The sequence below is a fragment of the Rhinatrema bivittatum genome, chromosome 7, assembly GCF_901001135.1.
Source record: "Rhinatrema bivittatum chromosome 7, aRhiBiv1.1, whole genome shotgun sequence".
In the NCBI taxonomy this organism is placed as follows: Eukaryota; Metazoa; Chordata; class Amphibia; order Gymnophiona; family Rhinatrematidae; genus Rhinatrema; species Rhinatrema bivittatum.
Window position 1 is genome coordinate 273690362 of NC_042621.1, and position 72089 is coordinate 273762450.

Sequence of the window (72089 nt, forward strand, 5' to 3'; positions counted from 1 at the left end):
TGCAGCTGCATCCGAGAGATCAAGCTGTGCTAGTTCTTTGGAGAGGTGGGAGCTGAGGTTTTCGTGGTACAGGGTTTCCTGAGTTGGACTGTTGTTTTTGGGAAAGAAAGGGCTGGGAGCTCGTGATCTCGAGGACTGTAGTGATCATCCAGTGGTCGGACCAAGGGACAGTGAGCATATAGGCTTGGAGGCGATGGTTAGGCCTTCATTTAAGAAGATTAAGTCCAGAGTGTGTCCCGCTTTGTGCGTGGGACTATTGATGATTTGTTTGAAGCCCATGTAACTAAGGGTGGAGAGTAGTGTTTCACAGTTGGGGGATTGGGATGAGGAGCGTCGACGTGTAAGTTGAAGTCTCCCAGGATTATAGCTGGGGCATGGTGTTGATGTGTTTTGCAATACGTTCAATAAGGGGAGAAGGGTCTGAATCTAGGAGCCCCGGAGGGGCGTAGATTAGACATATTTGAAGGTGTTTGGATTTGAAGACAGAGAATTCAAGTTTAGATGCTGAATTTGAAAGATGGTTAATCTTAGATCTTTCTTGGCAGCTAGGAGTAGGCGCCCCCCCCTTTTTTAGGTCTGGGGATCGAGAAAAGGTATATAACTGTGTGGGAAGTTGGTTGGTTAAAGCTGTGTCGGTGGGTTTCAGCCACGATTCTGTGATTGCCATATGTCAGGTTTGGCGTCCAGTAGATAATCGTTGATGATGGGGTTTTTTCGTGAGAGATTGGGCATTGAACAGGGTTAGTGAAAAAAGAGAGAGGCCAAGTAGTTGCGTGAGTGGAGATGTCATAATGGGAATCAGCCTCTTCTGTTGGATTGGTGTGAAAGGTGTTGGATTTAGTGCGGTTTCTGAAGAGGTTATTGATAATGGGGATGGGGAAGGTGTGCATCTTTATATAGTAGGGATAGGTAGGTTGACGTAGAGGCCCTGGAGATATCCTGTAAGCAGACGTTAGTGTAGGATACAGGCCTGTGCTGGGAGAGCCGGTGGTGTGTTGAGGGCCTGGGCCCAGATAGATGCTACTGCTGCCAATATATAGTTGCTTAAGGGATAGTGTCTGCTAACCCGGTCGCATCTAAGGTTGCACTACAGTGCTGCACGAAGGGGCGCTGGAGGGAGCTGGGTGAATGCTGGATGAAGCTGGATGTGCTGGAGGAAGCTGGATGAATGCTGGAGGAAGCTGGATGAATGCTGGGAAGCTGGGTGAATGCTGGAAAAAGATGGGATCTTAGAGAGCGTTCGTCTGCTGGCGAGCTGTTTGTGAGTTGGAAGCTGCTTGATAGTGTTGGGGATCCTTCTTCCGGAACACTTGAGTTTGAGAGGGATTCAGGATGCTAGGGGGAAGAGAGACTGTCTTATCCGCGTTCTGGAGCGCACGAAGGGGCAGGCCCCTTTGTCGCGCTCCTTAGGCGGGCTCCGGGTCACTTTGGCTGATGTCGGGTTGGTGTGGGCAGGCTTACCGCGCTCTTGTTTTGTTGTTTATTTTTTTCAGTTTTAAGCGTCTCGGTCCGGGGCGGTCCCGTTCGGGGAGGGCTCCGGTCACGATTGCCTTCCCTGCCTCAGGTCAACCTCCCCTGACCCCGACGGGTCAGCACCGAGAGTGCGGGGAGGGTCGACCTGGACAGCGAGAGAGCAGGGAGAAAAAGGGCATGTTTGTGCCGTCCTGAATGTAATCCACTCTGAAGTGGCTGAAAGGCGGAATATAAATAAAAAAAAAAAAAAAATAAAAAAATATAAAAAAAATATATAATATATAAATAAAGTTAAGCTGGTTTGAATTGGGATCAAACTGGGTAAAGGGAGGGATAAAAGAGCAGGGATGGGGGTGAGTGAGTGGGGAGGAATGAGGATAAAGGGTGAAATATTAAGGGATATGCAGAGAGGGAGAAGATGGAGGAAGGGATGAGATTATAGGGAATGAGGGAGAGATGAAGGCTGAGAGTGATATGCGAGATTAAGAGAGGGAAATGGAGAGATGCAGAGAGCAGGGGATGGGGAACTGGATGAGCAGACAGACAAGGGTAAAGAGAGCTGATAGGCAGGGTGGGAAAGAGAGAGTGCCAGGAGAAACCCCTTGGGGAGAGATTCAGAGGAAGAAGGAAAAAAAAGATGGTGAAAAGGAATATGAAAGAATAATATAGGTGTGAGAGATAATGGAAGGGGAAGTACAGTAAATATGGAGAAAGGAGGAAAGAGAAGGGGAAGAGAACTAAGAAAAGAAATCAAAGGAGACTGCTAAGATAAAAAACAGAGGAGAGACTGAGAATACTAGGAGAATAAATATACCGAGAAAGTGGGAAAAATATTTATTTTCAATGTAAATACTGGATTATGCATTTTTGAAAGCTTATTTTAAAGTTATTATATGTACATTTTAAACTTGTGTGTATATGAATTCACCCGCAGCACCACTGTAGTCGTGCAAATTCTGTCTCCTGAACTATTTAGCAATTGTCTTTGGGATATTTTTTTTTAATGTTGGGGGTCACGATGTAACTCTTTCTCTTCCTCCCCTCATTCACCTCCTGAGCTTGGGCTGCTGGAAAGGGAGATGAGGAGATAGGAGGGGGATGAATGGAAGAGAGAGAGGGATTAATGGGGAAGAGGAAAACCATTTTATGTACTGCACTGGCAACCCACTGTCAAGTTTCTGGAATCTCAATCGGAATCTGAAATGGGTATTTGGAGAGGCAGGAGAAAGAGACGGAAGGAGATGGGGTAATGGAGGCAAAGGCAGAAGAGGGAAAGTTCGAGATAGGGGAGAGGGAGAGGATTGTGGTCAAATTGAGGAAGGGGCTCAAGAAGAGATGGGGAGATAGAAGACAGTTTGGTGGGGGAGAAGGGATAAGCAAGAACTGTCTCAGGTAGGGGGGGTGAGAGGGAGACTTGGGGAGAGGGGGAGGGAAAGGCAGATTTACCACCTCAGCCAGGTAAACCCAAGCTGGCTGATCCAGGTCCTGGTTTTGCCCCGTTGTATGCATGAAGATGTTGTCCTGCTTACTATAGGGAAATCAGAACTGCAACTCCCTGCATGCAACTGGGCAAACCAGGACCTGGATCGTCTGTTCAGGTTGACCTGGTTGAGGGAACAACGCCAGGGGAGGACAGCAGCAGGAGTATGTTTCCCCGAACTAGTTTGAGAAGGTTGTGATCCACCCCCCTAAAAGAAAATCAGGCCGATGCAGTATAGTGGGCTCAGCCAAGCACATGGTTTTACATGCGCTTGGACGCTCATCCAAAACCCCTTATGCAAATAAGGGGATTAGCGTGTCCAAAACACGCATCTAAACCAGCGCATAGCTAATAGCCCTCATGCTATTAGCTATGCCTCGAGCAGGTGGCGATATTAAGTCAGAGGAACCAAAAAAAGGTGAAAAAAAAAATGTTGCTGGCGGTCAGGTTAGGAAAACTGACGCTCAATTAACAAGTATCCATTTTACTAACCCGAGGCTGTGCACAGGTTAAAAAAAACGGACGCTCGTAAAATTGAGCGTCCCTTTTCCTAACCCGCACTGACAGCCACCTCTCTCAGGCATCCGATGCCGAGGAGGTGCTAGGGATGCACAATTTCCCCTAGCGTCTCCTTTTTACCGTGGCGGACAATTTATGTATTAAATTGGGCGCCCGAGAGAGGTGGATGGGGCGCATGTTAGGAGAGCGGACGCTCAATCATGAGCTCCCATTTTACACGTGCCAATATTGCATCGGCCTGATTGGTGCAAGCTGTAGAGCTAGATGACTGCCGTGGTTGATTCAGGTTTTGAGTGGGGTAATACGCAAAACCTCTCAGGAAACGAGGGATGGGTTGCCTTTTAGTGCCCTCTGGTGGCCATATCAAAGCATGTTATTTGCAGATTCAGCATCTGCTCTCTATCTAAAGAATAGGATTATCAACAGTTGAGAGGTGTTTAAACTGCGATGGGCTGGCCTGGCTCACTACCTGTAAAATTTATATAGCTGCCACAGCCACTTCTCCTCACCTCAGGTACGGCCCAATAAATGTTGGTGAAGAAAAGTGGCTATGGCTGCTACACAAATATTTACAGGCAGTGAGCCAGGCCAGCCGATCGCAGTTCAAACACCTCTCAGGCCCCTGCCCCCGCCCCCCAGCAGCATCCTCATTATTGGGAGCCCAGGAAATCCTCAAGTGCACGTGCACAACAGAGAAGCTCATGCACGCTCGATGAGAACAGAGCAGGAGCAAGAATAGGGATGCATGGGAAGGAGGACCCATCCCAACCGGGCAGACCCAGTGCGAGGGAAGTCAAGTACAGGATAGAAACAGTGCACTGAGCCGTCAAGAATCAGGAGGACTGCAAATCCGAGTCATGGAGGATAATTGCAAGCAAGCCGTGCTGCAGTTAAGCCAGCCAGTGGCCATTCTCTGCCTGGAAAAAAAAACCATCAGGGGGTTGCAGGACAGAGAACACGAAAGTATGGGTCAGAGAGCAGAGGTGGGGATGGAAAGAGAGCAGCCCTAAGAGGAGAACAGGGCCTCTGATAGCAAGACCTGGAGAAATGGCATGGAGGGACAAAAAGATAGCTGGAGAGGAGAAAGTGAAGAGGGACTGAGTGATTAAGTGGGAGAGTGTAAATCTGCAGATTGAAGGGAGAACAGGGACTTAGATTGAGTGGGGGGGGGGGGGGGGTTAAGGGAGAGAGCAGAAGGGAGGGAGAGAGAATGGCCCAGGTGGGAGAGAAGCCTGGGAATGAGAGAGCAGGTATTTGGATTGGGGGATGGGGACAAGAGCGACAATTGGGGGATTGTGTAGGAGAGCAGAAAATGCAGGGAATGGAGAGAGGGGAGGAGAGAGGACTGGGTGATGAGATGGGGTGAGTGCATATCTTCTACTGCTCTTTCTGTGAAAGCATGCCGAAATGTTATTGTACGGGGAAGGTGTCTGATCCACAGGTTTTATTCTAGAACCCAGCAAAATCCATCTATTCTATAGATCTTACAGGAGCAAGGGGCAGATTTGCGGGAGTCGGGTATGGGGGGGTAGAGAAAACATTGAAATGCAACTGTGTTGGGTGATGGAATGAAGCATTTTACTTTGGGCAGACACCTCCTCACTATCAAACTAACAAACAAGTATGGAGGCGTATATTTAGGAAAAATAAAATGAACAAAACTACTTGTTTAAATGTCCTCAAGAATCTTTAATGATCTCAGCATCAGACAACTTATGTAGTGCTTTGGGTGTAATCCATCGCCTCTTGCCAGGTAATGAGCCTCAATGCACATTATGAGATGGTTCAAGCTGATAAAGTAATCCCAAGAAGTTTGGGGATAATTTTAAAATCAAAAAGAAACTTTATTCAGTGCGAATGTTGTCTGTAGGGAAATCATTATGCTGGTGAAAATTTTTCAAACATTTTTTGATACTGAGAATGAATAAAAGAGTGCAAACTCTGACACTGTATGAAGCCCTCTGCGAGTCAAGAGGTGATGGATTACATCCAAAGCAATACATAAATTGTCTGATGCTCAGGTCATTAACGATACTTGAGGGCATTTAAACAAGTAGTTTTGTTCATGCATGTTGATGAGCCTATTAGCTATTCGCCCAGAATACTGAAAGTAAAATGTGCATCCAAGCTCACCTTCATGGTGCATGTCCAGTTCAGCCTTATTATTATAATTACTCCCGCAGTGCAGAGTTTGCGCAGAATTCGCGTTAACTTAGAAAACACCGGGAAAAGTGTACAGAAAAGCAGAAAAAAACTGCTTTTCTGTACATCCTCCAATTTAATTTTTCTAGCGTGTAGCAGATGGACTCAGAACCAGTGGGTATAGTGTGCTCCTGATAGCAGTTGGAGATGGATCAGATTTCAATCTGACGTCGGCCCCTAGTGCATATACCCCTGCAGGAAGTGCAGCTCTTCAGTATTTTCCGTCTCCATAGCAGTTAGGGACTATCTGCACGCTCTCACAGCGTTAGAGCAAAATTTATCAGAGAAAACCCAAATTAAGAAGAAAACTTACCTCAACGACGAGCCCCGCTCTCCTGCGGTGACACCTTCGGGTCCCTCCCCCAGTCGAGAATTCCCGAGGTGATTTCCGTGGTCCCTTGGAGGTGAGCCTCGGTCCAGTGGCCGTCCTTCGGCGGGGACCTAGCCCCGATCTCGGGCGTGGCTGAGAGGCAGGGTGCATCCACGAGCGTGGCGGTGAAGGTATTTGCCTCTCCCCCCGCAGCCGGAGACCGCCCGGAACGAAACCGGGAAGCGCCGAAGACAAGGTAAGGTAGAAATCTTGTTTAAAGACTCCGGTCTCCGAAGCTTGAGGAGTCATACAGGTCACCGGCCGGTCCCAGTGCCACTGGGTTGATCCGCCCTAGCAGGGCTCGACCCGGTTAGAGCCAAGGGCTCTCCCACGTGGGAACCCTTCGAGGTGGTCGCCATATTGCCCGCATGGTCGCCGTCGCCATTTTGGCCCTGTTCGCCATCCTGACCGCCGTCTCGATCCGTGTGCATAGGGCGAGTCGTGCGCACAACGTATACCCTCAAGTGCTGCACGCACAAGTTACGCGCGCAACTCGCGCTTACTAGGCCAGGCGCATAACTGTGACTTGTGCGCACATCAGCACGCACATCCTCCACACGCGCATATCCGACGCACAAGAGATTTTACGAGTCTATATCGATGGCACCACCAGAAAAAGTGCTCAAGGTTCAGGGCCTCTGCCCAGCATGCCACATCAGAGCTGCACAACACGAAGAGGCCAACGCCCGTGTATCCAGTGCGAGGAGGCCCTGGGGGATCAAGCCCAGGGCCAGCCCATCCGGGCCTGAGTGCTAGTTCCTAGGATTTGCTAGGACCCCCCCTCAAACGGGGCCCCCCAGGGACACAGCGTCTTTAACTTGGACCCAGCGTCTATCTCTGGGTGGAATTTTAAAAGTTCTACACGCCTTCATTCACATGCAAACGGAGCTTCTGGTAATACGGCCACAGCCCTTACCAGAAGACCGCTATGCTCCAGGCCCTGCTAGGCCCAGGGTAGTGAATCCACCATCCAAGTCCCACTTACAGGGACACTGACATCACGGATGAGGAATCAGAGCCCCTGGAGGAAGGGGAACTCCCTCCGGGGACAGAGCCTCACCGGACCATGAGACGCTTCTTCACCAAGGACAAGCTTCCAGACCTGGTCACCAGAAGCCTGAAGGAACTTGCTATCCTGGGCCCAAGTGCCTCGGGGGAACCTAAGACGAACCTCTGCTAGAGGGACTTCGCCAGACTTCCCGCCATTTCCCTCTGTTACAAGCCATTCAACAGCTAATTGACCTGGAATGGACTGCTCCAGAGTCCACATTCAAAGGGGGACGGGCTATAGCAGCCATGTACCCTCTGGACCGGCGGCCAAAGACTGCTGACATGTCCAAAAGTGGATGCGATGGTCTCGAAGCGCACTACTATCCCCAGTGGAGGGAGGTGCAGCACTCAAAGATGCGCAAGACAGATGTCCTGGAATCCATCCTTAAAAACAGTCCTTTGACGTCGCCGCTAGGGTCCCTACAAATAGCGGCCTGCTGCACTGTTGTGACACGTGCCTGTCTATCACGACCAGGAGCAACATCCCTGGGGAATCCAATGAACCAAGCAGTATCATTCCTCACGGACCGCTGGCTTCCAACCTGGCCGCCGCTAGAGTAGTGTCATCAGCTGTGCAGCCAGGAGACAACTCTGGCTCCGAAGCTGGTCGGCCGACGCCTTCTTCACAAATCGAGACTCACACAGATGCCACTTCAAGGGATCCCTCCTGTTCGGCAGTGAACTAGAGAAACTGGCTGACAAGTGGGTCGAGTCCCACAGCAGCCGCGGCTACCAGAGAACAAAAGCAAGAGAAACCAGCGTCCCTTCCCCCGATCCTCCAGGGGCAGAGGTTCACAAGTGCTTCAATCCATACAGAAATAATTATCAAGATAGGCAAGCGCCTCACCTTTCAGGCAGGAACCAGTCCTTTCGGAACAAGCACAACAAAAGGGGAACCAGCTCGGGTTCCCAGGCCCCAGCCGCACCCCACAATGAGATTCAGCCGACCCATCCAAGGGAAGAAGCCATAGGGGGCAGACTAGCCCTATTCTACCACAGATGGGTCAAGATAACTTCGGACAAGTAGGTCCTAACCATAATTCGAGAGGGGTACTACCTGGATTTCCTACGAACCCCTCCGGACAAGTTCGTGGAATCCCCCTGCCACGACTCTCCAAGAGGGTGGCAGTGGAAGCTACACTGACCAGGCTACTGGCCCTTGAGGCCATAACCCCAGTACCTACACAAGAAATAAATACTGGACATTATTCCATTTATTTTATCGTCCCCAAGAAAGAGGGGACGTTCAGGGACATTCTGGACCTCAAGTAGGTCAACCGCCCACCTGAAGATTCCCCGCTTCCGCATGGGAAACTCTACGTTCTGTAATAAGAGTGATACAACCGGGAGAGTTCCTCACATCCCTGGATCTTTCGGAAGCCTACTTACAAATCCCGATCCATCAGGAACATCAGCGCTTCCTATGCTTCAAAATCATGGACCGTCACTACCAGTTCCGGGCACTACCTTTCGGGTTAACCACAGCATCCTGGACGTTCACCAAGATCATAGTGGTGGTGGTGGCAACACTGAGGAAGGAAGGAATTCTCATACACCCTTACCTAGACGATTGGCTGATCAGGGCGAAATCCCCAGAGGAAAGTCACCAGGCAACCAACAGAGTCAAAACTCTACTGGAAAGCCTTGGATGGGTGGTCAACACAAACAAGAGTTGTCTGCAGCCCTCACAGTCTCTGGAATACCTAGGAGTCCGATTCGACACCAAGGAAGACAGGGTCAGCCTGAGTCCCACAAGGAGATCAAAACTGAGGAACCTGTTACAAATCCTGCTGAGTGAACCTTGCCCCACAGCATGGGATTACCTGCAAGTTCTAGGTCTGATGGCATCCACACTGGAAGTAGTGCCATGGGCACGAGCTCACATGAGACCTCTACAGTGCTCACTTCTATTGCGCTGGAATCCACTGTCCCAGAACTACACTGTACGTCTCCAGCTTCTGGGCAGAGTTCGGACCCAACTACGCTGGTGGCTACAAGATGGCCACTTAAGCCAGGGAACGAGGCTATCCTCACCAACCTGAATCCTGCTCTCCACGGATGCCAGCCTACGAGGATGGGGAGCACACTGCGAGGAACTAACCGCCCAAGGACAGTGGAACACAGAAGAGTCAGGATGGAACATCAACCGCCTAGAAACATGGGAAGTCAGACTAGCCTGCCTATGGTTCGATCACAGACTCCGAGACATAGCGGTCAGAGTAATGTCGGACAACGCCACAACAGTGGCCTACATCAACCGTCAGGGGGGAACCAGAAGCCAACAGGTGTCTCTGGAAATAGACCCCCTAATGGCGTGGGCGGAAGTAAATCTCCAGGAGATCTCGGCCGTCCACATCGCCGGGAAAGACAACATCATGGCGGACTACCTCAGCAGAGAAAGGCTAGACCCAGGAGAATGGAAGCTGTCGACCGCAGCGTTCCAAATGATAGTGAGCCGGTGGGGAACACCAGACATGGACCTCCTGGCAAACCAGCCAACTTCAGCCGCAGGCAGGAACCTCAGAGTCCCCTGTGGCCAGATCTGTACCAGGGCATTGATCTCTTGGGACTATTATACACCTCCTCGCCGTGGCCCCTATTGGGCGCGATCATTCACAAGATACAGCTACACAGGGAACTAGTACTTCTGGTGGCCCCGGACTGGCCAAGAAGACCATGGTACGCAGACATGAGGAGACTACTGGCAGGGACCCCCCTGCCGCTGCCTCCACACAGAGACCTGCTCCAACAAGGGCCAATCCTCCACAAGGACCCAGGTCGATTCTCTCTTATGGCCTGGCCCTTGAGAGGGCTTGCCTGAGAAAGAGAGCAGATACTTGGGGGCTGTAATCGACACCCTGCTCCGAGCACGCAAGTTCTCCACATCTTTAACGTACATTAGGATTTGGAGAGTATTTGAAGCCTGGTGCGAAGACCACGACATCATACCACGCTCGGTCAAAATTTCCGCGATATTGGAATTTCTACAGAACGGACTACAGAAGGGATTGTCCCTCAACTCCATCAAGGTACAGGTGGCCGCATTGTCATGCTATGGCACCAAGAATGAGAGCGACAGCATAGCCTCTCACCCAGACGTTTCACGCTTCCTGAGGGGAGTCAAACACATCAGCCCACCCCTAAAGTGGCCGGTACCTCTTTGGAACCGCAACCTGGTCCTGGATTTTCTAGCAGGAGCCTCCTTCAGGCCCCTCCACGGACTGTCTCTCTGTCTATTGACTTTGAAGACAGCATTCCTGCTGGCAGTTTGTTCAGCCCGCTGCATTTTGGAACTACAGGCACTGTCCTGCCGTGAGCCATTCCTCAGACTCACCCTGGGAACCATCCAGCTATGCATGGTTCCTTCGTTCCTTCCCAAAGTGGTGTCACACTTCCATCTCACCCAAACCATCTCGCTACCATCGCCGGACGAGTTTAAGAATTTGGAAAAAGCTCGAAGTCTACGTCACCTCAACATCGGCAGATTTCTATCCAGATACCTGGAAGTGTCGGAACCCATACGAAAAACGAACCACCTATTCGTTCTTCACAGCGGAAACAGACAAGGGAAGCGGCCTCACGGGCAACCATAGCCCGCTGGATCAAAGAAGTCATCAAGGCGGCCTACGTAGAAGCAAACAAACCGCCGCCTCTACAAGTCAAGGCCCATTCTACTAGAGCCCAGGCAGTGTCATGGGCAGAAACCAGAATGTTGTCATCCGCCGAGATTTGCAGGGTGGCGACATGGTCCTCCATCCACACCTTCTCCAGGTTCTACCGCCTGGATATTCAGGCTCGGGAGGACACGGCATTTGCAAGGACTATTCTAAGTGGGTCACGGGCAGCCTCCCACCCGGTTCGGGAGTAGCTTTTATACATCCCATTGGTTCTGTGTCCATCTGCTACATGCTAGGAAATGGAGAAATTACTTACCTGATAATTTCGTTTTCCTTAGTGTAGACAGATGGACTCAGCATCCCACCCTTGGCTGCCGTTACTCATGGAATTTTTGAATGATTCAAGGGTAAGCCCTGCTTCCTTCACTTAGGACACCCACCCTGCCGGGTGTCGACGTTTTCCGGTTGAAGGCACTGGCGGTCTCCAGATATAGCCAATTCGACCAGATCAAGTTAACCAAGTTATAAAGTTTAACCCAGTTATGAAGTTATTCAAGTTAATCAATTAGTCAGTCACACATATATCCACAATGCTTTTCGAGGAGAATACTGAAGAGCTGCACTTCCTGCAGGAGTATATGTACTAGGGGCTGATGTCAGATTGAAATCTGATCCGTCTCCAACTGCTATCAGGAGTACACTATAATCATTGGTTCTGAGTCCATCTGTCTACACTAAGGAAAACGAAATTATCAGGTAAGTAATTTCTCCAATCATAGCCATATTAAGTCTGAGGCATCAAAAATAAAAAAATCTGCCCGACACTCGGCGGGTTCGAAAACGGACATTCAATTTTGCTGGCATCCGTTTTCCGAACCCGTGGCTGTCAGCGGGTTCGAAAACCGACGCCGATAAAATTAAGTGTTGGTTGTCGGACCCGCTGACAGCTGCCGCTAATAAGGAGGCACTAGGGATGCACTATTGTCCCTAACGCCTCCTTATTAGCGCCCGGCCTCATTTGAATAGAGAATCGAGCGCCCAGGAGAGGTGCCCGGGGGCGCGAGGGGAGAGCGGGCGTTAAGCTTGGAGCACCTGCTCTCCCGCACGCTTTTATTTACTTGGCCTGTATGTGAGGACCGAATCTGTGTACTTGGTCTGCCTCTATTCCTTGTGAAAACGCTCCCTTTAATGAAAGTTTCTTCCCCACAAGCATGGGGACGAAAAGTTCCTGCTAAAGCCGATTTAATGACATGTAAGGTACAAAGCGAACCTGAGCAGTATATGCCTAGCATGTCAGAGAGGAACTGCTCCCTTCCCTTTGTCTGAGCTGCCTCCTTTCCCGCCTGTTTTCTCTTTGCCTGGTTACCGTCTCTCCCTGGATGTGCTGGGGGCTGGCAGGTACATAGATGAGGGCGGAGCCGGGCTCCGGTGGGGAGGTCGCGTCAGGATCCCAGCAGAGCTCGAGAGCGAAGCCCGGCTCCGGTGGGGAGGTCGCGTCAGGATACCAGCAGAGCTCGAAAGCGAAGCCCGGGCTCGCACGCGAGGTTCCCTCCTGCCTCAAGAGGCGGGAGTTTTGCCCTTCTGTGAAGTGGCAGTCGCTCTGCTGAAAAGCCACAGGAAGATGGACAGCAAGACTTGAGATCTGATCTGAGAAAACCGAAGCAAATTTGTTTTCGGAAGAAAGGTAGAGCAATAATTTCTCTGGGTTTTTTTTTGCTTACTGGGTCACAGAATTATGTTTAATTTCCCAGTTCAGGGCCAGCTGCGGTGGCTCGGTTGCAGGAGTGCGCGCTGCCACGTGCAGGGTCCTAGGCTCCATTTCTGGATCTAGTTCTCTGCACCACTGGGGGTCCTGCCATGCCAGCATCCACAACCCGGGGGGGGGGAGAGGGAGCCATGGTCCTCAACCAGGTCCTTAGAGCCCATGATGCAAGGTGCCAGAAGGAGCCCCATTGCAGGGCTCCCGGCCTCAGGCTCGTTGCCGCAGTGAACGTTGGAGAGGGAATATTAAAATACTGGAAACAATCCAGGGAGTTCTGAATGAAGGCCCATGGCACCAAGATGCCAGCCCTGGTTCTAATTTCGCTGGAAGATGTAGGAGAAAGGAGGAACGACTTGAATGAAAATCTAATAATAATTTTGCAGTTCCTAAAATATGTTGAATCCCGGAGTAAGGCTATTCCTAAAGTGACTTGGTAAAGAGAAATATAGCAAAGTAAAGACTACTGGTAATGAAGCCAATCTGTATCATTGGTCTGGCCGCTTTCCCACGTTTGGACCGTTTTACTCGGTAGTTTCAGCGAAAGAGCAGATGAATAATGGCATTGAAAGGACTGAGGCAGGGGAAGGTGATTTGGGATCCCAGAGTTTAAGCGTCATTTTGCCTCCCTTCATGGTGGCTGTCCAGTGCTGCCTCGTTATTATAATTACTCCCGGGGGCGCAGTGCGGAGTTTGCGCAGAATTCGCCACCCTAGGAGCAGAGGGCTAAGCCCAGGCTGACAGAGGTAGGAGGCAGCGTCCTTCACGCCGGCGCTGCTTCTCTCGGGCGAAGAAGGACTAAACCCCCCCCCCCCCTGTCCCCCGCCGTGCCAGCGCTTCTCTGACCTTCTCTCCCTCCCTCACCGCCACGAGCCTGGACCTCAGCCGCCGGCAGCCAGGCTCCCCGGCGCTCACGTTGGAAAGCTGGCCTTTGGAGGTTTTTTTTATTTTATTTTTTTTAAACTGTCCCAGAGCCTCGCCTCTTTTGCAGTCGAGGAGAGTTGGTGAACATTGGGGCTGGCGGGCAACCTTAACAGCAGATTGAACGGGGTAAGGGAAGGGTTAAGCCCGGGGGATTGGGGGGGGGGGGGGGGAGAGAGAGAACTGGGGAAAAGATTGGGAGGTGGGGGGGGGGGGGGGAGTAGGAGGGCGAGAGTGTGAACCTGAGAGGGGGAAGAAGAGATGGTTCTTTTGGGAAAATTCTACTCAAAAACACACTTAAAAATTCTGCACACTATTTACAATTCCTGTAAAATTCTGCAAACATTATTTATCAAAACAACACTATAATTACTGTCTTTTGAGTAATACTGTCTTTTGATGCGACTCCCATCGCGAATACTTTTGAGTAGTATACTTTTTTTTGAGTAGTATACTTTTTTTTTTTTTTTTGAGTAGTATACTTTTTTTGAGTAGTATACTTTTTTTTTTTTTTTTTGAGTAGTATACTTTTTTTGAGTAGTATACTTGTCCCATAGCGAATACTTTTGAGTAGTACTGTCTTTTGATGCGACTCCCATCGCGAATGCCGGTATATAAAAAGTAAAAATAAATAAATAAATAATAATTAATTTAAAATGCAATACTGAAGACAGTTACTACACAATTTTTAATTACCTATCCAAATTCCCCCAGAAGTAGTGTTTTATGTATGCAAATTCTCGCAGGAGCATTATTTTCAGGCCAATACAGTAAAGTTCGTGGGAGAGCAGGCAAGCGCCCGCTCTCCTGGCGCGCGCACAGGCCAGTGTCCTGTGCGCGCGATACAGTAAAACCAAATATTTAAATTAGGGCCCGCAGTAAAAAGAGGCGCTAGCGACACTAGCACGTCCCTAGCGCCTCTTTTTGGACAGGAGCGGTGGCTGTCAGTGGGTTTGACAGCCAACGCTCAATTTTGCTGACATCTGTTCTCGAGCCCGCTGACAGCCACAGGTTGGGACAAAGGCAGGAGTCAGGCTGAGAAGGAACATGCACTGCTCCAAATAGCTGGGCAGGTTGCTTGTGGGGAGCTGCCCCTTTAAATGCACCTAAGGAGAGGTGCTGCGCGTTACCCTGCGCGTTACTGACGGCGGCATCTCGCCATGTGATGAGCCTGTGGCATTTTCGCTACCTCGAGGAGCAGTGCGGCTGGCCTGGACACAGAGGTAAGGATGGCGGTTCGTGGGGTTGGCCTGAGGATCACCAAATGCAACACAATCTCTATAAGAACACTGGGACATGGGATGGATAAGCAAAGAGTTATGGTGGGGCCTGGACTTCTTCCATGCTATGTATTGCCATCAACTAAATTCTGATTGTTCAGTTTCCAGGAGCATGAAGCCAGTTCTTACAGGGGGGGGGGGGGACGACCCAGCTTTTGCAACTGCTATAAGCTAAGGCCAAGGGATTCCTTGGGGGGGAGGAATCTATGTACCATCGGTGTGGGTTTCCTGTCTGTGCCGGCAAACAGATTGATGACTGGACAAAGCTAAAGCACAGTTTAAAAAAAAATATATTTACAAATAAAGGGGCAGATTTTCAGAGCCCTGCTCGCGTAAATCCGCCCAAAAACCGGGCGGATTTACGCGAGCAAGGCCCTGCGCGCCGGTGAGCCCATTTTACCATAGGCTCACCGGCGCGCGCAGAACCCGGGACTCGCGTAAGTCCCGGGGTTTTCGGAGTGGGCGTTCGAGGCGTGTCGGGGGGCGGGGCCGGAGTGCGCGGCGTTGGGGGGCGTGTCGGCAGCATTTTGGGGGCGGGTACGGGGGCGTGGCTGCGGCCCGGGGCTGTCCGGGGGCGTGGCCGCGCCCTCCGTACCCGCCCCCAGGTCGCGGGCCAGCGCGCAGGAGTCCCGCTCGCCGCGCGGGGATTTACGCCTCCCTCCGGGAGGCGTAAATCCCCTGACAAAGGTAGGATGGGGGTTTTAGACAGGGCCGGGCGGGTGGGTTAGGTAGGGGAAGGGAGGGGAAGGTGAGGGGAGGGCAAAGGAAAGTTTCCCTTCTAGTGCCGCTCCGATTTCGGAGCGGCCTAGGAGGGAACGGGGGTAGGCTGTGCGGCTCGGCGCGCGCAGGCTATACGAAATCGATAGCCTTGCGCGCGCCGATCCAGGATTTTAGCCGATACGCGCGACTACGCGCGTATCTACTAAAATCCAGCGTACTTTTGTTTGCGCCTGGAGCGCAAACAAAAGTAGGCTGTTCGCGCTCGTCTGAAAATCTACCCCAAAGTTTTTCTTGACACTTCTTGGAATCATTCTGCCTTTTCTTTTAGAAGGAAAAAAAAGAGGTGTTGCAATTTGATGGAAGAGAGCAACTGTTGAGTGCTGACCATGCTGGACCCTCCAGCAGAAGGCAAAATGCTAGATTTAAGAGTGCGGGTGATTCCAACACGGTGCTGCATACTCCGAAAGATGCATTTTTTTCTCTGTGTTGAAGCTCATATCCTATCTACTTATTCATGTCAGCCTTCAAATATAGCAAATGATTTCATTAAGTCATTAAGCTTCTTCTTCCATCACTCATTGTTTAAGACCCGCCAATCCGGTGAGATACTGCTTTGTTTCAGAAAATTTTAGACTGAGTCCCTTTCAGGAAGAGAGTCAAAGTCTTTGACAGCTTCACATTATCAACACCTGTGCCCTTAATGAAAGGTTTTGTGACGTTCTTAAAGAAACATGAGAAGTCGAACAGGAATAGTTTCCCCCAATTTCAGGTTGAGACCCAGTTAATACTTTCTCTTGCCTTAATATAATAAGCTGCACTAGACTGTGCAGACAGCTTTATTCCTGAGCTTTGTGCACAACAAAGTGAGTACATGTTAGCGTCCCTCCATGCAAATTAATAAAGGCATTAACTGTAATTCCCCAATGCAGGGAAGCTCTTTATGTAGCCTTGTCCCGGCCACGGGGGCATATAGGGAGGGCTAAGGTCCACGCAAGACCCCCATGAGCTGCCATGCTTGCTGCACAGGGGTGAGGCGGGGGTGGGGGTGATCAGTCTTTTAGACTTTTTGTTCTCACAGGAGCTGTTCCTGCTCACCAGTCCAAGAAACAAGGTCCATACTGGTGCTGCTGTTCAAACGAATATCCTTTACCATAAAATTGGTGGTAAGGATAAAGCAAGAGCAAACGCAGTATGCTTCCAGCAGCGCACCACAGCGAACAATGTCCATGGTCGCAAAGATTCAAATCCAGTCTCTCTTCACCCAAAAACAGGTCATCAAGTTGGGACGGCTGCTCCTTCCACCCCGGGCCCTCCCCAGACCTGTTTGGTAACTGTAATCTCTTCCTCGGGGGGGCTCCTAGCCTTATTCCTTCTCCTGGGGTCTCAGGCTGATTGTGGCTGAATCAGTCTCTGGTGCACTTTCCGGGGTGGCCGACTCTGGTCCTTGAGAGCCACAAACAGGCCAGGTTAATAATTTTTACTGGTGTCCTATTTCTTTGGGCCCTCTGTGAAGCCCTTATCTTGCCTCCTGCTTCTGTGTTCACCTCCTAATGTAGCCTGCTCCAGTTGGCAGGGTGACAGGTCAACAGTTGCCTGCTTGCATCTTTTTTTGCTTGCTGTGGAGACCACGCTCACCATAAGCTAATAACTGATTGGCACGCCGGCTGTCTCAAGCGACTCTCAGTTTAAATTACAGGAAAAGAGATTGTTTTCCCCTCTCTAAATTCTCATGGTACTTCTGCGGGGGGAGTTCCAGTTGCGAGGGAGAAAGAGAGCGGCTTTCCGCTGCGACGTTTGCTGGTGGAATCCTTTGCTCTCAGGCGGTAGGATCTACTGGTTAAGGACCGGCTTGAAAACAAGGAGGGGAAAATGGCAAAAGGGAGCCCTGCTCGCTGAGGTCTATTTGAAATGTGTAGTCCTAACGGAATAATGACAGGATTAAAAAAAAAAAAAAAAGCGGAAAGTCAGACAATAGAGTGAAGTACTGTAGGAACAAGTCACGCCTGGAATAAAGTCAGTGCCAGGAAATGAGAAATCTAGCTTTGATTCCTGAGCCTGGATTCTGGGGAGGGAGGCTCGGTTATCACTCAGCCAGGCCAAAGGCGCCCTTCTCCCAGATGGAGTTATGGTTGGTGGACTCCTGCCAAGAACTATTACTGCAATGGCGAGGTTAGATTGGGGGGGGGGGGGGGGGGAGGGTGGCAATGGGTTAAGACTGCCGGTAGTTTGGGTTGAAGGCTCATAGCATCATAGCTCCGGCTGAGTCCGGTTCCAGTGGTGCTGAAAGTCTGAAGCAGCAGGAGAGAGCTACCAGGCCAAATGCAAACCTTCCCGCCCACGTTCTCAAAAGCTTCTGTTTAGAAGTAGAGGGAAAAGAGCTAAAACGAGCATTTACTGCTTCCCGGAAGCTGGGACCTATGGGGAGAAAGGCCAGGACATACACACAGTTTGTCATGCAGCCCAAAAATGAGTTATTGTGGCAAAAGAGCACAGCAGAATGAATAAATATCGAAGGGTAAATGCAAATGCACGCCCGCACAAGACAAAGTAGTATTCAGACACTAGGTACCCGTTTGCACTGTCTGAATATCGGACTGTCCACGTGCCTAACTGCGCACACGTGGTCCTTCCCCGTCGTGAAACGATGGTGTAAAGCATGTGCGTTAGCAGCAGATACCTTGCGTTCTTCTGAAAATGGGGAGAGTAATTTTCCAGCAGGGGTTCGTGCAGGGGCCACCATTTGATTTGTACAAAGCGCCCGCGAGCCGCAGCCCAGAGTTTTTTTTCAAAGCAGACTTGTGCGTATGAATCCACTCTGATAATTGGCCGATGGGTGTGGAACCCACGCTATCGCCCGCTCGTCAGTAGGTGTTCCTGTGAGTAGAGTTATGCCTATGCTTTGGAAAATCCCCAAGGCGCATAAAGGGTTCCCCCCACCCCCAAACTCACCTTCCCTCTCAGAACGCCTCTTTCTGCTGCATGGAAACGTACATGGAGAATTGTTTCTACAAGTACAACGCCTCCCCTCTCAGGCAAATTCCTAAAGCCCATTTTCCAGCAAAAAAACACATTTTACGCACACAAATTCTTCTGAAATAAGGCCCTGCACATGCATAATTTCAGGCAGCTAAAAATCCATTTGCCCAAATATAGAGGATGGAGGGAGGTTACTGTTTTGCCCACATAAAGGCACCTCATCCTTTGCAAATTTACTATTGAGAGTACTGCATTATATTATTTTAAAGTTTGCATTCTACATTATTCTGGTGTGAGAGAGGAAAGGAAGTAACTGAAGGTGGGAGAGAAAAGGATCATTCTTTTCTCGGGGAGGAAATCCAAGTGCAGACTAATAGAAGCCGAATGGATTCTGTTTTACTATGGCATGCAGCTTGGTTGAGACCGAAAAGCAAATCGGGTCCACCCTCCCCAGCACAGTACGAAAAGAAGCAGGGACTCCAGTTTCCTGGGAATCTAGCTGGACCGCCTAGGAGTAGGCCAGAAATTTGAAAATTGGGCGAGGGACTGATGAGGCACCAGGACACAGAGAATGGGGATAGGCAGAGTGACCAGTGAGATACCCCCGGCTTAGTACTGGCACCGGTTCCTTGCTATGTCTTTTATCTACGACTTTGCTGAGGAATCGGCGGGGGGGAGAGAAGTATGTTTGTTTGCAGATGGTACAAAAGTCTATAACAGGGTAGACGGGGCAGAAGGGGTGATAAAATGAGAGGGGACTTGGAATTACTGAGGGAATGGGCAAGGGTTTGGAAAACTAGCTGGTAGAGTTAATGGTCAACAAACAAGTTATATATACCTTTGTATTGGGCTAACATATAGAAACATAGAAATGAAACATAGAAACATAGAAATGACAGCAAAAAAGGACCAAAGGTCCATCCAGTCTGCCCAGCAAACTCATGGTAGTTTCTGCTGCCCCATAGAAGTCACCCCCATACTTATCAGTTGCCCAGACCATTAAAAGCAGGGCCCTTGGTTGCTGTTTGAGCCCAAAATCCCCGTTACTTCTTGCCAAAGAGGTAACGGGGATTTTGCAAAGAGCAATGTTGGATTGCATCAAGAGTTACAGGCTTATTGGTTAAGGGTAGTAACAGCCGCATCAGCAAGTTACCCCCATGCTTATTTGCTTTCCCAGACTGCAAAATTCAATGTCCTTGTTGGTTGCTGTCTGAATTAAATTCCCCTTTTCCTCTTTTCCCCCTGCCATTGAAACAGAGAGCAATGCTGGAGTTGCATCAACAGTATGAAGGCTTATTGGTTAAAGGTACAGACCAGCAAGTTACCCCCATGCATCTTTTCTTCATTTCCATCCTCTAGCCTAACAGTGTTTATCCCATGCCCCTTTGAAATCTTTCACTGTTTTTGCCTTAACCACCTCCTCCAGAAGGGCATTCCAAGGCATCCACCACCCTCTCCATGAAGAAATATTTCCTGATGTTGGTTCTGAGTCGTCCTCCCTGAAGTTTCATATCATGACCCCTAGTTCTATTGATTTCTTTCCAACAGAAAATGTTTGTTGCTTGTGCATCATTAAAACCTTTCAGGTATCTGAAACTTCCACTATCCAAATGGACTAAAACAGCAACCACAATTCTTTACTGAAAATTAGCTTCACTGCTAAAAATTATAAAAATCTGCATTTGGGAACACAACAATAAGGAATTCAAGGGCTATGGGATCATGCTCTGAAGGTGGGGGGAGGAAGGATCTGAGGAAATATGAGAACATTTATGAGAGGTTGGTAGATGGCCTGGAACAACCTTCCAGAAGTGGAAACCAGTGGCCAAATCCAAGCATGTTTGGGACAGATCTAGAGGACAATGGTAGGAGCAAGGTTGGAAGGTCGCAGTACTGAAAACAACCCTCCTTTTACTCCCCTCAAGAGAAAAGGTAAGGGTAGAAGTGATAAGGAGAAAACAGTGGTGAACACTGTATCTCAGGAGGGAACTCCCTAGAAGCCAACCTGGTTGGTGGTGACTAGATACCATCCAGCAAGGCCATGGAGACAGACAACCAGATATTTGCCCAATGGCCTCACTAATTTCAGACAAAAGCTTCATTAGTTTTGGTAGCTGCTTAGATTATTAGAAATTTTAGGTGGCAGGACGGGGTTATTGGATTAAGCATGGCAATTTGTATGCTCATCTAACCAGGATAAGAAGACAACAAAATGGACATGGATAAGGAACGATATCCTACAAGATGTTAAGCTTCTATGGATACAACACGGAAGAAATGTGTGGCAAACAATTTACTGGTCAATATTAGTTACAATAGACTTTTGGTAAGTGCATACAATCATAAGTGTATCACAAAATATTGCATTGGATGTACATTTCTAAAACAATGGTACACACAAGAATCCTGACACGGCCGTGTTTCGCATCAGAGGCTGTGTCAGGAGGACCACAACTTTTGAAGAGTCTGTGAGTTAAGGGTAGTTCAATACGAGGGAACATAGACAAATTGTATGCAGTTAGGAGATCTATTTAGGCTTGCGAGCCAGTAACTCTGAGAAAAGTCACAGATGATGCACGAGACTATCGTGGGAATTGCTTATTCAAATTCAGCCGCAGGGTGGGCGAAGATAAGTGAAAGTTGTACACTTAAAGACGTTAACTGGTTACTCTGTCGCAGAGCAGAAATATACTTCAATTTAAAGACTTAGCTGCTGAGGCTCTTTTTGCAGAAAAATTCTTTGACGGTCTAAACAGTAGTGTAACAATTGCTACACATTTTCTGCAAAAAGCGCCTCAGCAGCTAAGTCTTTAAATTGAAATATATTCCTTCTCTGCGACAGAGTAACCAGTTAAAGGCTTTAAGTGTACAACTTTCACTTATCTTCGCCCACCCCGCGGCTGAATTTGAATAAGCAATTCCCACGATAGTCTCGTGCATCATCTGTGACTTTCTCAGAGTTACTGGCTCACAAGCCTAAATAGATCTCCTAACTGCATACAATCTGCCTAGGTTCCCTCTATTGAACTACCCTTAACTCACAGACTCTTAAAAAGTTGTGGTCCCCTGTTTTAGAAATGTACATTCAATGCAATATTTTGTGATGCACTTATGATTGTATGCACTTACCAAAAGTCTATTGTAACTAATATTGACCAGTAAATTGTTTGCCACATATTTCTTCCGTGATGTATTTCAATTCATGTGTGTGCTATTTATACCACCTGCTTTGTGAAGCTTCTGTGGATACCAGCTAGGGTATATCCCTACCAGTATGGACAGGAATAATTAGGGAGAATGGATGGGCCAATTGATCTTCATCTGCTATCATCTACTCTGTTACTTTCTAATCATCCTTTTATTTCAGTGCAACATAGGCAGGAAAAAACCAGCCCAGACCGGGCCTGTTTTGGGTTAGGGTGGGTAAGCAGGGTATTGCCCAGGGTCCTAGTATCACAAGGAGCCCCTTGGCAAAGCTGAGTGATGTCACTAATGCAGAGCTTCAGGGCGCCCGGCATTGGCTGGGCCCCAGTGTGTATAACGATCAGCCTTGAGCTCAGAGAGGGATGAAATGGGGAACCACCCCACGTGTTTTTCAGGACAAAGCGTGCTGCTGCACACCTCCCATTATACTCTGCATTTGCACAGACTTTACTGAACAAGCAGCCAGAGACAAACGCTTTAGAATTGCACATAAATCCTCAACACTAAAAACATAGGTTAAAAAGCAGCTCCTTCAACATTAGCACCAGCCCCACCAAAAAAAAAAAAAAAAAAAAAGAGTATGGCAGCTCTCCTGAATGTAGTTCAGGGCCCACAGCAGTGAAAGAGGGCTGCTGTACCCAGAGGGATCAAGCAGGATTTTTTATTTTTTTAATTTAGTTCATGTCTTTCCATTGGTGGCTCAAGGCAAGTGTGGGTGTTCTCTCCAACTCTCTCCCTTTCTGTTACTTGCAGGATTCTGCCATTACCAAAATAGCAGATAAGTACCAGTTTGCCCAGAAAGGTAAGCTCTATTTGACAAACAACTAATCGTCCAATGGCGACAAGCACGTTTGGTTCCCCTCTGGGGGATGCAGTTTTAGCTGTGGATACCAGCTCATGCAGAGGGGAGGTCCACATCGATAAGGGGGAAAAGCCCACAGAAAGGGAGCTCTTGGGGGATAGGGAGGAGCCTGTGATATTTTTGGAGACTACATCCTAAAAGGACCCCTTCACCATGGACAGTCATGAGCTCATTCCTTTATGCACAGTCACCACACAGACACACATAATTCTGGTCAGAAATAATTTAGGGTAAACCAGCTTTAAAGGGTTAAAACCAGTACACTTCCCTGTCCTGGCACAAGTACAGGGAGAACCTGTAAAAGAACACTACAGAGAAAATTCAGAAAAGAATTGTGAACATTTTGCAATAGCCTCATTGTGAAGGGTCATGTAGAGCAAACTGGTACTTATCTGATATTATGGTAATTGCAGAAACCTGCAAGTAATAGAAAGGGCTGTTTACCTTTTACAGAGCACAAAGACCAGGGGACACACATGAAGTTGCTAGGTGATAATATGGGTAGCCAGGACTGACTTTTCTCCCAGCACCCACCCTCTCACAAGTCAATAACAAGCAATGCAATCGATAACATCAACGAGACTTAGGCAAGAGTGGGATCAAACAGGCTGCAACTTTATTGTACAACAAATAGGTTACAACAATTAGTTGCCCGAGCCAGGACTTTACATCTGCTTCCCTGCGCACCCGCCATCCGCCAACAAGGTGCGCAGATATTAACATTGTACTATACCCACAACCCCCGCCACCATCAGCAAGGGGTTGTGACCACCAGCTCCCGCCACCTGCAACAAGGAGCCTCCCGCAGGACAACTGCACCCAATTGTCCTGCCATCAACACATTGCCTCTCAATCGGCTCGGGCAACCCGCCACCGGCGCAGGATGGACCCATCCTGTGACCCCCCAAAGATGCGGCCTAGATCCTTACCGCAGCAACGCTTCCAAGGCATCCTGACATGAATTTAGGAACAAGTCCTGTCCTATAAAGGATAGATGCACCCTTGTCTGGGCGAAAATAGCCCTTTCCCACATTCCCATGACCACTCATGACAAAAGTGACGACCCTCAAATAATGTAAGCCAGGAACCAATTTGCCTGTTTGCCTTGGCCCAGCAGCGTTTCCAAATCTTTTTATTCATTTTAGCAGGCCTTGGAATAATGTCTGACCAACAAATTACTGTAGACGGTAGCAAGTACCATAGCGATAACTGGCGTCCAGACATCAAACCCCAATCATTACCGCCTAGGTGAATAATCAGAATCTGTGGTTGCCCCAAATCGCACTACGCTCCTCTGCAGGCAGGGAAGCAATTCGTCCCAGCCCATGCCTCTGCGTCCCAGCCAACGGATTGTCATGTTATACTGTGTTAAGTCCAAATGCACCCCATAAGGACGCTCCTGGGCATGCTTGAAAACCCCACCTGATGGAGTGTCCCACAATCCATATTCGGTGGCCCCAACTTCTGGGACCTGAAAAGAGAGAAGTGTTAGTATATTGCATTGTTTATTGATGTCCCGGGCGTATGTAACCTTTGAAGGCGCCCAATCTGCTGAATCATACCTCCCGGTAATCCAGCTTGAACGGCTGAGGTAGCTGCACCTATTCGGAAGGAATGTGTTCCGAAATGGGACGAGTCCAACCCGAGGTACGTTAAAGCACTTGAGTAGCACTGCATCGAATTGAAATTTGGTGAGCAGTCTGCCATCTGAGTGAACCAAAATATGGATCTCTCAGAAGGGCAAAGTTCTACATAAGCCCTGTAGTTAGCCAAAGGACAGGTCCTGCAGTTGGGGATGGCGCAAAGGACTATGTATGAACCTTTTCCAATCTGATCTATTTTGGAACGATGTATAAACAATATGATGGAATCTGCCTCCCGGGTGACATACTGTGAGCGCAAACCAGAAGACTCCCAAAGTTTGGTGGCCCTAGCCACTAGTTTGCTGACTCGAAAAGCTTCAAAGATTGCAAAAACGAAAACTACGCGAAACAAGCGTGTTTGAATTCAGAACTAAACATGTTTGCTAAACTGTCCATAGTCTCTGTAGAGTATGGTGGGTAATGGATGTTTTCCCTCTACTTGCTCGTGTTCCCTCTCCTGCTCGAGCTCCTTCTTTGTCCAACCCAACAATACACAACGTATCAAAAATTGTCTGCCCAGGAAAACCCCAACCATGAGCCCTCAAAAAGAAGGAAAAGCCTGTTAGTTGTCTTGCCACTGCTGCCCTTGATGTCCCTTCCGCTTTTGCCACCTCTATGTATCACATTATGCCCCACTCCGAAACTGGTCCCTCGCGCCACCCCCCATTTGGAGAAAAAGGACACCACCTTCTCAGCCCCTTTCACGTATGCAGACCACGTGGAAGGGGCTAGTGACATTTATTTATTATTTATTATTTAAAATACTTTGATATACCGATACTCAAGACTAGTGTCTTATCGTACCAGTTTACATTGAAACAAGGGGTAACCGATTAACTAGGAAGATAAAGTTACAATGAACAGGGGATTTACAGGGTGGGAGAGTAGAAAGCAAAAGCATACGATTAACATAATAAATAGTAACATAGTTAAATATAACATAACAGTTTAACATAGGAACGAATGTAGCAAGCTTAGATCATAGCTTAATCTTTAGGTCTATAAAATTGCAGGTAAGAAAGAAGGAGGAGGAAGGGGCGGAAGCTTAGACAATAGTTTAATCTTAAGGTCTATAAAGTGCCTGATGCGAAAGGAGGAGGAGGAGGAAGGGGCGGATCTGTGAAAAGGAGTGCATAGATGTGCTGTTGTAGGGTGTCCATTAAGAGAAGGCTTGTGTGAACAGCCCTGTTTTTAAGTTTCTTTTTGAATGAAATCGGGCCAAATTGTATAGTCAACTGGCAAACTATAAATGTGGCTTTAGTTACATTGTACTAACTTTACTGAAAAAAAACAAATTGACAATGTTACAACATATTTAAGCAGAAACCAGGACTGAAGAAAAATAAAAAGTTACCCTGTAACACAAATCTATTTCACTTCTTACTTTCATTGATACAAATAAGATGTGAGGAAATATCACTGAATTATTTTTCCTCCAAAATGTCAGTTTACATTTGTTCAACAGAACCTGAGGAAGAGACTCAGCAGTGGGGGAGAAACCACAGACTCACAAAACACGGTCTCCCCATTTTGAGTTCTCTCTCCCCCTTCTTAATGGATCCTGCTTCGGAGAGGTTTGACATGGACTCACTGGCTGTTTTTGTAAGGTTGCTGGCAGCTTCTTTAGTTATGCCTTTCAGGGGGGTAGCCACAGGAAGAGCTGCTGAGGCAGGTGGAGACATCACACTAGCCGAGGACACAGAGGTGGGTGAAGTGGCCCGAGACGCCGGAGCTGTCTGTGTGCCGTTGGCCTCGCTGTCTCCTGACTGTTTACGCGGAGTCATTTGTAGCAACCTCCAGGTTTCTGGATACCAAACTGCCAAAGGAAAGCAGGCACTGAAGCTCCCCGTGGATCCGCTTCTGGCGCGAGTTTCCAGAACGTGTCCCACTTTGAACGAGAAAGTGTATCAGCCAAAGTGTTAGAATCGCCGGCACGTGCCATGCCCACGCAGTCACATTTAATTCCATGCAGCGAAGGATGAATTCACGCAGTAAATCCGAGACTAACGTGTTTTGCTGCTCTCTTGTTGATAACCTCGACTACACCCTGGTTATCGCACCAGATAATCACGTTTTTATTTCTGATCCGCTCACCCCATAGTACGACCTCAACGACGATGGGGAAAAGCTCTAGGAAGGTGATATGCCTGGTGGTGCCGAAATGTGCCCGCTCCTCAGGCCACTGAGTTGTGTGCCATGCTCCTTGAAAGTACGAACCAAACCCAACCGATCCCGCCGAGTCCGTGAACAGTTGTAACTCTTAATTTGAAACCGCTTCAGACTGCCACAACAATGTTCCATTGAAGTTAGACAGAAATCTGTGCCAGATAACCAAATCCTCACGAATTCCCTTTGAGATGCGGATATGGTGGAAACGTTTCTTGACTCCGGACATTATAGCTGACAGCCGCCACAAGAAGGCTCTTCCCTCAGGGAAGGACAAATTGTGGATGAGTCGAAACATACCTCCACCCGCATCATACATGATTTTTTCCTAGATAACATGAATTCAGTTGACTCCCCGATTATACTCTGGGACTCCTTTAAGTCATTCATCCGTGGTCATTTTATATCCCGGTCCGCCCACCTCAAAAAACAGAGAGGCAGCCTGTTCTCTTTTACGAGACCAGATCAGGGCTTTAACACATCATCACGTCCATAAGGGTACTAACAAAATATTGGCTCAACTAACCAAGGCTCGAGAGGATCTCCACAGACTGGAGGTCGACCACATCGCTCATGTAATGAATATTACCCGTCAGATATACTTTGAGGGAGGTAACAAAGCTGGAAAGATACTGGCTCACCAATTGAAAAAGCTATCCTGCCAAAACCATATTCTCAAAATTAAAAATGAACAAGGGCATCACACATCAATTTCTTAAATTTCACCAAAATCTTTATGCAGCTGAGTCCCATATCCAGGCCAGTGATATTGATAATTATCTCCAATCTATACCTCTTCCTCATCTATCCGCAGACATGAGAGATTCACTTAATACTGCAATACCAGCCCTGAAATTCTGTCTGCTATTCGTGATCTCAAAGTAGGAAAGGCACCGGGTCCCGATGGCCTTTACCGCTAGATTTTACCAACTGTATGGGCCTGTTATCGTCACCCATCTCCAAAATCATTTTAACTATTTACATGAGGGGGGGGCATTATTACCTGAATCCATAAAGCGGGAATCATCATCATTGCCAAACCAGGTAGAGATCCCGCCCTATGTGCCTCATATAGGCCCATCTCTCTCATAAATCTTGATCATAAAATATTAGCTAAAATACTAGCCAATAGGTTAATTGATTCATTGCCAAAATTATTCATCCTGATCAGGCGGGCTTTATGCCTGGTCGTATGGCCAGTGATAATGTGTACAAGATTATCAATTATATTATGGGGGTCTTCTCAACTTTATTGGACCATATCCTTTTAGCTAGATGCCGAAAAGGCTTTTGATATGGTTCATTGGCCTTTTCTTTTTCAAATACTCACTCACATGGAATTTTGGACCTTTTTTCATAATTGGATTCAGGCTCTCTATAGCTCTCCTTCAGCTTGCTTAAAGATAAATGGTAAATACAATGGTGCTTAAATACAATGCTTAAAAAGATAAATGCTTAAAAGATAAATACAATGCTTAAAAGATAAATGGTAAAGACAAGAACCATGCGCCCCAACCTTTTAGGAAGAGACTAAAACGTGGCTTTTTAAAAAAGCGTTCCCAGAACTGGATTAAATTCCCCACCCATCAGCACAAACACAAAGTTAGTGAACTGTAATAAACCCACTAACTTCATACGCAGTCACAGCATCTTATTATTATACTTCACAACAGCATCATATTTGATCATTTTTGCTACTCATCTATATTTTATAATTACTATACATATTTATTAATTGATACAGTTGGCTAAAATGTTAATATTCTTCCTTCAATTTCCTCCCCCTTTCAGATCCTAGTTATTTTTCCTTGTTTTTTGTAACTTTTCTCACATCCTAAATATTGTTATTATATCTGTTAAGTTTCATTCTATATGTGACGTTGAATTGGGAAATGTTTACTATGTTACTCTCTGCCTTTACTCACATTGTTAATTGTAAACCGGGTTGATGTGATTCCTATCATGAAACTCGGTATAATAAAAATAATAAATAAATAAATAAATAAATAAATACTCAGAACCTTTCTCTGTCCAGAGAGGCACTAGACAAGGATGCCCTTGTCCCCCATACTCTTTGCTATATTTCTTGAGCCATTGGCTACACGTATACGAAATAACCTGAATATTCTCGGATTTCCCTTAAATTCACAGCAATATAAATTGTCTCTATTTGCTGACGACATCATGTTTACAGTTAGCAATCCTTCCACGTCCCTCAAGGAGATAGAATCTGAACTCGCTCACTTTAGTGCTGTCTCTTGGCTCAAAATAAACTGGATAATTCTGAAATCTTGAATATTTCCTGTCCCCAGAGATGGTACTTTCCCTTCAGCGATCTCATCCCTTTTAAATGGCATCAAACTAAGCTTAAATATTTGGGTGTTTATATTGGCAAAAATGTATCTGAATTATTTCAGCTTAACTATGTTCCTCTCCTTCATTAGATGGAACTCTCTGCCTTTGACTTGGTTGGATCGATTAGCCACACTTAAAATGAATTGTACTGCCTCAATTTCCTATACCGTTTCCAAACTTTGCCTATACCTGTACATCCAGACACACTGAAGATTTGGCAAAGGAAATTATTACGCTTTCTCTGGAAATGTAGACCACCCCGGGATAGCACGTTCAGTTCCCTATCAGCCCAAAGCACAGGGAGGTCTAGGACTCCCCAACCTTTTATGTACTTCGCAGCTGCTCAGCTAAGGCCGATAATTGACTGGTACCATCCTGGCGATAATAAACCTTGGGTTCAGATGGAACAGGCATGGTTGTGTAGCATGCCCTTGTCCGCTTTGGTGTGGCAGCCCAATCGTACTTGGAGACCAGACTCCCTTTTCACTCTATGCACCAGACACCATGCCACCAGACAAACCCTCAACGTTTGGAAAGATTGGAAACTTAAGCTGGTAGGCTCTGCCTCCTATTTTTTTCAGACATCTTTATTCCATAATACTTCTCATTCTCTCCCCGGACTACCCAGGTCTGCCTACAAATCTTGGAAGGCTCAAGGAATTACCTCTTTCTCAAATCTGTATGCCCAGGATTCTTTTATTTCTTTCTCAAATGTTCAGAAGACCTACCCACCTTTCAGGCACTGAATTCTTACCGTATATGCAACTTTGCCATTCTTACTGCAAATACAGGCACAGGGTCTATTCTTCGCTCAAAGATCATTATTCGAGGGGTACTGCACCACCCCAAAGTTGCCACGTGAACTGATATCCAAACTGTACAAATTGTTGGCATCACGACCAGCCACGAAGCCAGCCCACTTGAAGGCCTGGGAACAGGATATCGGTAGAACTCTCACCGAAGAGGAATGGAAGACATCTTTACTCGAATGTCCCATGGGCTGGTTTCGGCACGCCTTATGGAAGCCAATTATAAACTTCTCTATCGATGGCATCTTACCCCAGCATGTCTACAGCACTTTTCCAACCGCCAATGACCCGAAGTGTTGGCGAAACTGCAATCAGTTGGGCACATATAGTCACATGTGGTGGATTGTGTCTACATTCAGTCCGTCTGGAAGTACATCTCTGCGACTCTCTCTGAGATTCTCAGTAGTCCTATTCAGCTGACCAAGGCACGAGCTCTTCTCCATATGCCTGATGACACTTTGTCTGTTCATCATCAAACATTCATTCAAATGGTATGCCACCACTACCAATATGGCCATTGCTACCTCACCCTCCTGGAAAGAGAACTAAACTGCCTACCTCATCTGAGATTTGAGTCGTCTTGACAGTTCCTGTACCTTATATCGCCTGATGGCACTTAAATATCATCACTTACCCAAATTCCATCTTATTTGGGATCCTTATATAACATGGAGACACCTAACATTTCAACAACCTGAATTTATGGCTGGACAGTTCACTGGACATTTTTTAGTCTCCTGATTAATTTGTTAGTTCATTTTTCATAGTGATTATGCATGGCATGACATGGCTATACCTAATATACCTACTTATTATTCTTCTTTGTATTACTTACCTTTTATAGGCATGATGGGGGGGGGGAGGGATGGGAAGCAATGAACTATCTATCTTTTGATATTTAGATATGTTTGGTTCACCTCATTGCAAGTTGTATTACATTCTGCTGATTGGCTTCAGATTCTTATGTATACTGTTTTTTCCATGTTTTGCTTACTCAGCAATAACAATTATAAATTAAAAAAAAAGAAACCCTGTGTCCTGCATGAAGGCTGAGGGGCTCCCCCAAAGTTAACATAAATGACAGCGAGCATGGACTCAACTCGTTTGCCCAGTATTAGTATTGAGTTGTTCTGCTGACTGAATAAGATATACAAGCTTATTCTCATAGTACGATACCACTGCAGCGTAGTTGTGGAAGAACTTTATTTATAAAAATGTCTATATTGCATAGCCAGTAAAATATAATAAAAGCAGCAGTTTACAGCAATAACACACATAATAAAACACAATATACAAATAATTGTTCAATCACAAACTAAAGCTGGAAGGCGGGAAAGACAGGCCAGAGTATAAGTTTATAGCTGTTAGTAGGCCCAGATTTTCCACTAGGCAGGTAGCTGCTGTCTTGGCCATGCTTGCTCCTGAGCACTACTCTACCTGAGCGCCAGTGTTGACACCGTAAACGCACAGGGCTTCAGCGGCATAGAATCACCCCAAGCCACTTCTGCGCTTTATAAGAAAGAACCACTGGTACAGGGTGAGGAGGTGACACCCTGTTCACTATGAGGCATCGTTAGAGGTAGGACCCTCACTCATCCTAGCATCTGTGAAGGTGGGTGGGGATCTCCTTACCACAGCTAGGCTGCTCAAGACGTTCATCTGGCCCTACCTGTTAGAGAGTGTCAACACACAGGAGGGGAGAAATGGGAGTCATGAGGAGGTAGATTACTTGAGCAGTGAGATGGTAAAAGTGGGCATTAGTATAATCCCTTTGTACCATAGGGTTTGGCATTTTATCAGAGTAGGTCAGCTGAAAGATAGTCAGGAGGGTGATGTTATGCTGCTTACCTAGTTTGCTTTCATTTGAGATTAGGAACAGTCACGTTTATTTTATTTATTGCTTGGCCTTTGTTGAATAGAGAATTCACTTGAAGCAGTTTAAAGCATATTAAAAATTCACTTTAGTTTCGAATCTTAAGATATAAACACATCTGCAGGAAAATTACAATACCAAAACCCAAGCTTTTCTACTACCACAGCTGTCCAGGGCTTGCCTATTTCTTCAAGTTTAATTTTGTGTTGTGTTTTCTCTTTAGAGCTCACACTCTGTGGAGAGGCTGTATATGAAGAATGAGAAGAGGCGGGAAACTAATCATCCCTGGTTCAGGAAGATGCAATCCTGTTGACTTTGTACAATGAATCATTATGGTTTTGTGCCTGAACAGTACTACCCCAGTATGTTTCTCCAGCAGACTGCCTGTCCTCCCTTGGAGTGGGGAAGACAAAGTGAGTTACCCTACTCCACCATGCTCCCTCCTATCCAGATGCACAACTTCAGCAGTAGGCCCCTCACATTTGTAGTGGAGAACCAGAATGATTTCCAGGATGCCGAGGGAAGCTACGTGGAATACCATCATTTTTATGGCATAGACCCCTCCTTTCTCTTTGCCCCCTCCTGCTACTTGCCGCAGGTCAATCCAGTATCTATGTACAATCCCTACATGAATTACAGCAGCCAATGGCAGAACCAAGATGCATGGCCAGAGGGCTTCAGGATGAAGGGAGAGCTTCACTGGGGCAAGGTCGGGAGGGTTTTTGGGCACCAAAGGGAACTTCCAGACTTTGTGAAGGATGATCTCCGGCGCGTTTATGGGACATATCCCAAGACAGTCTTTACCATAACCTACCAAAATGGTGAATTCTTAGTGAAAGGCGACCCCTTTGTGGGAGAGCAGGAATACACCCTGGAAAAGAAAGTGATTCGGCAGCTACCTACTCCCGAGGAAGATAGCAGTATGAACGAGAGCCAGAACAAAAAGAAGAAGAAAAAATCAAAACGCTAACAAAGCACTAGTAAAGTTATATTCACAGAGGGTCACTGGCCACAGAGGCAGACCACGGGACGCTAAGCACAGGCTTCCTGAAACTATCCTGAAGAGTCCCACCAGGGATCGGGTTTTCAGGATAAACAGAATGAATATGCATAAGATACATTTCCATATATTGGAGACACTCATCATGGATCTCCTAAAAACCTGACTGGTTTGTAGGTTCACAAAGAAAATGTTGGGTAAGCCCTGCCTTGGTCTTCTACCTATCATAAATGGGCAGGAGAAAGGAGGTTTAACCAATTCAGGGTGTGAAGTCTAAAGTTATAAAAGAAAAACAAAAACGTTAAGATGTAACTTTGTAAGAAAAGAACTACATTTCATTCATTTACTGAATTTATATTTTGTACTTTCTAAGCTATGTAAAATAACTTCATGGAATAGGAGCAAGATGGTGGGAATATAATAGCAGTATACAAGGTCATGATTTTGCCTGCCGTTCACACTCGGCGTGCTCTGATTCTGTCCCCTAATACCTCCTCGCCAGCAGAGGCCTCCAGTGAGCTCAGGTCCAAGCTAGCAGAGCCATCTCCTCCCTGGACACCTGATTCAGCCTGTGGTGCTGCCTCCTCTCTACCAGCGCATCTCCCAGAGCTTCATCTCCAGCACACCAAGCTCCAGCCTCATCTAACTCTGCCTTTCCAGAACCTAGATGCTATTTAATGGAGTAACCCTTGGGACTCTGACCTGCCTGTGCTTACCTTCCTCCATGCTTTCTGGCCTCCTTGTCTTGCGGCCTATGTAGGCCTTGCCTTGTGACCTCCAGGCCCTCTGGCTGCTTGTACCTTGTTCTGTGGCCTACTTAGGCCTCTCCTTGCTTAGCAGCCTACAAGCCTTTTGTGTTGCTGTCCTCGGCCCTCAGTGTTTTCTGGTCTGTGTTCTTGTCTGCCTTATTTAGTCCTGTCCTTGTCTGACCGTGACAGGCCCTGCACAGTTCAGTCCCTAGCATTTATTCCCTACCTTACCTTGCCCAACTCAATTTCTGGATTCTGTTCCAGCCCTTGTTCAGTACCCTGCTACGCTCCTGTTCCAGGATCCAGTCCTCAGCTCCTTGCCCAGACCTCAGCTTCTTCCTTGGTCCAGTATCTAGACCTCTGCTTCCAATATGTCTTTGGCTGACCTCACGTTTAAACTTGTATCTGCTCTGTTTTGCTCAGCTTAACCCACCTTGGGTAGCTTCTTAAATTTAAGCCATACTGGTCCCCAGAACCCAAGGACTCAACCTGCTGGGGAAGGGGCTGGCTAGGCAAAAGATAAACCCAGCTCCTGAGGGGGTGTTGCCAGATTGCAGCCCGCATGACACAATAATTACAATAGTTAGAGTAAGAATACAAATGTACTGGTGCTCACCATCGCAATGTATGGCTGCTTGTCTAGTACATGTTATTGGACATTCTTTTATTCTAAGACCCATTGTCACTTTCATTTCAAAGAAAAAACAGTCTCTCCTCGCACCAGTTCTTTTTAAGCCATTTTAGATAGGGAGGAAATGTACTGGGCATTTATCCACTAAATGGCAGCAGGCCATGGGGAAAAGAATCACTGAGCACATTGGGCTGCAGAAGCAGGGGGTATATAGATGCATCTATTGTGATTTTAATGTTAATGTGCACTAGGAGGGATAAATTTTCAAAGGCTTCAACACCTTTTGCACAGGTAAAAATAGCACTAACCTTCCTATGATCAGCCATATCTAGGTAAGTGGCTTTCCAGCTGCCAGAAAGTACGTGTACTTTTTGCTTTTATAGAAATGAGGCATACCAGAAGGTGGGGGGGGGGAGAATTTTGGAGGCCTTTCATTTGAAAAAAAAATGCACACAGAGAGCTAACACCCATCTTTTATGCCACCATTTAAGACCATGTAAACATGTTAGATATCAATCACAACAAAAATAACCCAATACCACTGTATTCCAGTGTACCGAACCGTTTAGGCAACAATATCAACAATAAATGGTACCACAGGTATAGTTTAACACATTACGTTTGTGCACAACCAAATGTATGTAGGCCCCTTACTTAAAGGGTCTGTATTGTGCAACAGACTCTATTCATGTATAGGGTCACCTTGCTTTAATTTAAATTAACTCTTTTTGATATTTTCTTTTATCATAAAATCGATAGTCACACAATCTCCGTAATTGTAAGGAGGGGACACAAATACTCATCTACTCCATGGTAGTTCACCCGACACAGCTGTGTTTCGGACGGAATCGTCCTGCTTCAGGGGGTGTCCTTCGAAGTTTTTTGAGAGCGTCGTAAGGCAGCCTTTTATAAATCCTTGGTATTGCTTCTTCTTTATAATTCAATGCAGTCCCGTTGGGCTGCGTCTGCTCTTCTGAATGCAACTGACCTCCAGTGATGGTTATATACCCTGGAAAACCGGAAGTCTTCATTACCGGAACACGAAGTTCTCTTTCCGTCCGATGCTGACGTCAACGACGGCAGAAGGCTCGACAAGCGTAGTCTTCTATCACGTCCTCGGTGTTTGTTAGGAGGATCAATATTAAGTACTCCGGGGACAGATATGTGTCTATCTAAGGAGCGTCGCGCTTTCGCAATGCTGACTCCTTCAATTATACCTCACAGACACTCAAATCAATGTGTGTAATATTTTGTTCTGAATTGACCCACACTGCATAAAGTTAAGTGGCCATCTCCATCGTCCCTACTTCAACCCTCCCCTTGCCCACGTCAACAAGGGGGATTCAAATAAACATGGCTCCGCCGGGAATCTGCTGGCAATAATGCCCATTTCCTATTAGTGAAAGGGGAAAAACGGGTGCCCAAAATGCTTCACCACTACAGTTGAAAATCGTATCCTTAAATGAGCGAATACCATTCACTTTTTCATTTAGTCCCATGGGATCTACTGTGTTAGACAATAAATCCAATATTGTTCGCGCATGTTTAACCGAGATTGGATGTCCCCGCCACGTGGATCGGGACGCAACTGTTCAAGGATAAGCCATCGGAGATCCGTGAACTCATGTCTATGTCTAATGCAGTGTGCTACCATAGGAGCAGTCAATTTCTCAGTTCTTATACAACTTCTATGTTTCTATGAGACGAGTTCTGATTTTGCGTTTCGTGCGACCGATATACAACAGTTTGCACGGGCACTGAATAACATAAATTACTCGTTCTGACTCACAACTAGTTAATCCATCCAGTCTCAGAATTCTGTCAGAATTGGGAACTTGCCATTGGTCCCCTGTCAATGCCAAGGGGCACATATCGCAGTGTCCGCATCCTTGGTGACCACCAGACTGTCGGGGTGAAACTGTAGACCTAAATGTAGACTTAACTACTATGTCTCTAATGTTCTGACCCCTAAAAAAGGCAAATCTTGGTTTAATCTGGAAGACAGGCTGAAGGGTCAGAATGTGCCAGTGTGTCTTGATGATGTTAACAAGCCTACCCACTTGTTTCGAATACTGTAAAGTACATGTCACATTTTGGGAAAACGGGCGTTGTTGGTATTGTAGAAGGAGATCCCGATTAGCATACAGGGCCCTCTTGTACGCTTTTTTTAGGATAGTTTTCGGATAACCTCTTAGGGCAAATCTATTTGTTAATTCTGCTGCTTGCACCCTAAACTCTTGTACTGTCGAGCAAATACGTCGCAGTCGCAGGAATTGGGAAATCGGTAACCCGTTTTTAGCCCCAAGGGGTGAGCACTCGAATATTTCAAATAGTTGGTCCGATCCGTCTTTTTTCTAAATAAGGTGGTACTGATCCCCTCATTGTTCCGTTGGATCAAAATGTCTAAAAAAGCTATTGAATCTCGGTCAACATGAGCTGTGAATTTTAAGTTGTTATTTTGTATATTTAACCAGGCTAGAAACAGTTGCAAATTCTCTGCTGAGGAAACCCAAATAAAAAATATATCATCAATGTATCTTTTATAAATCTGTATGTATTGATACCATTGCGATTTGTATAATACTTGGGTTTCAAAATTACTCATGTAGAGATTAGCGATGTCGGGAGCAACTGTGGCCCCCATTGCTACACCTTTGACTTGGAGATATATTGTCTCATCAAATTTGAAATAGTTTTTAAATAAGACCAATCGTAATAGATCGAGTAGAAAACACGTAGGGACCGCATGTGGGCACGGACGACACTGAAGAATTTGTTCCATTAGCTCAAATGCCTCTTGTTGAGGGATGTTCGTATATAGGGCAGTGACATCCAAGGTCACTAACCAATACTCATCTGGTAACACTGATACTTCCATCTAAAATCCGCAACATATGTGACGTGTCTTGTAAAAATGATGCTGCTTCCAAAACAAATGGTTTCAAAAAATGGTCTAAGAATGTTGACAAGGGTTCTAACACCGAACCTCTACTAGATACAATAGGACGGCCAGGGGGGGCAGACATATCTTTATGTACCTTGGGGAGGGTGTATAACACCGGAATCACCGGTTGTTTAACCCTTAATGCCCGGGCTTCTCTGGATGTAAGGAAGCCTTCTTGTAAACCTTTCTCCACAAGGTCATCAATAATCTCCTGAAGTTCCTCAGTGGGATCAACCAATAGGATTTGATAATAATCAGTCTGACTGAGTTGGCGATTGATTTCTACTAAATAGTCCTTGGTGTCTTGGATGACAATCGCCCCCCCTTTGTCAGCAGGTTTTATGATGACCTGTGGGTTGTCCGCTAATTGTTTGATTGCCCGATATTGGTCGTACGACCAATCTACTGCCCTTGTCTGGTCGAGCATTGGGCCCTGTTCTTCTAGTTGCACCAAATCCCTTAATACCAACTGTATGAATGTTGCAATGGACGGATCCAGGGGACCCGGAGGGATCCACGTAGATCTAGGAGTAATAATAGACGTGTCTTGTACCGGGCAGTCCTTAAAAAATAGCTTCAATTGCAGTCTTCTAAAGAACCGGTACAGATCAATTCTTGTCTTGAACGCATTATATTTACATAAGGGTACATAAGATAAGCCCTTTTCTAATGCTTTCAGAGTTGTGTCGGTTAATTGCAATTGAGAAATATTAATTATTCCTGGATCCTCCAGCCTACCTCCTACCCTCAAAAATTCTGTTGACTGCGGTATTGTGCTCGAGTTGTTGGGCCCTGCCAATTCGAGGATTTCCCTCCTCTGCGTCCTCTGAATGGTCTGGGATGGAAGGTATTTCTGCCTGTACCTAAAAAAGAAGACGCCGAAGCGGCAGAGCTAACACTCTTATTTTCATTATCACTCCCACTATGACTAGAATCATCTGTAGAATCTTGAAATGTAACATGCGGACGACGACTAATATTCTTTTTATGTTTCCAAAAATAAATATTGTCATTTTTATAATCAGTTTCATCTCTATGGAGTTTTTGTATCTTAAACTGTTTTAATTGATTTTTAAATTGTAAAATATCTTGTTCCAACTTGATGGTAGAGGCTTCTATTGTTTCTATATCTATTGAAGAGGCGAGCTGAGCCCGTATCTCTTCCACCTCCTTATTGCACTCCTTTACCGAAGCAGTTAGGCGTTCTACAATCAAGACCATCAGGTCAAGGGAACATTTATTTAGAATAGCTATCCAGCGGGACACAAATTCATCTTCATCTTGGAACATCAGGGGGCCCTTTTGCATCCGCAAACCCCTAGGGATCATCTTCCGTTTGATGTATTCCACTATAGTCACTTGGTGTAATTCTGCCCGAATCAATTTTTTGGAGGCTAGAGTCAAATCTGCCCAGGTTTTCTGAGTATCTATCACATCTCCATTATCAAACAATGACACCTGTTGTATTATGGCGGCAATTTCGGTATCGGAAAAACTCAGAGTATTTGTCCAATCACTTTCAGAAGTTGCCATTAGGGTCAGCGTACGATATCAATCACAACAAAAATAACCCAATACCACTGTATTCCAGTGTACCGAACCGTTTAGCAACAATATCAACAATAAATGGTACCACAGGTAGCCTCCAAAAAATTGATTCGGGCAGAATTACACCAAGTGACTATAGTGGAATACATCAAACGGAAGATGATCCCTAGGGGTTTGCGGATGCAAAAGGGCCCCCTGATGTTCCAAGATGAAGATGAATTTGTGTCCCGCTGGATAGCTATTCTAAATAAATGTTCCCTTGACCTGATGGTCTTGATTGTAGAACGCCTAACTGCTTCGGTAAAGGAGTGCAATAAGGAGGTGGAAGAGATACGGGCTCAGCTCGCCTCTTCAATAGATATAGAAACAATAGAAGCCTCTACCATCAAGTTGGAACAAGATATTTTACAATTTAAAAATCAATTAAAACAGTTTAAGATACAAAAACTCCATAGAGATGAAACTGATTATAAAAATGACAATATTTATTTTGGAAACATAAAAAGAATATTAGTCGTCGTCCGCATGTTACATTTCAAGATTCTACAGATGATTCTAGTCATAGTGGGAGTGATAATGAAAATAAGAGTGTTAGCTCTGCCGCTTCGGCGTCTTCTTTTTTAGGTACAGGCAGAAATACCTTCCATCCCAGACCATTCAGAGGACGCAGAGGAGGGAAATCCTCGAATTGGCAGGGCCCAACAACTCGAGCACAATACCGCAGTCAACAGAATTTTTGAGGGTAGGAGGTAGGCTGGAGGATCCAGGAATAATTAATATTTCTCAATTGCAATTAACCGACACAACTCTGAAAGCATTAGAAAAGGGCTTATCTTATGTACCCTTATGTAAATATAATGCGTTCAAGACAAGAATTGATCTGTACCGGTTCTTTAGAAGACTGCAATTGAAGCTATTTTTTAAGGACTGCCCGGTACAAGACACGTCTATTATTACTCCTAGATCTACGTGGATCCCTCCGGGTCCCCTGGATCCGTCCATTGCAACATTCATACAGTTGGTATTAAGGGATTTGGTGCAACTAGAAGAACAGGGCCCAATGCTCGACCAGACAAGGGCAGTAGATTGGTCGTACGACCAATATCGGGCAATCAAACAATTAGCGGACAACCCACAGGTCATCATAAAACCTGCTGACAAAGGGGGGGCGATTGTCATCCAAGACACCAAGGACTATTTAGTAGAAATCAATCGCCAACTCAGTCAGACTGATTATTATCAAATCCTATTGGTTGATCCCACTGAGGAACTTCAGGAGATTATTGATGACCTTGTGGAGAAAGGTTACAAGAAGGCTTCCTTACATCCAGAGAAGCCCGGGCATTAAGGGTTAAACAACCGGTGATTCCGGTGTTATACACCCTCCCCAAGGTACATAAAGATATGTCTGCCCCCCCTGGCCGTCCTATTGTATCTAGTAGAGGTTCGGTGTTAGAACCCTTGTCAACATTCTTAGACCATTTTTTGAAACCATTTGTTTTGGAAGCAGCATCATTTTTACAAGACACGTCACATATGTTGCGGATTTTAGATGGAGTATCAGTGTTACCAGATGAGTATTGGTTAGTGACCTTGGATGTCACTGCCCTATATACGAACATCCCTCAACAAGAGGCATTTGAGCTAATGGAACAAATTCTTCAGTGTCGTCCGTGCCCACATGCGGTCCCTACGTGTTTTCTACTCGATCTATTACGATTGGTCTTATTTAAAAACTATTTCAAATTTGATGAGACAATATATCTCCAAGTCAAAGGTGTAGCAATGGGGGCCACAGTTGCTCCCGACATCGCTAATCTCTACATGAGTAATTTTGAAACCCAAGTATTATACAAATCGCAATGGTATCAATACATACAGATTTATAAAAGATACATTGATGATATATTTTTTATTTGGGTTTCCTCAGCAGAGAATTTGCAACTGTTTCTAGCCTGGTTAAATATACAAAATAACAACTTAAAATTCACAGCTCATGTTGACCGAGATTCAATAGCTTTTTTAGACATTTTGATCCAACGGAACAATGAGGGGATCAGTACCACCTTATTTAGAAAAAAGACGGATCGGACCAACTATTTGAAATATTCGAGTGCTCACCCCTTGGGGCTAAAAAACGGGTTACCGATTTCCCAATTCCTGCGACTGCGACGTATTAGCTCGACAGTACAAGAGTTTAGGGTGCAAGCAGCAGAATTAACAAATAGATTTGCCCTAAGAGGTTATCCGAAAACTATCCTAAAAAAAGCGTACAAGAGGGCCCTGTATGCTAATCGGGATCTCCTTCTACAATACCAACAACGCCCGTTTTCCCAAAATGTGACATGTACTTTACAGTATTCGAACAAGTGGGTAGGCTTGTTAACATCATCAAGACACACTGGCACATTCTGACCCTTCAGCCTGTCTTCCAGATTAAACCAAGATTTGCCTTTTTTAGGGGTCAGAACATTAGAGACATAGTAGTTAAGTCTACATTTAGGTCTACAGTTTCACCCCGACAGTCTGGTGGTCACCAAGGATGCGGACACTGCGATATGTGCCCCTTGGCATTGACAGGGGACCAATGGCAAGTTCCCAATTCTGACAGAATTCTGAGACTGGATGGATTAACTAGTTGTGAGTCAGAACGAGTAATTTATGTTATTCAGTGCCCGTGCAAACTGTTGTATATCGGTCGCACGAAACGCAAAATCAGAACTCGTCTCATAGAACATAGAAGTTGTATAAGAACTGAGAAATTGACTGCTCCTATGGTAGCACACTGCATTAGACATAGACATGAGTTCACGGATCTCCGATGGCTTATCCTTGAACAGTTGCGTCCCGATCCACGTGGCGGGGGACATCCAATCTCGGTTAAACATGCGCGAACAATATTGGATTTATTGTCTAAACACAGTAGATCCCATGGGACTAAATGAAAAAGTGAATTGGTATTCGCTCATTTAAGGATACGATTTTCAACTGTAGTGGTGAAGCATTTTGGGCACCCGTTTTCCCCTTTCACTAATAGGAAATGGGCATTATTGCCAGCAGATTCCCGGCGGAGCCATGTTTATTTGAATCCCCCTTGTTGACGTGGGCAAGGGGAGGGTTGAAGTAGGGACGATGGAGATGGCCACTTAACTTTATGCAGTGTGGGTCAATTCAGAACAAAATATTACACACATTGATTTGAGTGTCTGTGAGGTATAATTGAAGGAGTCAGCATTGCGAAAGCGCGACGCTCCTTAGATAGACACATATCTGTCCCGGAGTACTTAATATTGATCCTCCTAACAAACACCGAGGACGTGATAGAAGACTACGCTTGTCGAGCCTTCTGCCGTCGTTGACGTCAGCATCGGACGGAAAAGAGAACTTCGTGTTCCGGTAATGAAGACTTCCGGTTTTCCAGGGTATATAACCATCACTGGAGTCAGTTGCCATTCAGAAGAGCAGACGCAGCCCAACGGGACTGCATTGAATTATAAAGAAGAAGCAATACCAATGGATTTATAAAGGCTGCCTTACGACGCTCTCAAAAAACTTCGAAGGACACCCCTGAAGCAGGACGATTCCGTCCGAAACACAGCTGTGTCGGGTGAACTACCATGGAGTAGATGAGTATTTGTGTCCCCTCCTTACAATTACGGAGATTGTGTGACTATCGATTTTATGATAAAAAGAAAATAATCAAAAAGAGTTAATTTAAATTAAAGCAAGGTGACCCTATACATGAATAGAGTCTGTTGCACAATACAGACCCTTTAAGTAAGGGGCCTACATACATTTGGTTGTGCACAAACGTAATGTGTTTAAACTATACCTGTGGTACCATTTATTGTTGATATTGTTGCTAAACGGTTCGGTACACTGGAATACAGTGGTATTGGGTTATTTTTGTTGTGATTGATATCTAACATGTTTACATGGTCTTAAATGGTGGCATAAAAGATGGGTGTTAGCTCTCTGTGTGCATTTTTTTTTCAAATGAAAGGCCTCCAAAATTCTCCCCCCCCCCACCTTCTGGTATGCCTCATTTCTATAAAAGCAAAAAGTACACGTACTTTCTGGCAGCTGGAAAGCCACTTACCTAGATATGGCTGATCATAGGAAGGTTAGTGCTATTTTTACCTGTGCAAAAGGTGTTGAAGCCTTTGAAAATTTATCCCTCCTAGTGCACATTAACATTAAAATCACAATAGATGCATCTATATACCCCCTGCTTCTGCAGCCCAATGTGCTCAGTGATTCTTTTCCCCATGGCCTGCTGCCATTTAGTGGATAAATGCCCAGTACATTTCCTCCCTATCTAAAATGGCTTAAAAAGAACTGGTGCGAGGAGAGACTGTTTTTTCTTTGAAATGAAAGTGACAATGGGTCTTAGAATAAAAGAATGTCCAATAACATGTACTAGACAAGCAGCCATACATTGCGATGGTGAGCACCAGTACATTTGTATTCTTACTCTAACTATTGTAATTATTGTGTCATGCGGGCTGCAATCTGGCAACACCCCCTCAGGAGCTGGGTTTATCTTTTGCCTAGCCAGCCCCTTCCCCAGCAGGTTGAGTCCTTGGTTCTGGGGACCAGTATGGCTTAAATTTAAGAAGCTACCCAAGGTGGGGTTAAGCTGAGCAAAACAGAGCAGATACAAGTTTAAACGTGAGGTCAGCCAAAGACATATGGAAGCAGAGGTCTAGATACTGGACCAAGGAAGAAGCTGAGGTCTGGGCAAGGAGCTGAGGACTGGATCCTGGAACAGGAGCGTAGCAGGGTACTGAACAAGGGCTGGAACAGAATCCAGAAATTGAGTTGGGCAAGGTAAGGTAGGGAATAAATGCTAGGGACTGAACTGTGCAGGGCCTGTCACGGTCAGACAAGGACAGGACTAAATAAGGCAGACAAGAACACAGACCAGAAAACACTGAGGGCCGAGGACAGCAACACAAAAGGCTTGTAGGCTGCTAAGCAAGGAGAGGCCTAAGTAGGCCACAGAACAAGGTACAAGCAGCCAGAGGGCCTGGAGGTCACAAGGCAAGGCCTACATAGGCCGCAAGACAAGGAGGCCAGAAAGCATGGAGGAAGGTAAGCACAGGCAGGTCAGAGTCCCAAGGGTTACTCCATTAAATAGCATCTAGGTTCTGGAAAGGCAGAGTTAGATGAGGCTGGAGCTTGGTGTGCTGGAGATGAAGCTCTGGGAGATGCGCTGGTAGAGAGGAGGCAGCACCACAGGCTGAATCAGGTGTCCAGGGAGGAGATGGCTCTGCTAGCTTGGACCTGAGCTCACTGGAGGCCTCTGCTGGCGAGGAGGTATTAGGGGACAGAATCAGAGCACGCCGAGTGTGAACGGCAGGCAAAATCATGACCTTGTATACTGCTATTATATTCCCACCATCTTGCTCCTATTCCATGAAGTTATTTTACATAGCTTAGAAAGTACAAAATATAAATTCAGTAAATGAATGAAATGTAGTTCTTTTCTTACAAAGTTACATCTTAACGTTTTTGTTTTTCTTTTATAACTTTAGACTTCACACCCTGAATTGGTTAAACCTCCTTTCTCCTGCCCATTTATGATAGGTAGAAGACCAAGGCAGGGCTTACCCAACATTTTCTTTGTGAACCTACAAACCAGTCAGGTTTTTAGGAGATCCATGATGAGTGTCTCCAATATATGGAAATGTATCTTATGCATATTCATTCTGTTTATCCTGAAAACCCGATCCCTGGTGGGACTCTTCAGGATAGTTTCAGGAAGCCTGTGCTTAGCGTCCCGTGGTCTGCCTCTGTGGCCAGTGACCCTCTGTGAATATAACTTTACTAGTGCTTTGTTAGCGTTTTGATTTTTTCTTCTTCTTTTTGTTCTGGCTCTCGTTCATACTGCTATCTTCCTCGGGAGTAGGTAGCTGCCGAATCACTTTCTTTTCCAGGGTGTATTCCTGCTCCTCCACAAAGGGGTCGCCTTTCACTAAGAATTCACCATTTTGGTAGGTTATGGTAAAGACTGTCTTGGGATATGTCCCATAAACGCGCCGGAGATCATCCTTCACAAAGTCTGGAAGTTCCCTTTGGTGCCCAAAAACCCTCCCGACCTTGCCCCAGTGAAGCTCTCCCTTCATCCTGAAGCCCTCTGGCCATGCATCTTGGTTCTGCCATTGGCTGCTGTAATTCATGTAGGGATTGTACATAGATACTGGATTGACCTGCGGCAAGTAGCAGGAGGGGGCAAAGAGAAAGGAGGGGGTCTATGCCATAAAAATGATGGTATTCCACGTAGCTTCCCTCGGCATCCTGGAAATCATTCTGGTTCTCCACTACAAATGTGAGGGGCCTACTGCTGAAGTTGTGCATCTGGATAGGAGGGAGCATGGTGGAGTAGGGTAACTCACTTTGTCTTCCCCACTCCAAGGGAGGACAGGCAGTCTGCTGGAGAAACATACTGGGGTAGTACTGTTCAGGCACAAACCATAATGATTCATTGTACAAAGTCAACAGGATTGCATCTTCCTGAACCAGGGATGATTAGTTTCCCGCCTCTTCTCATTCTTCATATACAGCCTCTCCACAGAGTGTGAGCTCTAAAGAGAAAACACAACACAAAATTAAACTTGAAGAAATAGGCAAGCCCTGGACAGCTGTGGTAGTAGAAAAGCTTGGGTTTTGGTATTGTAATTTTCCTGCAGATGTGTTTATATCTTAAGATTCGAAACTAAAGTGAATTTTTAATATGCTTTAAACTGCTTCAAGTGAATTCTCTATTCAACAAAGGCCAAGCAATAAATAAAATAACGTGACTGTTCCTAATCTCAAATGAAAGCAAACTAGGTAAGCAGCATAACATCACCCTCCTGACTATCTTTCAGCTGACCTACTCTGATAAAATGCCAAACCCTATGGTACAAAGGGATTATACTAATGCCCACTTTTACCATCTCACTGCTCAAGTAATCTACCTCCTCATGACTCCCATTTCTCCCCTCCTGTGTGTTGACACTCTCTAACAGGTAGGGCCAGATGAACGTCTTGAGCAGCCTAGCTGTGGTAAGGAGATCCCCACCCACCTTCACAGATGCTAGGATGAGTGAGGGTCCTACCTCTAACGATGCCTCATAGTGAACAGGGTGTCACCTCCTCACCCTGTACCAGTGGTTCTTTCTTATAAAGCGCAGAAGTGGCTTGGGGTGATTCTATGCCGCTGAAGCCCTGTGCGTTTACGGTGTCAACACTGGCGCTCAGGTAGAGTAGTGCTCAGGAGCAAGCATGGCCAAGACAGCAGCTACCTGCCTAGTGGAAAATCTGGGCCTACTAACAGCTATAAACTTATACTCTGGCCTGTCTTTCCCGCCTTCCAGCTTTAGTTTGTGATTGAACAATTATTTGTATATTGTGTTTTATTATGTGTGTTATTGCTGTAAACTGCTGCTTTTATTATATTTTACTGGCTATGCAATATAGACATTTTATAAATAAAGTTCTTCCACAACTACGCTGCAGTGGTATCGTACTATGAGAATAAGCTTGTATATCTTATTCAGTCAGCAGAACAACTCAATACTAATACTGGGCAAACGAGTTGAGTCCATGCTCGCTGTCATTTATGTTAACTTTGGGGGAGCCCCCTCAGCCTTCATGCAGGACACAGGGTTTCTTTTTTTTTAATTTATAATTGTTATTGCTGAGTAAGCAAAACATGGAAAAAACAGTATACATAAGAATCTGAAGCCAATCAGCAGAATGTAATACAACTTGCAATGAGGTGAACCAAACATATCTAAATATCAAAAGATAGATAGTTCATTGCTTCCCCATCCCTCCCCCCCCCATCATGCTATAAAGGTAAGTAATACAAAGAAGAATAATAAGTAGGTATATTAGGTATAGCCATGTCATGCCATGCATAATCACTATGAAAAAATGAACTAACAAATTAATCAGGAGACTAAAAATGTCCAGTGAACTGTCCAGCCATAAATTCAGGTTGTTGAAAATGTTAGGTGTCTCCATGTTATATAAGGATCCCAATAAGATGGAATTTGGGGTAAGTGATGATATTTAAGTGCCATCAGGCGATATAAGGTACAGGAACTGTCAAGACGACTCAAAATCTCAGATGAGGTAGGCAGTTTAGTTCTCTTCCAGGAGGTAGCAATGGCCATATTGGTAGTGGTGCATACCATTTGAATGAATGTTTGATGATGAACAGACAAAGTGTCATCAGGCATATGGAGAAGAGCTCGTGCCTTGGTCAGCTGAATAGGACTACTGAGAATCTCAGAGAGAGTCGCAGAGATGTACTTCCAGACGGACTGAATGTAGACACAATCCCACCACATGTGACTATATGTGCCCAACTGATTGCAGTTTCGCCAACACTTCGGGTCATTGGCGGTGGAAAAGTGCTGTAGACATGCTGGGGTAAGATGCCATCGATAGAGAAGTTTATAATTGGCTTCCATAAGGCGTGCCGAAACCAGCCCATGGGACATTCGAGTAAAGATGTCTTCCCATTCCTCTTCGGTGAGAGTTCTACCGATATCCTGTTCCCAGGCCTTCAAGTGGGCTGGCTTCGTGGATGGTCGTGATGCCAACAATTTGTACAGTTTGGATATCAGTTCACGTGGCAACTTTGGGGTGGTGCAGTACCCCTCGAATAATGATCTTTGAGCGAAGAATAGACCCTGTGCCTGTATTTGCAGTAAGGAATGGCAAAGTTGCATATACGGTAAGAATTCAGTGCCTGAAAGGTGGTAGGTCTTCTGAACATTTGAGAAAGAAATAAAAGAATCCTGGGCATACAGATTTGAGAAAGAGGTAATTCCTTGAGCCTTCCAAGATTTGTAGGCAGACCTGGGTAGTCCGGGAGAGAATGAAGTATTATGGAATAAAGATGTCTGAAAAAAATAGGAGGCAGAGCCTACCAGCTTAAGTTTCCAATCTTTCCAAACGTTGAGGGTTTGTCTGGTGCATGGTGTCTGGTGCATAGAGTGAAAAGGGAGTCTGGTCTCCAAGTACGATTGGGCTGCCACACCAAAGCGGACAAGGGCATGCTACACAACCATGCCTGTTCCATCTGAACCCAAGGTTTATTATCGCCAGGATGGTACCAGTCAATTATCGGCCTTAGCTGAGCAGCTGCGAAGTACCATAAAAGGTTGGGGAGTCCTAGACCTCCCTGTGCTTTGGGCTGATAGGGAACTGAACGTGCTATCCGGGGTGGTCTACATTTCCAGAGAAAGCGTAATAATTTCCTTTGCCAAATCTTCAGTGTGTCTGGATGTACAGGTATAGGCAAAGTTTGGAAAAGGTATAGAAATTGAGGCAGTACATTCATTTTAAGTGTGGCTAATCGATCCAACCAAGTCAAGGCAGAGAGTTCCATCTAATGAAGGAGAGGAACATAGTTAAGCTGAAATAATTCAGATACATTTTTGCCAATATAAACACCCAAATATTTAAGCTTAGTTGATGCCCATTTAAAGGGATGAGATCGCTGAAGGGAAAGTACCATCTCTGGGGGACAGGAAATATTCAAGATTTCAGAATTATCCCAGTTTATTTTGAAGCCAGAGACAGCACTAAAGTGAGCGAGTTCAGATTCTATCTCCTTGAGGGACGTGGAAGGATTGCTAACTGTAAACATGATGTCGTCAGCAAATAGAGACAATTTATATTGCTGTGAATTTAAGGGAAATCCGAGAATATTCAGGTTATTTCGTATACGTGTAGCCAATGGCTCAAGAAATATAGCAAAGAGTATGGGGGACAAGGGGCATCCTTGTCTAGTGCCTCTCTGGACAGAGAAAGGTTCTGAGTATTTATTTATTTATTTATTTATTTATTATTTTTATTATACCGAGTTTCATGATAGGAATCACATCAACCCGGTTTACAATTAACAATGTGAGTAAAGGCAGAGAGTAACATAGTAAAACATTTCCCAATTCAACGTCACATATAGAATGAAACTTAACAGATATAATAACAATATTTAGGATGTGAGAAAGTTACAAAAAACAAGGAAAAATAACTAGGATCTGAAAGGGGGAGGAAATTGAAGGAAGAATATTAACATTTTAGCCAACTGTATCAATTATAAATATGTATAGTATTATAAAAATATAGATGAGTAGCAAAAATGATCAAATATGATGCTGTTGTGAAGTATAATAATAAGATGCTGTGACTGCGTATGAAGTTAGTGGGTTATTACAGTTCACTAACTTTGTGTTTGTGCTGATGGGTGGGGAATTTAATCCAGTTCTGGGAACGCTTTTTTAAAAAGCCACGTTTTTAGTCTCTTCCTAAAGTTGGGGCGCATGGTTCTTGTCTTTACCATTTATCTTTTAAGCATTGTATTTATCTTTTAAGCATTTATCTTTTAAGCATTGTATTTAAGCACCATTGTATTTACCATTTATCTTTTAAGCAAGCTGAAGGAGAGCTATAGAGAGCCTGAATCCAATTATGAAAAAAGGTCCAAATTCCATGTGAGTGAGTATTTGAAAAAGAAAAAGGCCAATGAACCATATCAAAAGCCTTTTCGGCATCTAGCTAAAAGGATATGGTCCAACTAAAGTTGAGAAGACCCCCATAATATATTGATAATCTTGTACACATTATCACTGGCCATACGACCAGGCATAAAGCCCGCCTGATCAGGATGAATAATTTTGGCAATGAATCAATTTAACCTATTGGCTAGTATTTTAGCTAATATTTTATGATCAAGATTATGAGAGAGATGGGCCTATATGAGGCACATAGGGCGGGATCTCTACCTGGTTGGCAATGATGATGATTCCCCGCTTTATTGGATTCAGGTAATAATGCCCCCCCCTCATGTAAATAGTTAAAATGATTTTGGAGATGGGTGACGATAACAGGCCCATACATTTGTAAAATCTAGCGGTAAGGCCATCGGGACCCGGTGCCTTTCCTACTTTGAGATCACGAATAGCAGACAGAATTTCAGGGCTGGTTATTGCAGTATTAAGTGAATCTCTCATGTCTGCGGATAGATGAGGAAGAGGTATAGATTGGAGATAATTATCAATATCACTGGCCTGGATATGGGACTCAGCTGCATAAAGATTTTGGTGAAATTTAAGAAATTGATGTGTGATGCCCTTGTTCATTTTTAATTTTGAGAATATGGTTTTGGCAGGATAGCTTTTTCAATTGGTGAGCCAGTATCTTTCCAGCTTTGTTACCTCCCTCAAAGTATATCTGACGGGTAATATTCATTACATGAGCGATGTGGTCGACCTCCAGTCTGTGGAGATCCTCTCGAGCCTTGGTTAGTTGAGCCAATATTTTGTTAGTACCCTTATGGACGTGATGATGTGTTAAAGCCCTGATCTGGTCTCGTAAAAGAGAACAGGCTGCCTCTCTGTTTTTTGAGGTGGGCGGACCGGGATATAAAATGACCACGGATGAATGACTTAAAGGAGTCCCAGAGTATAATCGGGGAGTCAACTGAATTCATGTTATCTAGGAAAAAATCATGTATGATGCGGGTGGAGGTATGTTTCGACTCATCCACAATTTGTCCTTCCCTGAGGGAAGAGCCTTCTTGTGGCGGCTGTCAGCTATAATGTCCGGAGTCAAGAAACGTTTCCACCATATCCGCATCTCAAAGGGAATTCGTGAGGATTTGGTTATCTGGCACAGATTTCTGTCTAACTTCAATGGAACATTGTTGTGGCAGTCTGAAGCGGTTTCAAATTAAGAGTTACAACTGTTCACGGACTCGGCGGGAATCGGTTGGGTTTGGTTCGTACTTTCAAGGAGCATGGCACACAACTCAGTGGCCTGAGGAGCGGGCACATTTCGGCACCACCAGGCATATCACCTTCCTAGAGCTTTCCCCATCGTCGTTGAGGTCGTACTATGGGGTGAGCGGATCAGAAATAAAAACGTGATTATCTGCTGCGATAACCAGGGTGTAGTCGAGGTTATCAACAAGAGAGCAGCAAAACACGTTAGTCTCGGATTTACTGCGTGAATTCATCCTTCGCTGCATGGAATTAAATGTGACTGCGTGGGCATGGCACGTGCCGGCGATTCTAACACTTTGGCTGATACACTTTCTCGTTCAAAGTGGGACACGTTCTGGAAACTCGCGCCAGAAGCGGATCCACGGGGAGCTTCAGTGCCTGCTTTCCTTTGGCAGTTTGGTATCCAGAAACCTGGAGGTTGCTACAAATGACTCCGCGTAAACAGTCAGGAGACAGCGAGGCCAACGGCACACAGACAGCTCCGGCGTCTCGGGCCACTTCACCCACCTCTGTGTCCTCGGCTAGTGTGATGTCTCCACCTGCCTCAGCAGCTCTTCCTGTGGCTACCCCCCTGAAAGGCATAACTAAAGAAGCTGCCAGCAACCTTACAAAAACAGCCAGTGAGTCCATGTCAAACCTCTCCGAAGCAGGATCCATTAAGAAGGGGGAGAGAGAACTCAAAATGGGAGACCGTGTTTTGGTGAGTCTGTGGTTTCTCCCCCACTGCTGAGTCTCTTCCTCAGGTTCTGTTGAACAAATTGTAAACTGACATTTTGGAGGAAAATAATTCAGTGATATTTCCTCACATCTTATTTGTATCAATGAAAGTAAGAAGTGAAATAGATTTGTGTTACAGGGTAACTTTTTATTTTTCTTCAGTCCTGTTTCTGCTTAAATATGTTGTAACATTGTCAATTTGTTTTTTTTCAGTAAAGTTTAGTACAATGTAACTAAAGCCACATTTATAGTTTGCCAGTTGACTATACAATTTGCCCGATTTCATTCAAAAAGAAACTTAAAACATGGCTGTTCACACAAGCCTTCTCTTAATGGACACCCTACAAACAGCACATCTATGCACTCCTTTTCACAGATCCGCCCCTTCCTCCTCCTCCTCCTTTCGCATCAGGCACTTTATAGACCTTAAGATTAAACTATTGTCTAAGCTTCCGCCCCTTCCTCCTCCTTCTTTCTTACCTGCAATTTTATAGACCTAAAGATTAAGCTATGATCTAAGCTTGCTACATTCGTTCCTATGTTAAACTGTTATGTTATATTTAACTATGTTACTATTTATTATGTTAATCGTATGCTTTTGCTTTCTACTCTCCCACCCTGTAAATCCCCTGTTCATTGTAACTTTATCTTCCTAGTTAATCGGTTACCCCTTGTTTCAATGTAAACTGGTACGATAAGACACTAGTCTTGAGTATCGGTATATCAAAAGTATTTTAAATAATAAATAATAAATAAATGTCACTAGCCCCTTCCACGTGGTCTGCATACGTGAAAGGGGCTGAGAAGGTGGTGTCCTTTTTCTCCAAATGGGGGTGCGCGAGGGACCAGTTTCGGAGTGGGGCATAATGTGATACATAGAGGTGGCAAAAGCGGAAGGGACATCAAGGGCAGCAGTGGCAAGACAACTAACAGGCTTTTCCTTCTTTTTGAGGGCTCATGGTTGGGGTTTCCTGGGCAGACAATTTTTGATACGTTGTGTATTGTTGGGTGGACAAAAGAAGGAGCTCGAGCAGGAGAGGGAACACGAGCAGTAGAGGGAAAACATCCCATTACCCACCATACTCTACAGAGACTATGGACAGTTTAGCAAACATGTTTAGTTCTGAATTCAAAACACGCTTGTTTCGCGTAGTTTTCGTTTTTGCAATCTTTGAAGCTTTTCGAGTCAGCAAACTAGTGGCTAGGGCCACCAAACTTTGGGAGTCTTCTGGTTTGCGCTCACAGTATGTCACCCGGGAGGGCAGATTCCATCATATTGTTTATACATCGTTCCAAAATAGATCAGATGGGAAAAGGTTCATACATAGTCCTTTGCGCCATCCCCAACTGCAGGACCTGTCCTTTGGCTAACTACAGGGCTTATGTAGAACTTTGCCCTTCTGAGAGATCCATATTTTTGGTTCACTCAGATGGCAGACTGCTCACCAAATTTCAATTCGATGCAGTGCTACTCAAGTGCTTAACGTACCTCGGGTTGGACTCGTCCCATTTCGGAACACATTCCTTCCGAATAGGTGCAGCTACCTCAGCCGTTCAAGCTGGATTACCGGGAGGTATGATTCAGCAGATTGGGCGCCTTCAAAGGTTACATACGCCCGGGACATCAATAAACAATGCAATATACTAACACTTCTCTCTTTTCAGGTCCCAGAAGTTGGGGCCACCGAATATGGATTGTGGGACACTCCATCAGGTGGGTTTTCAAGCATGCCCAGGAGCGTCCTTATGGGGTGCATTTGGACTTAACACAGTATAACATGACAATCCGTTGGCTGGGACGCAGAGGCATGGGCTGGGACGAATTGCTTCCCTGCCTGCAGAGGAGCGTAGTGCGATTTGGGCAACCACAGATTCTGATTATTCACCTAGGCGGTAATGATTGGGGTTTGATGTCTGGACGCCAGTTTATCGCTATGGTACTTGCTACCGTCTACAGTAATTTGTTGGTCAGACATTATTCCAAGGCCTGCTAAAATGAATAAAAAGATTTGGAAACGCTGCTGGGCCAAGGCAAACAGGCAAATTGGTTCCTGGCTTACATTATTTGAGGGTCGTCACGTTTGTCATGAGTGGTCATGGGAATGTGGGAAAGGGCTATTTCGCCCAGACAAGGGTGCATCTATCCTTTATAGGACAGGACTTGTTCCTAAATTCATGTCAGGATGCCTTGGAAGCGTTGCTGCGGTAAGGATCTAGGCCGCATCTTTGGGGGGTCACAGGATGGGTCCATCCTGCGCCGGTGGCGGGTTGCCCGAGCCGATTGAGAGGCAATGTGTTGATGGCAGGACAATTGGGTGCAGTTGTCCTGCGGGAGGCTCCTTGTTGCAGGTGGCGGGAGCTGGTGGTCACAACCCCTTGCTGATGGTGGCGGGGGTTGTGGGTATAGTACAATGTTAATATCTGCGCACCTTGTTGGCGGATGGCGGGTGCGCAGGGAAGCAGATGTAAAGTCCTGGCTCGGGCAACTAATTGTTGTAACCTATTTGTTGTACAATAAAGTTGCAGCCTGTTTGATCCCACTCTTGCCTAAGTCTCGTTGATGTTATCGATTGCATTGCTTGTTATTGACTTGTGAGAGGGTGGGTGCTGGGAGAAAAGTCAGTCCTGGCTACCCATATTATCACCTAGCAACTTCATTGTGTGTCCCCTGGTCTTTGTGCTCTGTAAAAAGGTAAACAGCCCTTTCTATTACTTGCAGGTTTCTGCAATTACCATAATATCAGATAAGTACCAGTTTGCTCTACATGACCCTTCACAATGAGGCTATTGCAAAATGTTCACAATTCTTTTCTGAATTTTCTCTGTAGTGTTCTTTTACAGGTTCTCCCTGTACTTGTGCCAGGACAGGGAAGTGTACTGGTTTTAACCCTTTAAAGCTGGTTTACCCTAAATTATTTCTGACCAGAATTATGTGTGTCTGTGTGGTGACTGTGCATAAAGGAATGAGCTCATGACTGTCCATGGTGAAGGGGTCCTTTTAGGATGTAGTCTCCAAAAATATCACAGGCTCCTCCCTATCCCCCAAGAGCTCCCTTTCTGTGGGCTTTTCCCCCTTATCGATGTGGACCTCCCCTCTGCATGAGCTGGTATCCACAGCTAAAACTGCATCCCCCAGAGGGGAACCAAACGTGCTTGTCGCCATTGGACGATTAGTTGTTTGTCAAATAGAGCTTACCTTTCTGGGCAAACTGGTACTTATCTGCTATTTTGGTAATGGCAGAATCCTGCAAGTAACAGAAAGGGAGAGAGTTGGAGAGAACACCCACACTTGCCTTGAGCCACCAATGGAAAGACATGAACTAAATTAAAAAAAATAAAAAATCCTGCTTGATCCCTCTGGGTACAGCAGCCCTCTTTCACTGCTGTGGGCCCTGAACTACATTCAGGAGAGCTGCCATACTCTTTTTTTTTTTTTTTTTTTTTTGGTGGGGCTGGTGCTAATGTTGAAGGAGCTGCTTTTTAACCTATGTTTTTAGTGTTGAGGATTTATGTGCAATTCTAAAGCGTTTGTCTCTGGCTGCTTGTTCAGTAAAGTCTGTGCAAATGCAGAGTATAAATGGGAGGTGTGCAGCAGCACGCTTTGTCCTGAAAAACACGTGGGGTGGTTCCCCATTTCATCCCTCTCTGAGCTCAAGGCTGATCGTTATACACACTGGGGCCCAGCCAATGCCGGGCGCCCTGAAGCTCTGCATTAGTGACATCACTCAGCTTTGCCAAGGGGCTCCTTGTGATACTAGGACCCTGGGCAAATACCCTGCTTACCCACCCTAACCCAAAACAGGCCCGGTCTGGGCTGGTTTTTTCCTGCCTATGTTGCACTGAAATAAAAGGATGATTAGAAAGTAACAGAGTAGATGATAGCAGATGAAGATCAATTGGCCCATCCATTCTCCCTAATTATTCCTGTCCATACTGGTAGGGATATACCCTAGCTGGTATCCACAGAAGCTTCACAAAGCAGGTGGTATAAATAGCACACACATGAATTGAAATACATCACGGAAGAAATATGTGGCAAACAATTTACTGGTCAATATTAGTTACAATAGACTTTTGGTAAGTGCATACAATCATAAGTGCATCACAAAATATTGCATTGAATGTACATTTCTAAAACAGGGGACCACAACTTTTTAAGAGTCTGTGAGTTAAGGGTAGTTCAATAGAGGGAACCTAGGCAGATTGTATGCAGTTAGGAGATCTATTTAGGCTTGTGAGCCAGTAACTCTGAGAAAAGTCACAGATGATGCACGAGACTATCGTGGGAATTGCTTATTCAAATTCAGCCGCGGGGTGGGCGAAGATAAGTGAAAGTTGTACACTTAAAGCCTTTAACTGGTTACTCTGTCGCAGAGAAGGAATATATTTCAATTTAAAGACTTAGCTGCTGAGGCGCTTTTTGCAGAAAATGTGTAGCAATTGTTACACTACTGTTTAGACCGTCAAAGAATTTTCTGCAAAAAGAGCCTCAGCAGCTAAGTCTTTAAATTGAAGTATATTTCTGCTCTGCGACAGAGTAACCAGTTAACGTCTTTAAGTGTACAACTTTCACTTATCTTCGCCCACCCTGCGGCTGAATTTGAATAAGCAATTCCCACGATAGTCTCGTGCATCATCTGTGACTTTTCTCAGAGTTACTGGCTCGCAAGCCTAAATAGATCTCCTAACTGCATACAATTTGTCTATGTTCCCTCGTATTGAACTACCCTTAACTCACAGACTCTTCAAAAGTTGTGGTCCTCCTGACACAGCCTCTGATGCGAAACACGGCCGTGTCAGGATTCTTGTGTGTACCATTGTTTTAGAAATGTACATCCAATGCAATATTTTGTGATACACTTATGATTGTATGCACTTACCAAAAGTCTATTGTAACTAATATTGACCAGTAATTGTTTGCCACACATTTCTTCCGTGTTGTATCCATAGAAGCTTAACATCTTGTAGGATATCGTTCCTTATCCATGTCCATTTTTGTTGTCTTCTTATCCTGGTTAGATGAGCATACAAATTGCCATGCTTAATCCAATAACCCCGTCCTGCCACCTAAAATTTCTAATAATCTAAGCAGCTACCAAAACTAATGAAGCTTTTGTCTGAAATTAGTGAGGCCATTGGGCAATATCTGGTTGTCTGTCTCCATGGCCTTGCTGGATGGTATCTAGTCACCACCAACCAGGTTGGCTTCTAGGGAGTTCCCTCCTGAGATACAGTGTTCACCACTGTTTTCTCCTTATCACTTCTACCCTTACCTTTTCTCTTGAGGGGAGTAAAAGGAGGGTTGTTTTCAGTACTGCGACCTTCCAACCTTGCTCCTACCATTGTCCTCTAGATCTGTCCCAAACATGCTTGGATTTGGCCACTGGTTTCCACTTCTGGAAGGTTGTTCCAGGCCATCTACCAACCTCTCATAAATGTTCTCATATTTCCTCAGATCCTTCCTCCCCCCACCTTCAGAGCATGATCCCATAGCCCTTGAATTCCTTATTGTTGTGTTCCCAAATGCAGATTTTTATAATTTTTAGCAGTGAAGCTAATTTTCAGTAAAGAATTGTGGTTGCTGTTTTAGTCCATTTGGATAGTGGAAGTTTCAGATACCTGAAAGGTTTTAATGATGCACAAGCAACAAACATTTTCTGTTGGAAAGAAATCAATAGAACTAGGGGTCATGATATGAAACTTCAGGGAGGACGACTCAGAACCAACATCAGGAAATATTTCTTCATGGAGAGGGTGGTGGATGCCTTGGAATGCCCTTCTGGAGGAGGTGGTTAAGGCAAAAACAGTGAAAGATTTCAAAGGGGCATGGGATAAACACTGTTAGGCTAGAGGATGGAAATGAAGAAAAGATGCATGGGGGGTAACTTGCTGGTCTGTACCTTTAACCAATAAGCCTTCATACTGTTGATGCAACTCCAGCATTGCTCTCTGTTTCAATGGCAGGGGGAAAAGAGGAAAAGGGGAATTTAATTCAGACAGCAACCAACAAGGACATTGAATTTTGCAGTCTGGGAAAGCAAATAAGCATGGGGGTAACTTGCTGATGCGGCTGTTACTACCCTTAACCAATAAGCCTGTAACTCTTGATGCAATCCAACATTGCTCTTTGCAAAATCCCCGTTACCTCTTTGGCAAGAAGTAACGGGGATTTTGGGCTCAAACAGCAACCAAGGGCCCTGCTTTTAATGGTCTGGGCAACTGATAAGTATGGGGGTGACTTCTATGGGGCAGCAGAAACTACCATGAGTTTGCTGGGCAGACTGGATGGACCTTTGGTCCTTTTTTGCTGTCATTTCTATGTTTCTATGTTTCATTTCTATGTTTCTATATGTTAGCCCAATACAAAGGTATATATAACTTGTTTGTTGACCATTAACTCTACCAGCTAGTTTTCCAAACCCTTGCCCATTCCCTCAGTAATTCCAAGTCCCCTCTCATTTTATCACCCCTTCTGCCCCGTCTACCCTGTTATAGACTTTTGTACCATCTGCAAACAAACATACTTCTCTCCCCCCCGCCGATTCCTCAGCAAAGTCGTAGATAAAGACATAGCAAGGAACCGGTGCCAGTACTAAGCCGGGGGTATCTCACTGGTCACTCTGCCTATCCCCATTCTCTGTGTCCTGGTGCCTCATCAGTCCCTCGCCCAATTTTCAAATTTCTGGCCTACTCCTAGGCGGTCCAGCTAGATTCCCAGGAAACTGGAGTCCCTGCTTCTTTTCGTACTGTGCTGGGGAGGGTGGACCCGATTTGCTTTTCGGTCTCAACCAAGCTGCATGCCATAGTAAAACAGAATCCATTCGGCTTCTATTAGTCTGCACTTTGGATTTCCTCCCCGAGAAAAGAATGATCCTTTTCTCTCCCACCTTCAGTTACTTCCTTTCCTCTCTCACACCAGAATAATGTAGAATGCAAACTTTAAAATAATATAATGCAGTACTCTCAATAGTAAATTTGCAAAGGATGAGGTGCCTTTTATGTGGGCAAAAACAGTTAACCTCCCTCCATCCTCTATATTTGGGCAAATGGATTTTTAGCTGCCTGAAATTATGCATGTGCAGGGCCTTATTTTCAGAAGAATTTGTGTGCGTAAAATGTGTTTTTTTGCTGGAAAATGGGCTTTAGGAATTTGCCTGAGAGGGGAGGCGTTGTACTTGTAGAAACAATTCTCCATGTACGTTTCCATGCAGCAGAAAGAGGCGTTCTGAGAGGGAAGGTTGAGTTTGGGGGTGGGGGGAACCCTTTATGCGCCTTGGGGATTTTCCAAAGCATAGGCATAAATCTACTCACAGGAACACCTACTGACGAGCGGGCGATAGCGTGGGTTCCACACCCATCGGCCAATTATCAGAGTGGATTCATACGCACAAGTCTGCTTTGAAAAAAAAACTCTGGGCTGCGGCTCGCGGGCGCTTTGTACAAATCAAATGGTGGCCCCTGCACGAACCCCTGCTGGAAAATTACTCTCCCCATTTTCAGAAGAACGCAAGGTATCTGCTGCTAACGCACATGCTTTACACCATCGTTTCACGACGGGGAAGGACCACGTGTGCGCAGTTAGGCACGTGGACAGTCCGATATTCAGACAGTGCAAACGGGTACCTAGTGTCTGAATACTACTTTGTCTTGTGCGGGCGTGCATTTGCATTTACCCTTCGATATTTATTCATTCTGCTGTGCTCTTTTGCCACAATAACTCATTTTTGGGCTGCATGACAAACTGTGTGTATGTCCTGGCCTTTCTCCCCATAGGTCCCAGCTTCCGGGAAGCAGTAAATGCTCGTTTTAGCTCTTTTCCCTCTACTTCTAAACAGAAGCTTTTGAGAACGTGGGCGGGAAGGTTTGCATTTGGCCTGGTAGCTCTCTCCTGCTGCTTCAGACTTTCAGCACCACTGGAACCGGACTCAGCCGGAGCTATGATGCTATGAGCCTTCAACCCAAACTACCGGCAGTCTTAACCCATTGCACCCTCCCCCCCCCCCCCCCCCCAATCTAACCTCGCCATTGCAGTAATAGTTCTTGGCAGGAGTCCACCAACCATAACTCCATCTGGGAGAAGGGCGCCTTTGGCCTGGCTGAGTGATAACCGAGCCTCCCTCCCCAGAATCCAGGCTCAGGAATCAAAGCTAGATTTCTCATTTCCTGGCACTGACTTTATTCCAGGCGTGACTTGTTCCTACAGTACTTCACTCTATTGTCTGACTTTCCGCTTTTTTTTTTTTTTTAATCCTGTCATTATTCCGTTAGGACTACACATTTCAAATAGACCTCAGCGAGCAGGGCTCCCTTTTGCCATTTTCCCCTCCTTGTTTTCAAGCCGGTCCTTAACCAGTAGATCCTACCGCCTGAGAGCAAAGGATTCCACCAGCAAACGTCGCAGCGGAAAGCCGCTCTCTTTCTCCCTCGCAACTGGAACTCCCCCCGCAGAAGTACCATGAGAATTTAGAGAGGGGAAAACAATCTCTTTTCCTGTAATTTAAACTGAGAGTCGCTTGAGACAGCCGGCGTGCCAATCAGTTATTAGCTTATGGTGAGCGTGGTCTCCACAGCAAGCAAAAAAAGATGCAAGCAGGCAACTGTTGACCTGTCACCCTGCCAACTGGAGCAGGCTACATTAGGAGGTGAACACAGAAGCAGGAGGCAAGATAAGGGCTTCACAGAGGGCCCAAAGAAATAGGACACCAGTAAAAAAACTACAGTAAAAAAACTACAGACCAGTCTCCAACCTCCCATTCCTAGCAAAAATCATCGAGAAAACTGTAAACAATCAACTTACAGACCACCTTGATGCCCACAATTTTCTCCACCCAACACAGCATGGCTTCAGAAAATTCTACAGCACAGAGACTCTCCTTCTCGCTCTCACCGACACCATTCTGAGAGGCCGTGACAGTGGAAAAACATTTCTTCTGATACTCCTCGATATATCAGCCGCCTTTGACACCATCAACCACAGAACACTCCTCAACAGGCTTAAAGAAATCGGTCTTCAAGACACTACACTCAATTGGTTCAAATCATACCTCACTAACAGATCCTTCATTGTCAAGACAAACTCATCTGAATCCTCACAAGTGCCCCTCAACCATGGCGTCCCTCAAGGTTCTTCTCTATCCTCGACCCTCTTCAATATCTACCTCCTCCCTCTATGCAAATACCTCTCTGATGCCAACCTCACCTACTTCGTTTACGCAGACGACATACAAATTCTACTCCCCATAACCAAATCCATTGAACTCACCTTGGAAAGATGGAACAAACTCAGTTCAAAACTATCACAACTGCTATCCCAACTATCACTCTGCCTCAACCAAGCCAAAACAGAAATCATTCACATCCAGGAAGACCGTCCCTCCTCCCCCCTCGAGAGCACCCCTTCAAACAACTCAGGAAGCTCAAACAACACGGGGATGCCAATCATACCAAGAACCTCACTCACACCATCCACAAAAAACCTAGGAGTAACTATCGACAGCCAACTCAACTTTAAACGACACATCTCCAATACAATCAAAGATGGATTTTTCAAACTACAAACACTTAAAAAACTCAAACCCCTCCTCCAACCCCATGATTTCCGAACAGTACTTCAATCAATTATTTTCTCAAAACTCGACTACTGCAACTCCCTCCTCCTTGGAATACCAGATACCCATATCAAGCCCCTACAAGTCCTACAAAACGCCGCCGCCAGAATTATCACCAACCACAAAAAATCCTCCCACATCACACCCACCCTCAAAGACCTCCACTGGCTGCCCATCACACAGAGAATCCAGTATAAAACCCTCACCCTTATACACAAAAAAATAAACAACAACAAAATGGTCTGGCTAAACACCATCCAACCATACATCACACAAAGATCTCTTAGATCCACCAACTCAGGTCTCCTCTCCATACCAAACCTCAAAAATGCCCACCTCAATGCAACACGCAAACGAGCCATTACAATAGCTGGCCCTACACTGTGGAACTCCCTCCCCACACATCTCAGAAACGAACCCTCACCACAAGTCTTTAAAAAACAGCTCAAAACATGGCTGTTCTTAAAAGCGTTCCCTCCTGAAACCCCACCAGACTAAAATACATGTTCTTGAAAGCCTACCCACTTGACTACCACACTGCACTAACGCTTAACACCCCATTCCCCCTTCACCACCCCCCCCCCCCCACATTTCCCTCCCTCCCTCCCTTCCTCCCATATCCTTGTCCCCTCTCTACCCGTACCCAAGACATATTGTACATTTTGTAAATAGGCTATATGCCACAACTCTATACTCACATTTATATATACAACTGTTGCAATGTTTCTTATAGTATTTTATTTTATTTGTTTAAATTAATTTAACTGTTATCTTGTTATAATGTAAAAATAGGGCAGTTCTCGCCCTATTCAACCTGTTATCTGGAAACCGATGTGATATCTCGATCGAATGTCGGTATACAAAAGAAATAAATAAATAAATAAATAAATAAAAATTATTAACCTGGCCTGTTTGTGGCTCTCAAGGACCAGAGTCGGCCACCCCGGAAAGTGCACCAGAGACTGATTCAGCCACAATCAGCCTGAGACCCCAGGAGAAGGAATAAGGCTAGGAGCCCCCCCGAGGAAGAGATTACAGTTACCAAACAGGTCTGGGGAGGGCCCGGGGTGGAAGGAGCAGCCGTCCCAACTTGATGACCTGTTTTTGGGTGAAGAGAGACTGGATTTGAATCTTTGCGACCATGGACATTGTTCGCTGTGGTGCGCTGCTGGAAGCATACTGCGTTTGCTCTTGCTTTATCCTTACCACCAATTTTATGGTAAAGAACATAAGAACATAAGAACATAAGAAAATGCCATACTGGGTCAGACCAAGGGTCCATCAAGCCCAGCATCCTGTTTCCAACAGTGGCCAATCCAGGCCATAAGAACCTGGCAAGTACCCAAAAACTAAGTCTATTCCATGTAACCATTGCTAATGGCAGTGGCTATTCTCTAAGTGAACCTAATAGCAGGTAATGGACTTCTCCTCCAAGAACTTATCCAATCCTTTTTTAAACACAGCTATACTACCTGCACGAACCACATTCTCTGGCAACAAATTCCAGAGTTTAATTGTGCGTTGAGTAAAAAAGAACTTTCTCCGATTAGTTTTAAATGTGCCCCATGCTAACTTCATGGAGTGTCCCCTAGTCCTTCTACTATCTGAAAGAGTAAATAACCGATTCACATCTACCCGTTCTAGACCTCTCATGATTTTAAACACCTCTATCATATCCCCCCTCAGTCGTCTCTTCTCCAAGCTGAAAAGTCCTAATCTCTTTAGTCTTTCCTCATAGGGGAGTTGTTCCATTCCCCTTATCATTTTGGTAGCCCTTCTCTGTACCTTCTCCATCGCAATTATATCTTTTTTGAGATGCGGCGACCAGAATTGTACACAGTATTCAAGGTGCGGTCTCACCATGGAGCGATACAGAGGCATTATGACATTTTCCGTTTTATTCATCATTCCTTTTCTAATAATTCCCAACATTCTGTTTGCTTTTTTGACTGCCGCAGCACACTGAACCGACGATTTCAATGTGTTATCCACTATGACACCTAGATCTCTTTCTTGGGTTGTAGCACCTAATATGGAACCCAACATCGTGTAATTATAGCATGGGTTATTTTTCCCTATATGCATCACCTTGCACTTTTCCACATTAAATTTCATCTGCCATTTGGATGCCCAATTTTCCAGTCTCACAAGGTCTTCCTGCAATTTATCACAATCTGCTTGTGATTTAACTACTCTGCACAATTTTGTGTCATCTGCAAATTTGATTATCTCACTCGTCGTATTTCTTTCCAGATCATTTATAAATATATTGAACAGTAAGGGTCCCAATACAGATCCCTGAGGCACTCCACTGTCCACTCCCTTCCACTGAGAAAATTGCCCATTTTAATCCTACTCTCTGTTTCCTGTCTTTTAGCCAGTTTGCAATCCACGAAAGGACATCGCCACCTATCCCATGACTTTTTACTTTTCCTAGAAGCCTCTCATGAGGAACTTTGTCAAACGCCTTCTGAAAATCCAAGTATACTATATCTACTCTACCGGTTCACCTTTATCCACATGTTTATTAACTCCTTCAAAAAAGTGAAGCAGATTTGTGAGGGCAAGACTTGCCCTGGGTAAAGCCATGCTGACTTTGTTCCATTAAACCATGTCTTTCTATATGTTCTGTGATTTTGATGTTTAGAACACTTTCCACTATTTTTCCTGGCACTGAAGTCAGACTAACCGGTCTGTAGTTTCCCGGATCGCCCCTGGAGCCCTTTTTAAATATTGGGGTTACATTTGCTATCCTCCAGTCTTCAGGTACAATGGATGATTTTAATGATAAGTTACAAATTTTTACTAATAGGTCTGAAATTTCATTTTTTAGTTCCTTCAGAACTCTGGGGTGTATACCATCCGGTCCAGGTGATTTACTACTCTTCAGTTTGTCAATCAGGCCTACCACATCTTCTAGGTCACCGTGATTTGATTCAGTCCATCTGAATCATTACCATGAAAACCTTCTCCATTACGGGTACCTCCCCAACATCCTCTTCAGTAAACACCGAAGCAAAGAAATCATTTAATCTTTCCGCGATGGCCTTATCTTCTCTAAGTGCCCCTTTAACCCCTCGATCATCTAAAGGTCCAACTGACTCCCTCACAGGCTTTCTGCTTCGGATATATTTAAAAAAGTTTTTACTGTGAGTTTTTGCCTCTACAGCCAACTTTTTTTCAAATTCTCTCTTAGCCTGTCTTATCAATGTCTTACATTTAACTTGCCAATGTTTATGCTTTATCCTATTTTCTTCTGTTGGATCCTTCTTCCAATTTTTGAATGAAGATCTTTTGGCTAAAATAGCTTCTTTCACCTCCCCTTTTAACCATGCCGGTAATCGTTTTGCCTTCTTTCCACCTTTCTTAATGTTTGAACAGCAGCACCAGTATGGACCTTGTTTCTTGGACTGGTGAGCAGGAACAGCTCCTGTGAGAACAAAAAGTCTAAAAGACTGATCACCCCCACCCCCGCCTCACCCCTGTGCAGCAAGCATGGCAGCTCATGGGGGGTCTTGCGTGGACCTTAGCCCTCCCTATATGCCCCCGTGGCCGGGACAAGGCTACATAAAGAGCTTCCCTGCATTGGGGAATTACAGTTAATGCCTTTATTAATTTGCATGGAGGGACGCTAACATGTACTCACTTTGTTGTGCACAAAGCTCAGGAATAAAGCTGTCTGCACAGTCTAGTGCAGCTTATTATATTAAGGCAAGAGAAAGTAATTAACTGGGTCTCAACCTGAAATTGGGGGAAACTATTCCTGTTCGACTTCTCATGTTTCTTTAAGAACGTCACAAAACCTTTCATTAAGGGCACAGGTGTTGATAATGTGAAGCTGTCAAAGACTTTGACTCTCTTCCTGAAAGGGACTCAGTCTAAAATTTTCTGAAACAAAGCAGTATCTCACCGGATTGGCGGGTCTTAAACAATGAGTGATGGAAGAAGAAGCTTAATGACTTAATGAAATCATTTGCTATATTTGAAGGCTGACATGAATAAGTAGATAGGATATGAGCTTCAACACAGAGAAAAAAATGCATCTTTCGGAGTATGCAGCACCGTGTTGGAATCACCCGCACTCTTAAATCTAGCATTTTGCCTTCTGCTGGAGGGTCCAGCATGGTCAGCACTCAACAGTTGCTCTCTTCCATCAAATTGCACACCTCTTTTTTTTCCTTCTAAAAGAAAAGGCAGAATGATTTCCAAGAAGTGTCAAGAAAAACTTTGGGGTAGATTTTCAGACGAGCGCGAACAGCCTACTTTTGTTTGCGCTCCAGGCGCAAACAAAAGTACGCTGGATTTTAGTAGATACGCGCGTAGTCGCGCGTATCGGCTAAAATCCTGGATCGGCGCGCGCAAGGCTATCGATTTCGTATAGCCTGCGCGCGCCGAGCCGCACAGCCTACCCCCGTTCCCTCCTAGGCCGCTCCGAAATCGGAGCGGCCTAGAAGGGAACTTCCTTTGCCCTCCCCTCACCTTCCCCTCCCTTCCCCTACCTAACCCACCCGCCCGGCCCTGTCTAAACCCCCATCCTACCTTTGTCAGGGGATTTACGCCTCCCGGAGGGAGGCGTAAATCCCCGCGCGCGAGCGGGACTCCTGCGCGCTGGCCCGCGACCTGGGGGCGGGTACGGAGGGCGCGGCCACGCCCCCGGACAGCCCCGGGCCGCAGCCACGCCCCCGTACCCGCCCCCAAAATGCTGCCGACACGCCCCCCAACGCCGCGCACTCCGGCCCCGCCCCCCGACACGCCTCGACACGCCCACTCCGAAAACCCCGGGACTTACGCGAGTCCCGGGGTTCTGCGCGCGCCGGTGAGCCTATGTAAAATGGGCTCACCGGCGCGCAGGGCCTTGCTCGCGTAAATCCGCCCGGTTTTGGGCGGATTTACGCGAGCAGGGCTCTGAAAATCTGCCCCTTTATTTGTAAATATATTTTTTTTTAAACTGTGCTTTAGCTTTGTCCAGTCATCAATCTGTTTGCCGGCACAGACAGGAAACCCACACCGATGGTACATAGATTCCTTCCCCCCAAGGAATCCCTTGGCCTTAGCTTATAGCAGTTGCAAAAGCTGGGTCGTCCCCCACCCCCCTGTAAGAACTGGCTTCATGCTCCTGGAAACTGAACAATCAGAATTTAGTTGATGGCAATACATAGCATGGAAGAAGTCCAGGCCCCACCATAACTCTTTGCTTATCCATCCCATGTCCCAGTGTTCTTATAGAGATTGTGTTGCATTTGGTGATCCTCAGGCCAACCCCACGAACCGCCATCCTTACCTCTGTGTCCAGGCCAGCCGCACTGCTCCTCGAGGTAGCGAAAATGCCACAGGCTCATCACATGGCGAGATGCCGCCGTCAGTAACGCGCAGGGTAACGCGCAGCACCTCTCCTTAGGTGCATTTAAAGGGGCAGCTCCCCACAAGCAACCTGCCCAGCTATTTGGAGCAGTGCATGTTCCTTCTCAGCCTGACTCCTGCCTTTGTCCCAACCTGTGGCTGTCAGCGGGCTCGAGAACAGATGTCAGCAAAATTGAGCGTTGGCTGTCAAACCCACTGACAGCCACCGCTCCTGTCCAAAAAGAGGCGCTAGGGACGTGCTAGTGTCGCTAGCGCCTCTTTTTACTGCGGGCCCTAATTTAAATATTTGGTTTTACTGTATCGCGCGCACAGGACACTGGCCTGTGCGCGCGCCAGGAGAGCGGGCGCTTGCCTGCTCTCCCACGAACTTTACTGTATTGGCCTGAAAATAATGCTCCTGCGAGAATTGCATACATAAAACACTACTTCTGGGGGAATTTGGATAGGTAATTAAAAATTGTGTAGTAACTGTCTTCAGTATTGCATTTTAAATTAATTATTATTTATTTATTTATTTTTACTTTTATATACCGGCATTCGCGATGGGAGTCGCATCAAAAGACAGTACTACTCAAAAGTATTCGCTATGGGACAAGTATACTACTCAAAAAAAGTATACTACTACTCAAAAAAAAAAAAAAAGTATACTACTCAAAAAAAGTATACTACTCAAAAAAAAAAAAAAAAGTATACTACTCAAAAAAAAGTATACTACTCAAAAGTATTCGCGATGGGAGTCGCATCAAAAGACAGTATTACTCAAAAGACAGTAATTATAGTGTTGTTTTGATAAATAATGTTTGCAGAATTTTACAGGATTGTAAATAGTGTGCAGAATTTTTAAGTGTGTTTTTGAGTAGAATTTTCCCAAAAGAACCATCTCTTCTTCCCCCTCTCAGGTTCACACTCTCGCCCTCCTACTCCCCCCCCCCCCCCACCTCCCAATCTTTTCCCCAGTTCTCTCTCTCCCCCCCCCCCCCCCCCCAATCCCCCGGGCTTAACCCTTCCCTTACCCCGTTCAATCTGCTGTTAAGGTTGCCCGCCAGCCCCAATGTTCACCAACTCTCCTCGACTGCAAAAGAGGCGAGGCTCTGGGACAGTTTAAAAAAAATAAAATAAAAAAACCACCAAAGGCCAGCTTTCCAACGTGAGCGCCGGGGAGCCTGGCTGCCGGCGGCTGAGGTCCAGGCTCGTGGCGGTGAGGGAGGGAGAGAAGGTCAGAGAAGCGCTGGCACGGCGGGGACAGGGGGGGGGGGGGGGTTATTCCTTCTTCGCCCGAGAGAAGCAGCGCCGGCGTGAAGGACGCTGCCTCCTACCTCTGTCAGCCTGGGCTTAGCCCTCTGCTCCTAGGGTGGCGAATTCTGCGCAAACTCCGCACTGCGCCCCCGGGAGTAATTATAATAACGAGGCAGCACTGGACAGCCACCATGAAGGGAGGCAAAATGACGCTTAAACTCTGGGATCCCAAATCACCTTCCCCTGCCTCAGTCCTTTCAATGCCATTATTCATCTGCTCTTTCGCTGAAACTACCGAGTAAAACGGTCCAAACGTGGGAAAGCGGCCAGACCAATGATACAGATTGGCTTCATTACCAGTAGTCTTTACTTTGCTATATTTCTCTTTACCAAGTCACTTAGGAATAGCCTTACTCCGGGATTCAACATATTTTAGGAACTGCAAAATTATTATTAGATTTTCATTCAAGTCGTTCCTCCTTTCTCCTACATCTTCCAGCGAAATTAGAACCAGGGCTGGCATCTTGGTGCCATGAGCCTTCATTCAGAACTCCCTGGATTGTTTCCAGTATTTTAATATTCCCTCTCCAACGTTTCACTGCGGCAACGAGCCTGAGGGCCGGGAGCCCTGCAATGGGCTCCTTCTGGCACCTTGCATCATGGGCTCTAAGGGACCTGGTTGAGGACCATGGCTCCCTCTCCCCCCCCCGGGTTGTGGATGCCTGGCATGGCAGGACCCCCAGTGGTGCAGAGAACTAGATCCAGAAATGGAGCCTAGGACCCTGCACGTGGCAGCGCGCACTCCTGCCACCGAGCCACCGCAGCTGGCCCTGAACTGGGAAATTAAACATAATTCTGTGACCCCAGTAAGCAAAAAAAAAACCCAAAAAACCCAGAGAAATTATTGCTCTACCTTTCTTCCGAAAACAAATTTGCTTCGGTTTTCTCAGATCAGATCTCAAGTCTTGCTGTCCATCTTCCTGTGGCTGTTTCAGCAGAGCGACTGCCACTTCACAGAAGGGCAAAACTCCCGCCTCTTGAGGCAGGAGGGAACCTCGCGTGCGAGCCCGGGCTTCGCTTTCGAGCTCTGCTGGTATCCTGACGCGACCTCCCCACCGGAGCCGGGCTTCGCTCTCGAGCTCTGCTGGGATCCTGACGCGACCTCCCCACCGGAGCCCGGCTCCGCCCTCATCTATGTACCTGCCAGCCCCCAGCACATCCAGGGAGAGACGGTAACCAGGCAAAGAGAAAACAGGCGGGAAAGGAGGCAGCTCAGACAAAGGGAAGGGAGCAGTTCCTCTCTGACATGCTAGGCATATACTGCTCAGGTTCGCTTTGTACCTTAACATGTCATTAAATCGGCTTTAGCAGGAACTTTTCGTCCCCATGCTTGTGGGAAAGAAACTTTCATTAAAGGGAGCGTTTTCACAAGGAATAGAGGCAGACCAAGTACACAGATTCGGTCCTCACATACAGGCCAAGTAAATAAAGCGTGCGGGAGAGCAGGTGCTCAAGCTTAACGCCCCGCTCTCCCCTCGCGCCCCCGGGCACCTCTCCTGGGCGCTCGATTCTCTATTCAAATGAGGCCGGGCGCTAATAAGGAGGCGTTAGGGACAATAGTGCATCCCTAGTGCCTCCTTATTAGCGGAGCGGCAGCTGTCAGCGGGTCCGACACCCAACACTTAATTTTATCGGCGTCGGTTTTCGAACCCGCTGACAGCCACGGGTTCGGAAAACGGATGCCAGCAAAATTGAATGTCCGTTTTCGAACCCGCCGAGTGTCGGGGCAGATTTTTTTATTTTTGATGCCTCAGACTTAATATCGCTATGATTGGAGAAATTACTTACCTGATAATTTCGTTTTCCTTAGTGTAAGACAGATGGACTCAGAACCAATGAGTATAGTGTACTCCTGATAGCAGTTGGAGACGGATCAGATTTCAATCTGACATCAGCCCCTAGTACATATAGCTCCTGCAGGAAGTGCAGCTCTTCAGTATTCTCCTCGAAAAGCATTGTGGATATATGTGTGACTGACTAATTGATTAACTTGAATAACTTCATAACTGGGTTAAACTTTATAACTTGGTTAACTTGATCTGGTCGAATTGGCTATATCTGGAGACCGCCAGTTGCCTTCAACCGGGAAAACGTCGACACCCGGCAGGGTGGGTGTCCTAAGTGAAGGAAGCAGGGCTTACCCTTGAATCATTCAAAAATTCCATGAGTAACGGCAGCCAAGGGTGGGATGCTGAGTCCATCTGTCTACACTAAGGAAAACGAAATTATCAGGTAAGTAATTTCTCCATTTCCTAGCATGTAGCAGATGGACCAGAAACCAATGGGATGTATAAAAGCTATTCCCGAACCGGGTGGGAGGCTGCCCGTGACCCACTTAGAATAGTCCTTGCAAATGCCGTGTCCTCCCGAGCCTGAACTATCCAGGCGGTAGAACCTGGAGAAGGTGTGGATGGAGGACCATGTCGCCACCCTGCAAATCTCGGCGGATGACAACATTCTGGTTTCTTGCCCATGACACTGCCTGGGCTCTAGTAGAATGGCCTTGACTTGTAGAGGCGGCGGTGTTTTGCTTCTACGTAGGCCGCCTTGATGACTTCTTTGATCCAGCGGGCTATGGTGCCCGTGAGGCCGCTTCCCTTGTCTCTTTCCGCTGTGAAGAACGAATAGGTGGTTCGTTTTCGTACTGGGTTCCGACACTTCCAGGTATCTGGATAGAAATCTGCCGATGTTGAGGTGACGTAGACTTCGAGCTTTTTCCGAATTCTTAAACTCGTCCGGCGATGGTAGCGAGATGGTTTGGGTGAGATGGAAGTGTGACACCACTTTGGGAAGGAACGAAGGAACCATGCATAGCTGGATGGTTCCCAGGGTGAGTCTGAGGAATGGCTCACTTGGCAGGACAGTGCCTGTATTCCAAATATGCAGCGGGCTGAACAAAACTGCCAGCAGGAATGCTGTCTTGAAAGTCAATAGACAGAGAGACAGTCCGTGGAGGGGCCTGAAGGAGGCTCCTGCTAGAAAATCCAGGACCAGGTTGCGGTTCCAAAGAGGTACCGGCCACTTTAGGGGTGGGCTGATGTGTTTGACTCCCCTCAGGAAGGCGTGAAACGTCTGGGTGAGAGGCTATGCTGTTCTCTCAGTTCTTGGTGCCATAGCATGACAATGCGGGCCACCTGTACCTTGATGGAGTTGAGGGACAATCCCTTCTGTAGTCCGTTCTGTAGAAATTCCAATATCGCGGAAATTTTGACCGAGCGTGGTATGATGTCGTGGTCTTCGCACCAGGCTTCAAATACTCTCCAAATCCTAATGTACGTTAAAGATGTGGAGAACTTGCGTGCTCGGAGCAGGGTGTCGATTATAGCCCCCAAGTATCCGCTCTCTTTTCTCAGGCAAGCCCTCTCAAGGGCCAGGCCATAAGAGAGAATCGACCTGGGTCCTTGTGGAGGATTGGCCCTTGTTGGAGCAGGTCTCTGTGTGGAGGCAGCGGCAGGGGGGTCCCTGCAGTAGTCTCCTCATGTCTGCGTACCACAGGTCTTCTTGGCCAGTCCAGGGGCCACCAGAAGTACTAGTTCCCTGTGTAGCTGTATCTTGTGAATGATCGCGCCCAATAGGGGCCCACGGCGAGGAGGTGTATAATAGTCCCAAGAGATCAATTGCCCTGGTACAGATCTGGCCACAGGGGACTCTGAGGTTCCTGCCTGCGGCTGAAGTTGGCTGGTTTGCCAGGAGGTCCATGTCTGGTGTTCCCCACCGGCTCACTATCATTTGGAACGCTGCGGTCGACAGCTTCCATTCTCCTGGGTCTAGCCTTTCTCTGCTGAGGTAGTCCGCCATGATGTTGTCTTTCCCGCGATGGTGGACGGCCGAGATCTCCTGGAGATTTACTTCCGCCCACGCCATTAGGGGGTCTATTTCCAGAGACACCTGTTGGCTTCTGGTTCCCCCCCTGACGGTTGATGTAGGCCACTGTTGTGGCGTTGTCCGACATTACTCTGACCGCTATGTCTCGGAGTCTGTGATCGAACCATAGGCAGGCTAGTCTGACTTCCCATGTTTCTAGGCGGTTGATGTTCCATCCTGACTCTTCTGTGTTCCACTGTCCTTGGGCGGTTAGTTCCTAGCAGTGTGCTCCCCATCCTCGTAGGCTGGCATCCGTGGAGAGCAGGATTCAGGTTGGTGAGGATAGCCTCGTTCCCTGGCTTAAGTGGCCATCTTGTAGCCACCAGCGTAGTTGGGTCCGAACTCTGCCCAGAAGCTGGAGACGTACAGTGTAGTTCTGGGACAGTGGATTCCAGCGCAATAGAAGTGAGCACTGTAGAGGTCTCATGTGAGCTCGTGCCCATGGCACTACTTCCAGTGTGGATGCCATCAGACCTAGGAACTGATGGTATCCAGCTGGGGGCAAGGTTCACTCAGCAGGATTTGTAACAGGTTCCTCAGTTTTGATCTCCTTGTGGGACTCAGGCTGACCCTGTCTTCCTTGGTGTCGAATCGGACTCCTAGGTATTCCAGAGACTGTGAGGGCTGCAGACAACTCTTGTTTGTGTTGACCACCCATCCAAGGCTTTCCAGTAGAGTTTTGACTCTGTTGGTTGCCTGGTGACTTTCCTCTGGGGATTTCGCCCTGATCAGCCAATCGTCTAGGTAAGGGTGTATGAGAATTCCTTCCTTCCTCAGTGTTGCCACCACCACCACTATGATCTTGGTGAACGTCCAGGATGCTGTGGTTAACCCGAAAGGTAGTGCCCGGAACTGGTAGTGACGGTCCATGATTTTGAAGCATAGGAAGCGCTGATGTTCCTGATGGATCGGGATTTGTAAGTAGGCTTCCGAAAGATCCAGGGATGTGAGGAACTCTCCCGGTTGTATCACTCTTATTACAGAACGTAGAGTTTCCATGCGGAAGCGGGGAATCTTCAGGTGGCGGTTGACCTACTTGAGGTCCAGAATGTCCCTGAACGTCCCCTCTTTCTTGGGGACGATAAAATAAATGGAATAATGTCCAGTATTTATTTCTTGTGTAGGTACTGGGGTTATGGCCTCAAGGGCCAGTAGCCTGGTCAGTGTAGCTTCCACTGCCACCCTCTTGGAGAGGTCGTGGCAGGGGGATTCCACGAACTTGTCCGGAGGGGTTCGTAGGAAATCCAGGTAGTACCCCTCTCGAATTATGGTTAGGACCTACTTGTCCGAAGTTATCTTGACCCAT

The 72089-nt window shown here is 46.1% G+C and overlaps 1 protein-coding gene across 1 annotated transcript; it reads left to right on the forward strand.

Annotated features, from left to right (window-relative positions):
* The first annotated feature begins 12125 nt into the window (after positions 1 to 12125).
* C7H10orf95 (chromosome 7 C10orf95 homolog) lies at positions 12126 to 33703 on the forward strand. The gene is made up of 2 exons (XM_029610265.1): positions 12126 to 12395; positions 31503 to 33703. The coding sequence occupies exon 2, from the start codon at positions 31602 to 31604 to the stop codon at positions 32247 to 32249; it is 648 nt and encodes a 215-aa protein (XP_029466125.1). The 5' UTR covers positions 12126 to 12395; positions 31503 to 31601; the 3' UTR covers positions 32250 to 33703.
* Positions 33704 to 72089: the final 38386 nt, after the last annotated feature.

Excerpts from the sequence above, each read along its gene's own strand:
- C7H10orf95 (XM_029610265.1), top strand. The coding sequence starts at position 31,602 with ATGAATCATTATGGTTTTGTGCCTGAACAGTACTACCCCAGTATGTTT.